Raw genomic sequence first — 72,089 nt, forward strand, 5'->3', positions numbered from 1 at the left:
CAAAATTATTTAGAGTAATGACATCATCCACCATGCTTAAATTTTTTCTTTTTCTTTTTGATTTTTTCTTAACAAAGGAATTAGCCTAATAATGACATCATCATTTTAGCAATATAATAGAAACTATAGATTGTGATTGTATTATGTCTATGTCTATTAAATATTATAAGATAGTATTAATCATAAACAATTCTTTTTTATTTGTTGTAGATGTATTTTTCTCAATGAAAATTATTGCTATTAATAAAGTGTTACAATTTTATGATTACTGTTATTTATGTTACTCTTAAAACTTGTTTTATTCTTATATCGAAAGTGAAACTGATGATATAATTACTACAATTGCTTTTACTTTCAAGAAGCGTAAACGTGTTCAACTATTAACACAAAAGATAACATTTTTCTCAAATTTCTTGTATATTATTGTAAGTTATATGAATAGTTAACTAATCATAAATATTTATGTGATAACCCGGAAATTTTTGACCAAATTTAAACTTAATCTTTGTATGATTAACGTTTCCGAAACGATAAGCAAAGTCTGTAAAACTGAATCTCAAATTTTTTTTGAACTATTCAATTACCCATCAACTGTTCTCAACGATTCGCGAACAATTATATGTAAAAAGATATATATATACACTATAACTTGAAAGTGTAACAATGTATTAATTGTACGATACTGTGCATAAAACTTATTGGTTTAAATATCTATTTGAACATATATGATAAGTTGGAATTGTAATTGTATGAATAACTTGCGATGTGTACTTAAAACGTGTTTATGAATATTAACTTGGTTATTAAACGTTTTGATTTAAAACAATATTATTAAATTTACTTTGATAGATAACGAGACGATGATTTATAGAAGTAAATGACCAAAACACTCGAATATATAAGTTATATTTCGAGTGATATAATTTATGGATAGTTAAGTCTATATTTTGACAAATGTACGAGTCACGAAAGGTAAAGTGCCAGTTTTCTCAGTGTACATAAGGACGTTCGAAAAACCGGAACCGGGACATAAGTCGTGTGACAACGTACGACTTATCGGAACAAAAATTACAAATCAACTATGCACGTGAATTTAATATAATATATAATTAATTATATAAATTATATATATTATATTTATATTTATTTAATATGTCGACAAACTAGAAGTTAAAACAGATGTGAGCTGGATTTACGGGCCATGCGATCGCATGGCATTTACCCACAAAACCCATGCGATCGCATGGGGTCAGATTTCAGGAAAAGTCTATAAATTCGATCGAGTTCTGGCATAATGCACACACACATATCCATATATATTACTCTGTATTATATTTATAATTTATATTATTATTATTATTATTATTATTATTATTATTATTATTATTATTATTATTAATATTAAGATTATTAATATTAATCTTATTATTTTTATTATTATTATTATTATTATTATTATTATTATTATTATTATTAATATTAATACATAAAATACTACGACGAGGTTATGAGCGTGTCACTTTCAAAACGAGTTTACGAGCAAGCTAAAGCTAAGGAAATTGTGGGTTATTGCCAAAGAGGTTATGGGTAATGTTCGGGGGTATATTTATGAATCAAACCTAGTGTTTATCATCTCCGTTACATCTACATACTTTTCTACAATATTGAATCTCAATATTAATACGTAAGCATTTATATTTTATATTTTATAAATTAATAGTGTATACATACTAGTGCTCGAGTGTATATATTTATACATGCTTGTATACTAAATTTCGCCGTTAAACAGTTTATAATGAATCACGAATTAAATACATATATTACTGGTAAAAGGTATATGATATACATGTTTTCGGAAAGCTGGCGAAAAATCAATAACTTTTCATTTAGATATCGGATAGTTTCGAAGAACGAATCAAAAGATATGGTCAACTGAATTATAATTGACGTTAATTGAAATTGCTTTTGAATCTGCAATTAGGATTTAAACAACTTGTTTACGAGATTGATAAAATGGATTTTTGAATATTACCAGCTGAGTAAATGAATCCTTATATAAAACACGTCTCGTTTGGTTAAACAACTGTCAAAATTGACTTTTTGAAACGACTTTGGATAACTTTTGTGTGTCGATCTCAAGCATTAGGACTGTGATACACTATGACCTGACCTAGCTTGATAGACATTTATTGACCAACATATGTTCTCTAGGTTGAGATCTACGATTATTTGATATACCGAGTTTCGGTCAAATTACGATGAACAACTTTATATGCTGCTAAGGTGAGTTTCATTGATCCCTTTTTAATTGCTTTTGCAATCTATATTTTTTCACTGAGAATACATGCACTTTATTTTAAATGCAATGGATACAAGTACATACTAAATTCTACACTGAGATTGAACCGAAAATTCCTTAGCTTTGGTAACTGTTAACTGCCAGTTATAAGAACTGGTGGGCGCGAGTAGTAGTATATGGATCCATAGGGCTTGACATCCCCGTCTGTTCCAGGTATAGAAACCCTAGCCTGAACTATAAAATAGACGTATGCTATTTGAGTTTAGTACACGTTGGTTTGCGTGTATTGTACATGTTGGTTGCATGTATGTTAAAACAGGGGTACTTATTAAAACGTTAAAGCTTAGTTACCAGAGTGCTCAATCTTGTAGAATATTTTGATAAACGTTTCTGGATGAAACAACTGAAATCTTGTAATCCACCTTTATATACAGATTATACGATACATTAAAACTATGAACTCACCAACCTTTGTGTTGACACCTGTTAGCATGTTTATTCTCAGGTTTCCTAGAAGTCTTCCGCTGTTTGCTTAGATGTTAGACAAGCTATGTGCATGGAGTCTTACATGACATATTTTTCAAGGAAACGTTGCATTCACCAAATCATCACCATGTATCTTATTTTGACTGCATTGTCAACGGAAGTACTGCTGTAAACTATTATTTATGGTGATTGTCTATATGTAGAAATCATCAGATGTCGAAAACCTTTGATTTAAATATTCATTTATGGTGTGCCTTTTCAAAAGAATGCAATGTTTACAAAACATATCATATAGAGGTCAAATACCTCGCAATGAAATCAATGAATGACGTGTTCATCCATATGGATTTGGAGCGATCGTCACAGTTGGTATCAGAGCGTTGGTCCTAGCGAACCAGGTCTTGCATGAGTGTGTCTAACTGATAGTTGTTAAGATGCATTAGTAAGTCTGGACTTTGACCGTGTCTGCATGTTAAAAGTTTTGCTTATGATTTCTTGTCAGAAATTACATGCTTATCATTCTTAAGTCTAGACACGTTTTACTGCATTGATTGCATGAATAGTGTATAGACAAAATTCATATCTTAGCGTATCTGTTACTATAAAGTTTGACTGCCATCTTCCGAAAATTTCTCCGTAATTTACGGAATTTTGGTATTATATATACATATGTAAATTATGTATTGAAGAGTATCAATCTAAATTTTATAATCTATTTCATATCAAAAATCATCTATCTAATTAAACAAGATGGATCCCGTATCCAATTCAAATTCCTTAAATTTCGACAGCTATTCCGATATGGATATTTACCTGCACTCTGAAGAAAGTGTAACCGGAATGGATCAACCAATTAGCCATCATCTATTCTGGATGAATTGGGGATGGGTTCGTAGCCTACTTAATTATTGTAGACAAGAAGAAGGCGATCCCTTCCATCCACCACATTGCCCTCTTGGCGAAGAACCTGAAGCACTTACCGGCGAACCTGTTCGTAATACCATTTTCTCTCTCATCTCCAGAATATCTCGTCATGATCATATACTCTCTCAAATTCTGGATCTTATTCATCCGCTCGTCCGAACCGCCAATCATCCCGGTGTAGTAGAAGAAGTCAACGAGCTTCGCGCTCGGGTAGTGGCTTTGGGGAATATGGTGCAAAGGTTACAATCACCAGCAGCATCACCGGCATCAACAGTACCACCGAAAACAACACCAACAGTACCATTACCACCACCAACAACATCCGCATCGCAAACCTTAACTTCACAATCTGTTCCACGAGCATCAACGTCATACGCACCGTAGTTAACAAGAAATACCAGCAACAATAACCGATGAAGTATTAACTCATTTCTCCTGAACAAATTTTATGTATATTTAATATATATGAATTTTGAAATCAAAATAAATCTTTTCGTACCAAGTTATTACGTGTGAATCTTAACTGGTAGGTACTACTCGGTTAATTCATATTACTAATATGCTATGATGTACATCCTTCGTTAATGACTTAACCATCGTTAACTACAATCTCTGTTTCTAACTCAATGAATTCCAGTTCATAATAAACTAAGTATATTATTCAATTATATGGTTGATTTTATACTTTCATCTTCGATGTATTCGAAACTTTCTAGAAAACATCATTCGTACCTTGCGAAGTTAGCAAGAGTTCCATGAGCACCAACATGATTCACTGTATTGATTACATTAGTGAAATACTCCGTAAAGATTATTAAATCTTTACTGTTTTAGAGATTATTCATTTCTAATTCAAGTCAAAAATCAAATGAGCTTAATATGATATTAACTCATCAAATCTGTATTACATCTGAAGAAAATATACATACATATATTTTCATAAAGACGGTAATAAAAATTCTTTTGTACAAAATATTACTTGTGAAATCTTTAACGGGTAGGTAATTCCTGGGAAATATATAAGTTCACAATTAATATGTTATACTGTACATTCTTCAACTTTGATTCAAAAATTATTAACTATGCTCACAGCGATATACAATCGTTTCCATACAAATTCAATTACATATTCTGATATTGACGGATCAGAATCCAAGTCAAGATTTAACGGGTGACATCATTCTTAGATCTCTACATCTTTCAAAACTATACTTTGACTTCAAAAATATGAAAGATCCTTTAGCATTGTTATTACTAAAAATAACCTTGCAATTTCTTTTCAAAGTATCCAGTATTATCAACCGTTCAACCAGTCAACGAAGACCTTTCAGACTTGTAACTTTGGCATATACATTTTTGTTATCGGGGAATCTTTCATGTTCCACCACATTAGCAGTAAATTTACCAACAACTTCATTGATCTTTGACCTTCCGAAAAATCCTTATACTCATTGAAACCGTATCATGTACTCATCCACATTTTGTAACAACAATTGCCATACCAACTATCGGGAATTATCAAGCAGTATTTTGAAATCTTGCAGCACGTCTACGCCAACAGTTATATGTGTTCATATAACGTCTACCTCCTGGACTTACATACTTCGAATGTGAAATTTCCGAAAAACACCCCAAACTACGAAACTAGTTCTCCGAATTTCAAAAAAATGTTGATGAAGCAGCAAAAACTGTAAACGACCTTAATAGTCAAAAGTTTGATGATAAAGAATAGTATGGTGGTAAAGCTGAGAAAAATAGAAGGTTTGGAACTAGAAAACGGATTGAGCAAAGTATGAAGGAGGCTGTGGATAAATCACAAAGAATAAACCTGCCTTCAAAGAATCCAGATGATTCAGTATCTGCTGAAGCCATTAACGAATACTTTGCCTCCGAATCTAAACCCTTGCGGACAATATTCTTCATCATCCTCTGATATTAGAAATTCTAAGATATCATCGTATCTTTCATTATAAATATCCTCGAAAATCAATTTTCTCCTTGCGATATCTGTGTAAAATCATAAAAGAAACTATTTTAGTTTCTAAATTTTGAAACCTTCGAGTTTAAAATATGAATATTTTTGAAGTGGTGTTGGGAGCTGGAGCATGAGTTAGTATAATATAATGACACTTGATCAACGTGATTATATTACAGTAAGTCATGATGAGTTTCTAATGGAACATGATGATTCACAGACTATAACGTCATCATGTGCCATGTTACACGACTCTTACATTTTACCTAATCTCTAAACAAATCAAGAACGTATATTCCTGATAGTTCTATCTTTTCCCGCAACTTCTGGTAATTTAACCAATCAAGATCGTGTTATTGCAATTTCTTAAAACATTAGTTATGATCATTCGAAACTTCATACCTACAAATTCTGGACCATTACAAGCAATGCTTAGTCACAAGAAGAAGAAACGAAGGGACAAAACTCCGAAATAGAAATGGGGGTATAAATCGCAGCAAATAAAAGAAAGCATTAACCGGGGATGACAATAATTATAGAAGATAGAAGTAGGAACTTTGAAATATAAGGGAGAATATAAAGCCCGATAACAACACATAAATTACAAACCGTGTATATCAATGTTTATCGCAACATAAAGACACGAGAGAATTAAAAGCACTATAACCCCAAGGGCAAAGTAGAAGTAAGCAGATTCCTCTGATGGTAGATGAAAAAGAAGAATGACAGATATGAAAGTTATGAGTATATCAAGAATCAGAACTGGATGAAGCATTTTTACAATCTTTTGAAAATAGGAAATGAGGAAGAAGATGTAAGAGTGATGAAAATAATGAAACGGAAGAGGTCAATTTATAGCGAAATATCAGACATAGCAATCGAGGCAGATTACACATTTAATCAAAGGAAATCATAATTTCCTTAATTCCCGAAGAATCAAATCCTATCTAAATTATGAAGATCTTCCATTCCTTAAATTCCGGAAATCAATCGTTACTACGTCAAGAGTTAAGACGAATCTTTATTCTTCATTTCATTCTATTACGATAACTTCTCTCATACGCTTCGAATAATCGGATTGTTTTATCCATATTTTCCAACGGTGATAAAACTCTATTTATCAACTCATATACGTCATGAAAACATTTTTATTGTTAGTCATGACGACCTCACTCAAATTTCGGGACGAAATTTCTTTAACGGGTAGGTACTGTGATGACCCGAAATTTTTTGACCAAATTTAAACTTAATCTTTGTATGATTAACGTTTCCGAAACGATAAGCAAAGTCTGTAAAACTGAATCTCAAAATTTTTTTGAACTATTCAATTACCCATCAACTGTTCTCAACGATTCGCGAACAATTATATGTAAAAAGATATATATATACACTATAACTTGAAAGTGTAACAATGTATTAATTGTATGATACTGTGCATAAAACTTATTGGTTTAAATATCTATTTGAACATATATGATAAGTTGGAATTGTAATTGTATGAATAACTTGCGATGTGTACTTAAAACGTGTTTATGAATATTAACTTGGTTATTAAACGTTTTGATTTAAAACAATATTATTAAATTTACTTTGATAGATAACGAGACAATGATTTATAGAAGTAAATGACCAAAACACTCGAATATATAAGTTATATTTCGAGTGATATAATTTATGGATAGTTAAGTCTATATTTTGACAAATGTACGAGTCACGAAAGGTAAAGTGCCAGTTTTCTCAGTGTACATAAGGACGTTCGAAAAACCAGAACCGGGACATAAGTCGTGTGACAACGTACGACTTATCGAAACAAAAATTACAAATCAACTATGCACGTGAATTTAATATAATATATAATTAATTATATAAATTATATTTATATTTATTTAATATGTCGACAAACTAGAAGTTAAAACAGATGTGAGCTGGATTTACGGGCCATGCGATCGCATGGCATTTACCCACAAAACCCATGCGATCGCATGGGGTCAGATTTAAGGAAAAGTCTATAAATTCGATCGAGTTCTGGCATAATGCACACACACATATCCATCTATATTACTCTGTATTATATTTATAATTTATATTATTATTATTAATATTAAGATTATTAATATTAATCTTATTATTATTATTATTATTATTATTATTATTATTATTATTATTATTATTAATATTATTATTAATAATATTAATACATAAAATACTACGACGAGGTTATGAGCGTGTCACTTTCAAAACGAGTTTACGAGCAAGCTAAAGCTAAAAAAATTGTGGGTTATTGCCAAGAGGTTATGGGTAATGTTCGGGGGTATATTTATGAATCAAACCTAGTGTTTATCATCTCCGTTACATCTACATACTTTTTTACAATATTGAATCTCAATATTAATACGTAAGCATTTATATTTTATATTTTATAAATTAATAGTGTATACATACTAGTGCTCGAGTGTATATATTTATACATGCTTGTATACTAAATTTCGTCGTTAAACAGTTTATAATTAATCACGAATTAAATACATATATTACTGGTAAAAGGTATATGATATACATGTTTTCGGAAAGCTGACGAAAAATCAATAACTTTTCATTTAGATATCGGATAGTTTCGAAGAACGAATCAAAAGATATGGTCAACTGAATTATAATTGACGTTAATTGAAATTGCTTTTGAATATGCAATTAGGATTTAAACAACTTGTTTACGAGATTGATAAAATGGATTTTTGAATATTACCAGCTGAGTAAATGAATCCTTATATAAAACACGTCTCGTTTAGTTAAACAACTGTCAAAATTGACTTTTTGAAACGACTTTGGATAACTTTTGTGTGTCGATCTCGAGCATTAGGATTGTGATACACTATGACCTGACCTAGCTTGATAGACATTTATTGACCAACATATGTTCTCTAGGTTGAGATCTACGATTATTTGATATACCGAGTTTCGGTCAAATTACGATGAACAACTTTATATGCTGCTAAGGTGAGTTTCATTGATCCCTTTTTAATTGCTTTTGCAATCTATATTTTTTGGCTGAGAATACATGCACTTTATTTTAAACGCAATGGATACAAGTACATACTAAATTCTACACTGAGTTTGAACCGAAAATCCCTTAGCTTTGGTAACTGTTAACTGCCAGTTATAAGAACTCGTGGGCGCGAGTAGTAGTATATGGATCCATAGGGCTTGACATCCCCGTCTGTTCCAGGTATAGAAACCCTAGCCTAAACTATAAAACAGACGTATGCTATTTGAGTTTAGTACACGTTGGTTTGCGTGTATTGTACATGTTGGTTGCATGTATGTTAAAACAGGGGTACTTATTAAAACGTTAAAGCTTAGTTACCAGAGTGCTCAATCTTGTAGAATATTTTGATAAACGTTTCTGGATGAAACAACTGAAATCTTGTGATCCACCTTTATATACAGATTATACGATACATTAAAACTATGAACTCACCAACCTTTGTGTTGACACCTGTTAGCATGTTTATTCTCAGGTTTCCTAGAAGTCTTCCGCTGTTTGCTTAGATGTTAGACAAGCTATGTGCACGGAGTCTTACATGACATATTTTTCAAGGAAACGTTGCATTCACCAAATCATCACCATGTATCTTATTTTGACTGCATTGTCAACGGAAGTACTGTTGTAAACTATTATTTATGGTGATTGTCTATATGTAGAAATCATCAGATGTCGAAACCTTTGATTTAAATATTCATTTATGGTGTGCCTTTTCAAAAGAATGCAATGTTTACAAAACGTATCATATAGAGGTCAAATACCTCGCAATGAAATCAATGAATGACGTGTTCGTCCATATGGATTTGGAGCGATCGTCACAATTTAACTATTATCGACAAACTAGTTCGTGATAAATGTCGTTGTGATAAATGTCGTTGTGTGTGTAAAATTAATTACTTTTTGTATATTATATTTGAAAAAATTTATTTATTGATTTTTTGGGTGAAGGGGTCACTCGTCGAAATATATTAAAAAAAAGAGAGCGTTAAATTTTTTTTTTTTTTTTTTTTTTTTTTTTTTTTTTGTAAAGAGGCTCGTATGTTTATTCTATTTAACTGCTCGCTCATGTGACAACTCTCTAAGTTTGTGGCTCAACCTATTAAGCTCCAAACCAATTGTGAGATGTTAACCCAAAATCGAAAAATCCAAGAATTCTATGGAAGTTTTTCTAGGACTCTCTCCTTAGTTTATCTTTGAAATGATTGTGAAAACTCTATGGATATCTCTAGTATTATGTACATATTTGAACTTTGAAGTTTCTAGTTCTCTGATCCTAGTCATTCAATTCATTTAATCTTACATTCATTATGTAGTAAGAGTTGTATAAATATGTGTAACCTCATTTGGCACCACACATCAAATTTATTGTATTCTCTCTTGTAAGTTCTCCCAATCAATAAAAAGTATTTTCCTTTATTCATATTTATTCTCTATTGGTTACTTAAATCTTTGAAAGGTCCGAGTAAGGTTGACTTAGTACTGACTAAATGTCCCACGAGGAGATTATCGAGATAAGTTTGTGACAGTGTGCCCCCTCATCTTTAAAACCTGGCTCCGCCACTGACACCAAGAACATATTAACGAGTGCTAACATAATGCACTCGTCTTTAGAGCAACCATATTAACTTTCAATTCTACAACTATCACAGATATATTATCATTGTTGCCTTTTTGCAGAGCAAACATATTAAGAAAATGTTGATGTACCTTGATCTACATGATCAACTTGGGTGCTGGTACCCCTCTCAGGTACACTTCCGGCATTTTTTATGCCATAACATAATCCTTCTTCGGGCAATAAGACACGCTTCCTAGTTAGACATTAGCTCCCATAGCCCGTCACTACCTAACACAATGCACTCGTCTATTTGTGATAACCTGTATCATAGTCTTGATCTAAACGAGAAATATATCATCCATGGCTTGAAGTCATCGATAATTTACCCGAAAAGGATTATACCTTACTATTCTTGCTCTGAAGACGAGTGGGTTGTGAGTTAATCCAAAGTGAAGGATGGTCCATTAACCACGGGATCAAATTTCTGTTAACGTCATCAACCCCAACTAGTATCCTACATTTTCGAAACAACATTCGTAATTTTGTATGCGTATAATATTTGCATATGTGTATAAAATGAGATACAAACCTTTCTGATGGATACAAAAGTTTCGAAATAGCATCGTGAATTTCTGGTAGGTAATTTCTCAGAGATTCCAAACTTCGAAATAGTTCATATACATCAAGCCCACCGAGACTGTTGCGTTTGTTAGTGAACACGTGACACCCGTTCGTAAAAATACGAAGCTCGATCCTTTCTAAGTCAAAGTAATACCCTTCTGATAAAAAAAAAACAATAACTTAATAATCATAAATTATTCATTTTTTTCATTACACTCTATGTATTAACAGCAAATAACCTATGTTAAAAATGACAATTGAAATGTATAAGTTTTGAAATATGTAGGTTGGTTTGCTCTGTTTGGGCAACCGGGTCAGTTATAGGTTCGTGTCGGGGCGGGCCTGTTTAGACGACAGGGGTCAATTAATGGGTTTGGGTCAGCTTTTAAAAATGGATTCAACGAGTTTACATATATCTTTTTCTAGCAACTTTATAAAACTGCCGCAAAATTTCGAGTTATCACCTAGTAAATAAAAAACTTCATATGACTTGATTGTGTCGAAGAACTCGGGGATGAATCATATAAATGAGAATTACTTTGAAAAATTGTGTCTTTAGACACCTCACCGGATTTAGAGCGTACAATATAGATGGAAGCGAGCAAGAATTGGCTCGAAAAAGATGAAAATGAAGTCTAACATGGCCACTGAAATGGATTGTGGATAGTGATGAAAATCCAAAATGATTTTCATTCGGTGAATCAAAGAAAATACAATAAAAGTAATATCAGGGGTCTGATAAGACTTATTTTGTTTAAGCAACAGGGGTCATTTAATGAGTTTCGGTCAATTTTTAAAAATGGATTCAACGAGGTATAAAATTAAAAGCCAAGTAATATAAAAGAGGCGGCATTTAATCATTATAAAAAACAGTTTGAAGAACAAGTTTCGGGCAGGCCTATTTTTCGCAACCTTCAGAATAAAAAGTTGTTAACAGCAGAAACAAAATCACTTGAGTTTCCATTTATCGAATCCGAAGTTCACGAGGCTATACTGCCGGCCAAAGTAATTACAAGTATTCACTGCAGCAGGGAAGGGGCAACAGGTTGGGCTAATATTGGTTCCATCAAATTAGACCACTATTGGGCTAACATAATAAATGCAGGGCTTTACTTAAATCAATGGGTATTCCTTTTACTATCTCATTCTCAAAAAAAGGTTGGTCAAGGTCAAACCACAAAGTTTTGGAGAGACCATTATCAAACCACAAAGTTTTTATGCCTTGATTGTAATTGTAATTGTACGAGTCTCAAGGTATACTAGGATTAAGTCTTGATTCTTTCTATTACACACTTTGTTTTTTCTTATTTCATTGCATTGTTACTGTTTACTTGATTTGTTTGTGTTTAGGTTGTTGATGACTTGGATATGAAGTGATTGATTCTAAATGATGATGTACCAGTGAAGATCAGTTGTTGTGCTTGATTTGAAGGGTTTAGGTTCTTTATGGATCGAGTGTTGTTCAATTCAAATAACATACCTAGTATGGGGTTTGTCAAGATAACACAATGACGAGACATAGTTGAACATAAACTTAAGTTGTGGGACCATTTATGCAAACTATGAATGTTGGGGGTCATTGTTATAATTTCTATTATGTTTTATCATATAGTATAAATACTTTGTATTATGGTTATATTCATTTAGTTAAGCTCTGTAAATGGATTATTAGTTTCAGTTCAATTCTTTCTCTGGTTTCTCTTTCAATTGATATGTTCTTCATTTAATTTCTTCTCAAAAATTTAATCTTATAATTGTTGATTGATTAGTTGTTAGGATTACATATTTCTTCATAATCAAACCAATAGGATTACATATTTACTAGAATTGTTGGTCTTAAATGTTTTGTAAATGAGAACAAACAATGTTAAGGTTTCTCTTTTGGTCTACTAATTCTTCTAACTTAATTGTCAACCATTTTTGAAGCAACCCGTGAGTAGTTTCTTCCATTTAACACGAATAGTGTATTAGTAGTGTTGATGGTTTCTTGCCTAACAACTTTTATTTCCTTATTCAAAAGAGATATGGATCTTATCACCTTGGTACCCGCATAAAAATTTATGTTTATCAAAGTTAATATTGTCTTGTGTTCATCTCGCTTGCTTTTGAAGAGGAGCTAACGCTTGCCATATAAGAAAAATGTTGACAAACATCAAAAGTTATTTTCAAATGTTCGATGATAAAGTTAGAGTAGCCGGATGCTTTCAGAGAGAACTTTAATATCACATGTGAATTAGTACTTTTTTGATACGATGCATGTAAATGAATAGAATGTGTTTGTCATCTACCAGGAATTTTGTTTATATTCTCCTAGTTATGCTTACTTGTCACTAATTGATTCTATCCACCTAAACCAACCTATTAATTCAATTTTCCAGGACTCTAATTTAACAATCAAAATTATAATACGATCCCACAATTATAAACATGTGGAAGGAAATGTGCTTATGCCAATCACAAAAAACAAGAAAGGTGTTCGTGCGAAGGACAATAATGGAAGTGTTCGAAGTCGTGGGTCATTTTGTTTTGAGTCATAATGTTTTCGTTATTTTAGTTGGTTGCTATCGTAGTTGCTAGTTGTAGTTGATGTTCGAGTTTGTTAGCTTTATTGTGAGACGGGATTATCACTGAGAAAGGTTTGGAAAACTGTATATCATGCATGCGCCTTACATACTTATAGCATTATGGAATTTTGTTTACCCATTAATCGATGAACATACAAAGACAAAGAGAAAGGTAAAGTTGTTTGTGCTGTTAGTAGTGGCTTGGTACACTAATCTTTAAAGGTTAAATTTAAACGATTTGACATAGAAGTAAACAAAAAGTATTCTAATTCTAATTTTTTGAATATTCCACAAATCAAACGCACTTTAATAAAGTATTGAAACACAAATTCTTCAAAGTTTTTAGTTTTTACGAACCCGAACGCAACCTAATTCTAAATCTAAATTATATTTGTAAGAGTACTCTTATCCATGACACCCGTCATACAACTACATTGTGCTACATCAGCGTCACCTCAGCAACATCTTCCTATCACTTAACCCATCACACTCCCTAAATGGACTCACCAAAATTAATTAATTAATACAATGTACCACATTTTATCCGTAATGTACAATAACAAAAAGCTTTGGGCTGCGTCTTCAAATATGCTATCCAATGACTTTCTGTACCACGGTCTTAGAGGGAAGCTCCAAAAAAGCTTTCTAACATCAGTGTCTTCAACGGTTTGGCAATGGCGCTCTCAAGAGCGCTGCCGATGCGAACGGTCTAAGTAGACGATTAAAGTTAGGGTATGGAATATAAGCTACACTCTCATTTTCTTTAATTATAATTATAATTATAATTATAAATACATTCAATAGAAACTATGTTTTTACTATTCATAGCATTATTTTAATACTAAAATTCGATTTTAATAGAAACTATGTTTTTACTATTCATAGCATTATTTTAATACTAAAATTCGATTTTCTAAAATGACCCTTAATTTTGATCAAAATACAAATCGGCCCCCAACTTTAGTCAAAATACAAATCGGCCCCCCAATCTGGGGGCAAAACGTCAAACTAAAATTCTCACAAAAAATCTTAAATAAACTTCACCCAAATTTTCAACGGACCATATCTTCTCGCTCGCTGCGAGTTAAATTTTTTCAATAATACCGTTCAACTCGAAATAATTTTACGAAAACAACGCAACTAACTACTCGCAAAACGGATGCTTTTTAAGAAACGCTAAATAGTTAGGTCCACCTTTCGTACACGTTGGTTTGAGTTTTTCATTAGAACCTGAAGTTCCGCTGAGAAGCCCGTGGTCCTTAACTTGTTATGTTCAAATAATCAAATGCATTGATCAAAAGCGGCTACAAAATTGCCACGGTGCTTTGCAGTAGTAGTTCAATCAACCGCCACTTTCCTGGTCAGCCACGTCACCTTCCGAATCCCTGAAATCAAATAATACGCCCACTCTGAATTCGATCACAATTCACAAAAGAATTACGCAAAATCATCATGGCGCATTTGAGAAGAACCGTGTTATTTGGCATTTCCCGTTTTCTTAATTCAACAGTAGCTCCTGCTAGGGTACACGTCAGCACATCGTCAAACGGCGTCGTTCAATTTCAATCTGTCAACTGGTAAAACGAGTTTATTGAGGTTAATCAATTCTATATGTATGTGTGTGTTTAACCTAGGTTTCTTCTGTTCAGTAGTATTTGTTTATTTTCTTTTGTTTATCGAAGTTTTTATTTAAAATCTGAAGCCTAATTTCAGTAGTTAAACTTACTGTGAATATAAGTTTAATTGAAAGTCGATAATATAGATCGCCAGGGCCTCCGAATTATAAGGGCCTCGAAATGTGTGTGTTCATGTATGTGTGTACCGTGTACATATAGATTGCAACAAAAAGGTGTATGCATTTTTGTTGTTTAAAAGTTAATTGAGCCACAACAAAAGAATAAAAAAGTATTTAAGAGCTAGAGATAGGGCATTTTTTCGGTAACTAAGCCTTTGTTGCTCAGACACTTTGGAAACTCAGAGACGGCCTTTTACTTGATTATGCAGGTCTATGTTTTTGATAATTTTGTTATTAACTTGAATTTTTATTTTTTATGTGATTTTCAGGCCTTGTGTTAGCTCATTCTCTCGTTTATATTCTTCGAATAGTGGTGTTGAATTGCCAGATTTTGATCTGTCTAATGAAGAAAGTAAGCGGCAAATGGTGAACAGGTATGCTTTCAGATACTTATGAATTAATGAGTTATGAATGTGATTGACGGCGAGTTTCGAATTATATTTTGCAAATACTAATTTTTGTGAATTATAAATAGACTGGTCTATAGGAGCAAACAAAGGGGGTTTCTTGAGCTGGACTTAGTTTTGGGAAGTTGGGTGGAGAATCACATTGAATCTTTGGATGTGAAGGGCATCAAAGCACTCGTTGAAGTCCTTAACCTGGTAAGTTTTGCAAATGCAGTTAATTTTGACTTATGAGATTATGATTTTTTAACATCTAGGTATATTATATTATATATTATGTTTTCACAATTAAATGGTTATTAGGCATGCACAGTTTGATTGTCTGCTTGTATAAAATGTTTGTTTATTAAGATACTGGATGAAACTAGTCTGAAAGTTTATTTTTCAGTGCCTAAAACCCCTCTAAATCACTTTTTTGAACAAGTTAGATTATTTTTAAGGGAGTTATTTTATACACTAATTATTGATAAAGATATAAAATTATAGGACAAAAGTGTTTTGGGTCAGCCTAGCATGTACTAAAAAAGCGTTCTTATGCCCTGTAAACGTAAGTCTCTAAAAAGGTATTAAATGGTAGACTTTACGTATCAGCACCGGTTGTTTAAGTCAATACTACTCATTAAACTAGTTTTATATTACTGTCCTGACAACAGGAAAATCCAGATTTATGGAAATGGTTAACCGGTCAGGAGCAACCTCCTGAAGCTATTGACACAAATCCGGTGAGTTAGAGCGAACCTAAAACCTATAAATTATTTTTAATTATTCGCTTTGTTTCTAACTCATTCGGAGGGTATAATTTGTGTAAAATAGGTATTTACCGAGGTGCGGGGTAAGGTAATGAACAACCTCGAGAGCTATGCGTCTCCACAAACGAGGGCTACACCTGGGCAGTCGTGGGTAAGGGGATGGGATGATTTCAAGAAAGGCCGTGATAGTCCTATTGTTGGTAATCAGTAGCCCTTACTTAATGACCCGGTTGCATTTAAGTTTACTTGGATTTGTTATATGTTACTATGTTTACTTCAAAATAAAGCCATGATTAGCTAAAAGAATGTAATGGCGTATGACTCTTAAATCTTTTGTCAGTTTGTATTGTAGACAAAGCTTTATGAATAATGTTGTATGCCTTAATGGCTTAATAAGTATATTTTAATTAATAGATACGGTTACTATATGAGAGTAGTTGTTTATCTTCTACGATATAGATGTTTTCATTGCATCGTCTTCAGCTGCATTTTTCAGTGCTCTTGCTGGTTTTTTGTCGATAAATTTATATGTCTGAAGTTTAGCTGATTGTGTGCGTCAAGCATGTTTGCGAAACTCAACAGTATTATGTTTTTCGAAAATAATTGGTGTAAAGGGTTGTCATTAGAAAAGTTATATATATATATATATATATATATATATATATATATATATACCCGACGCAACTTCAAACGACGTGGACAAAACTTTGTATACATGCATCTTGTATGTTAAAAAAAACGTTTGAAATAAGTAGTTAAATCAGTTGGGAGTTCATAAAACATTATTCAACATACATGATGAACAATGACTAATCCACAAAAATCAAGTCTTATAACGTCACACAAACTTTGCATACATAAATACTAAACAAATGTATAAAGGTTATCATATACTAAATAAACCCAATATATCTCACAACATCGATCAAAACATCGAGGCATATCAAATTCCAAGATACCAATGAAGGGGTAGCATGTTATGTGTGAAAATAACACGGAAGAAGCGGAAGAAGAAGAAGTCACTAGAGGTATTTTGCAGAGTAAGAATGAAAGCAGCCGCAGCCAAAATGAGGACAATATTATAGTTCAAATGTGAGCGTTGGTCGAACAACATGATTCCAGTTCTAAGGTTAGTGAGTTAGTCTGTTATAATTCGGCCTAGTTAAATGTAAATGGATCAAATAGATGGATATTGTATTTCTAACGGGTCAAATGAATAAAATTAGTTATATGTCAGATGAGTAACTCGAATTGTATTGCAGGAGTGTGACAATGCAACAATGAGAAGGTTTCTTAGAGCTCGTGGTATGAACATAGAAGAAGCATGTGATATGTTTCTCAAGTACCAAAAATGGCGTAAAACTTTTCTACCAAACGGTTTTATTTCTGACACCGAAATTCCAAACGAATTAGCACAAAACAAGATGTTCATGCAAGGAACCGATAAAAATGGATGCCCAGTATCCAGTGTCTTTGGTGGTAGACATTATCACAACAAAACAGGAGGCATAGAAGAGTTCAAGCGTATGTTGTTAATTGAACTTAACGGTTCATTACTTCAAGTGTTTTTTCATGTGTTTTTTGACCAAGTTGTAGCTGCATCGCAGGTTTTGTCGTGTTTGGGCTTGAAAAGATATGTTCAAGGTACACCAATCTTGATTCAGTGCTCTCGTATTATTATTTACATAGGTCAAATGTTACAACGTTTGATTTATTACAGTACAATTTCAACCCATTTACCTGGAAATAGGTTGATTTAGGTTATACTGGAACTGGTAAAGTTCAAAAAACTTATAAAAAGGTAAAAAGGTAAAAGGTAGAAGTTTTTCCCTGTTCGGGCTACCGGGAGGGCGAGTAATCTGACCCCTGATGTACGTAGCCCAGCAAGATTACTCCCTGGCTGTTTCCAACCCATCCCTGGCCACCACTAAATATTCGTCATAGACAAAATTCGAACCTGAGACCTCTTGCAAAGAACTCGGGCCCCAACCACTGGCTGTCTTTCAAAAAACTTGTGTTTTGATTAATAACCATTGTATAATTTATATGGCTATATAATAATTATAATTATGATTAGGATGCCTAACGGTCAAGAAAAGTTTGTGTCCATCAACGATCTTCAAGGATGGGGATACTGAAATTTTGATAGACAAGGATATCATGCCGCGCTCTTGACTTTACAGGTTTAAAAGCATTTCAACTTCTATATGTGCACATGCAAATTTGATGAACACATGCAAAAATATGAGTAGGCAAGATAAATGGGTCGGAAAGGTTGGATAACCGGTCATAATGGGTATAAGTCTAAATGGGTCAATTTTGTTACTGGTCAAAATAAGCTGGGTTGGTCACAAAACATTTTTTCTCTAATTTTGGAAATAACTGATTAATGCGTTCATTTTTATTACATAGACAATATTAATACATCATATTTTAAAACTTTATATGAAATGATTCAGCAAGGTGTATGAATTATACTCTGTAATAGACTTTGTACAAACTTTCAACCCGCTCAACCTGTTTGAGATGAAATAAAACTGACCCATTTATTAGTAAATGGGTCAAAATTGTCACTTGTATATTGAAGAGAGAAACTGTATAAATAATACCTGAATGATACAGGATTATTATCCGGAAAGGCTTGGAAAACTGTATATCGTGCATGCACCTTACATATTTATGGCATTATGGAAGATTCTTTACCCCTTTATCGATGAAACAACGAAGAGAAAGGTAAACTTGATTGTGTTAACAGTAGTGGCTAGGTATTGTTCATTAATGGTAGAAAATTCTGACTTTGACATTTAAGTCAACCGATTCGGACTGTACTTTCTTTCCTATATCCAACGGCTCAAACACTAACAATTTTAAAACTTGGCAAAAAACAATCTTAACGGCACCAAAGTCCATCAAACTGTGTCTACTAACTTGAAGCCTCCTAAATCAATCTTTAGAAAAGACCATAACTTTATTAACATAAAAAATCAGTCGATTTTGTCCTACTTTTTGTCTCATCGGGTTTAAATTTACTTTACTTGCAGATTGTGTTTGTGGAAAATAAGAAGCTGAAATCTACATTGCTGCAAGACATAGAAGAAAGCCAGCTACCAGAAATTTATGGAGGCAAACTAAAATTGATTCCTATTCAAGATAGCTAGTTTATAACTCTTTTTTAATATAATAAGATTGTTAGATTGTTATGCACGAGAAATAATGGATGTTACTAATGAATAGTAACAAGAATTGTAACGTACGACCTCTTGATTGACAACAAACTCACAAATAATATAAAGCCTCGAAATTTATGACTTTTTAAAAAAATCCAAAAAATATGAGATGACAAATGACAATGTGAATAGTAATTTAAGATTCTGTATTTGATTATATGAATAATAATAATGCATATTGTGTAATATAAAGTTGTTTATTATTGAGCTTCAATAAAATTATAAATAAATATTCCATCAAGTATGAAATGAAGCATGTTTGCAAACAATTAAGTTCAATATCTTAAGCTAATGCAGTCCATGGTCAAAATGATCAAGAGCTTTGCAGTAAGCATCTTACAGAATAATTTGTATGTATGCTTAGGGTCTTAAGGACCAAAGTTATATTTTAGGATAATAACTGGCACAAACAGCTACGGAGCTACCCAACTTTACCAAATCATTAATTTTCAGTACTTAAATGGCGGGTTAGGAAACTAGTAGTCAAAATAGGGAACTAGAACTGACGCTGTAACATCCTTTTTTGATAAAGGTATTGCTTATGTTACGGGGTACGGTGTGTATGTGTGAGTTGCGTTTTTTGGTGTTCAAACAAGAAAGCTTCAAATTTCTTATTGTAAGTGTAATCAACTGCGTTTTTTGGTGTTCAAACAAGAAAGCTTCAAATTTCTTATTGTAAGTGTAATCAACTGCGTTTTTTGGTGTTCAAACAAGAAAGCTTCAAATTAAGTGTAATCAACCTAGTTATCACTTAACATGCTTCAAATTAAGTGTAATCAACCTAGTTATCACTTAACACAATCTCGTGCAATATAAGACTAAGAGTCCATCATATAAGTCCAAGAGTCGATACTTTTTTAAAACCAATTGGCATTAAAGGGACTTCCCCTTAGACTTATATACATACATTTGTTTTTGTCTCCCTCCTATGTGGGATAGGTTTGCACCCCAACATGCTTTTGGACTTGAATAGCTTGTGTGACTCGTTTAGAGACTTTTGGGCGGGATGGGTATATCTCGAAAATCATGCTCTTGTCAACCAAACTTGATGTTCAGTCAAGTATTAGTATTAGTATTTGCTAAATGTTGTAGTTTGTCATGTGGGTTGAAATTACCTCTTTTTGTTATGGGTCACAAGTTTGGAAATAGTAATATGGTTATGGTATTTGTAAAGTGATGTTGAAAACAGGTACCTTATGTTATTCTTAAGTTGATAAACAAGTGGCGTTGATTGTGGTTATTAATAATGGGTCTAAAATTGTCAAAATGGTCAAAAATCTGGAAAATCTGGAACTGTTGGTGTGAACGCGCACCTGCAAGTGCATGCAGCGCACTGATGTTTTCAATTGAAACAGAAAACCTGGAGGATTGGGGTGTGCGACGCGCACGTGTCTGAGATAAAAAAAAAAATCTTGTCGTTATCCTGGTGTTGGAAGGTGGTCGTTTCAGACCCATTTATCCTTGGAAGGCTGAGTTTGGAGATCATGTAACTTGAGATAAAAAAAAAAATGACCCGTTTCAAGCTGCTGTTCTTCACATATCTCATCTTTATATGGAATGTAGCTACTCTATTTAACAAGTGTTAGGCAATTGACTACACCTTAAAAGAAATTTGATGGAGACTTGTCCATGTTTATTTATATTTTATAATTGAACCATTTTGACCGTCTGAGATATAAAATAACACAATCGACCCATACTGGGATATGAATAGAAATTGTCACCTATGTTATTAGAAATCCTCAAACTTAAATCATATATGTTAATGTAGGTTGCGAATTATTCTCGTGATCGCCATCATGTTCTATTAAAAGAGGAAATTAACATGTTTGCCTAAGAAAATACGATTGTTGTGTTGCAAACACAATTTCAGTGGGATCAAGTTTTCAGAAGTTCTTCCGAAAGGTTGACAACGAAGTTGCTTCTGAACTTGTAGCCCCAGGAAATGTGGGTTCAACGTGGTTGCACTAATAACCTCTTCACATATTATTATTTCAAACTGCGGTGATTCAAGAGTCATCCTTTATCGGGGGAAAGAAGTATTAGCGCTTTCAAATGATCATAAAGTAAGGAAACTTATTCGTATTATTTATATTTATTGTCTTGTGTTATATATTACAACATGCAAATTAACATGTTTTATTTGACTCTCGAAACAAGCCAAACCGGGTGGATGAACTTGCTCGAATCGAGGCGGCTGGTGGCATTGTTACACAGTGGAAAGGGCACCGCGTCTTTGGAATTCTAGCAATGTCAAGAGCAATCGGTGAGCTTTAATTCTGATATCTTGGTATAATTATTTGTGACATTGTGCTCGGGTAACGTTAACGGGCAATTTCTGGCATCATTAGAGCCAAGGTGACTGGAATAAATGTCTTAGATAAATATATTTATTTGATTATAGTGATCATTAAAAAGAAATTCACAACACATTGTAATCTTATTCTTGATCTAAACAGATTGTGATAACTTGTATTTTAGGTGACGGACACTTAAAGCCATGGATTACACCTAACCCGGAAGTCATAGTCACACCAAGCCGATGCGGAGACAAGGGGGGACATGGTGGTGCTAAGCCTCCCCCAACGTCTCTTATATATATATATATATATATATATATATATATATATATATATATATATATATATATATATATATATATATATATATACTACTAAGTCCAAGTACACAAAGAGTCCTATTATACGTTGAATTTTGCACATAATATATCTCAACTAAACAAACACTAGTATATTGAGAAAACAAGCCTATTATTCGTCAATCATATATAATTTACCGAGCTATTATACATTGTATTTTGATTTCCTTTTACTTTTTACCATTACTTTACAGAGCAAATTAAACTTCTCTCTAAATATGCCATTAGTCAATTTCGATTGTAAGTTTTCCTTTAAATTTTTCTTCTTTAAAAAATTCATTCCATGAAACAATTGTGTTTGTATTACGTCTATTAAATATGATTAGATAGTCTTAATTATAAACAATTCTTTTTTATTTTTAAGATGTATTTTTCTTAATTGAAATTGTTGCTATTAATAAAGTGTTACAATTTTATGATTACCGGTATTTATGTTACTCTTAAAACTTGTTTGATTCTTTATATTGAAAAGGAAATTGATAATATAATTACTACAATTGCTTTTACTTTAAAGAAGCTTAAACGCGTTAAACTATTAACAAAAAAGATAACATTTTTCTCAAAGATCTTGTATTTTATTATAAGTTATACGAATTGTTAACTAATCATATCTATTTAACTTTTATCGACAAGCTAGTTCGTGATAAATGCTTGTGTGTGTGCAAAATTAATTAATTTTTGTAGATTATATTTGATAAAATTTATTTATTGTTTTTTTTTCCTCTGTAAATGGGTCACCCAGCGAAAGATATTTAAATAAAGAGATAGCTAACCTTTTTTTTGTTGGTAAAGGGGCTCATATATTTATATTTATTCTATTTAAAACGGTTATTATTGTTAAATTTTTTCCAATATAATATTTGTTACATTTTATAGATAGAATTGTTATTATATTTATTTAACTGCGGGCTTGTAGTGACCCGAACTTTTCCATGTTTATATATATTAATTGAGATTGATATTTACATGATTAAATGTTTCCAACATGTTAAGCAATCAAACTTGTTAAGACTTGATTAATTGAAATATGTTTCATATAGACAATTGACCACCCAAGTTGACCGGTGATTCACGAACGTTAAAACTTGTAAAAACTATATGATGACATATATATGGATATATATATATATAGTTAACATGATACTATGATAAGTAAACATATCATTAAGTATATTAACAATGAACTACATATGTAAAAACAAGACTACTAACTTAATGATTTTTAAATGAGACATATATGTAACGATTATAGTTGTAAAGACATTTAATGTATATATATCATATTAAGAGATATTCATACATGATAATATCATGATAATATAATAATTTAAAATCTCATTTGATATTATAAACATTGGGTTAATAACATTTAACAAGATCGTTAACCTAAAGGTTTCAAAACAACACTTACATGTAACGACTAACGATGACTTAACGACTCAGTTAAAATGTATATACATGTAGTGTTTTAATATGTATTTATACACTTTTGAAAGACTTCAATACACTTATCAAAATACTTCTACTTAACAAAAATGCTTACAATTACATCCTCGTTCAGTTTCATCAACAATTCTACTCGTATGCACCCGTATTCGTACTCGTACAATACACAGCTTTTAGATGTATGCACTATTGGTATATATACACCAATTATCAGCTCTTAGCAGCCCATGTGAGTCACCTAACACATGTGGGAACCATCATTTGGCAACTAGCATGAAATATCTCATAAAATTACAAAAATATGAGTAATCATTCATGACTTATTTACATGAAAACAAAATTACATATCCTTTATATCTAATCCATACACCAACGACCAAAAACACATACAAACACTTTCATTCTTCAATTTTCTTCATCTAATTGTTCTCTCTCAAGTTCTATCTTCAAGTTCTAAGTGTTCTTCATATATTCTACAAGTTCTAGTTACATAAAATCAAGAATACTTTCAAGTTTGCTAGCTCACTTCCAATCTTGGAAGGTGATCATCCAACCTCAAGAAATCTTTGTTTCTTACAGTAGGTTATCATTCTAATACAAGGTAATAATCATATTCAAACTTTGGTTCAATTTCTATAACTATAACAATCTTATTTCAAGTGATGATCTTACTTGAACTTGTTTTCGTGTCATGATTCTGCTTCAAGAACTTCGAGCCATCCAAGGATCCGTTGAAGCTAGATCCATTTTTCTATTTTCTAGTAGGTTTATCCAAGGAACTTAAGGTAGTAATGATGTTCATAACATCATTCGATTCATATATATAAAGCTATCTTATTCGAAGGTTTAAACTTGTAATCACTAGAACATAGTTTAGTTAATTCTAAACTTGTTCGCAAACAAAAGTTAATCCTTCTAACTTGACTTTTAAAATCAACTAAACACATGTTCTATATCTATATGATATGCTAACTTAATGATTTAAAACCTGGAAACACGAAAAACACCGTAAAACCGAATTTACGCCGTCGTAGTAACACCGAGGGCTGTTTTGGGTTAGTTAATTAAAAACTATGATAAACTTTGATTTAAAAGTTGTTATTCTTAGAAAATGATTTTTATTATGAACATGAAACTATATCCAAAAATTATGGTTAAACTCAAAGTGAAAGTATGTTTTCTAAAATGGTCATCTAGACGTCGTTCTTTTGACTAAAATGACTACCTTTACAAAAATGACTTGTAACTTATTTTTCCGACTATAAACCTATACTTTTTCTGTTTAGATTCATAAAATAGAGTTCAATATGAAACCATGACAATTTGATTCACTCAAAACGAATTTAAAATGAAGAAGTTATGGGTAAAACAAGATTGGATAATTTTTCTCATTTTAGCTACGTGAAAATTGGTAACAAATCTATTCCAACCATAACTTAATCAACTTGTATTGTATATTATGTAATCTTGAGATACCATAGACACGTATACAATGTTTCGACCTATCATGTCGACACATTTATATATATTTCGGAACAACCATAGACACTCTATATGTGAATGTTGGAGTTAGCTATACAGGGTTGAGGTTGATTCCAAAATATATATAGTTTGAGTTGTGATCAATACTGAGATACGTATACACTGGGTCGTGGATTGATTCAAGATAATATTTATCGATTTATTTCTGTACATCTAACTGTGGACAACTAGTTGTAGGTTACTAACGAGGACAGCTGACTTAATAAACCTAAAACATCAAAATATATTAAAAGTGTTGTAAATATATTTTGAACATACTTTGATATATATGTATATATTGTTATAGGTTCGTGAATCAACCAGTGGCCAAGTCTTACTTCCCGACGAAGTAAAAATCTGTGAAAGTGAGTTATAGTCTCACTTTTAAAATCTAATATTTTTGGGATGAGAATACATGCAGGTTTTATAAATGATTTACAAAATAGACACAAGTACGTGAAACTACATTCTATGGTTGAATTATCGAAATCGAATATGCCCCTTTTTATTAAGTCTGGTAATCTAAGAATTAGGGAACAGACACCCTAATTGACGCGAATCCTAAAGATAGATCTATTGGGCCTAACAAACCCCATCCAAAGTACCGGATGCTTTAGTACTTCGAAATTTATATCATATCCGAAGGGTGTCCCGGAATGATGGGGATATTCTTATATATGCATCTTGTTAATGTCGGTTACCAGGTGTTCACCATATGAATGATTTTTATCTCTATGTATGGGATGTGTATTGAAATATGAAATCTTGTGGTCTATTATTATGATTTGATATATATAGGTTAAACCTATAACTCACCAACATTTTTGTTGACGTTTTAAGCATGTTTATTCTCAGGTGATTATTAAGAGCTTCCGCTGTCGCATACTTAAATAAGGACGAGATTTGGAGTCCATGCTTGTATGATATTGTGTAAAAACTGCATTCAAGAAACTTATTTTGTTGTAACATATTTGTATTGTAAACCATTATGTAATGGTCGTGTGTAAACAGGATATTTTAGATTATCATTATTTGATAATCTACGTAAAGCTTTTTAAACCTTTATTGATGAAATAAAGGTTATGGTTTGTTTTAAAATGAATGCAGTCTTTGAAAAACGTCTCATATAGAGGTCAAAACCTCGCAACGAAATCAATTAATATGGAACGTTTTTAATCAATAAGAACGTGACATTTCAGTTGGTATCCGAGCGTTGGTCTTAGAGAACTAGAATTTTGCATTAGTGTGTCTTATCGAGTTTGTTAGGATGCATTAGTGAGTCTGGACTTCGACCGTGTTTATTTGAAAAATGATTGCTTAACAAATTTTGTTGGAAACTATATATTTTTAACATGTGAATATTATGTGATATATTAATATCTTAACGCGTTTGATATTATGTGATAGATGTCTACCTCTAGAACAAGTCCCATTGACTCACCTAATAATAATGAAGAGTCAAATGTAAATTGGAATGATTCGTGGACTGATTCACAAGTTCCCGAAGAGGAACCGGAAGAAGAGTCGGAACCGGAAGAAGAATCGGAACCGGAAGATGTAACGACCCGGATTTTTCCGATCGTTTTATACTTATGAGATTAATATTTACATAAAATAAACCTTACCAACATGATAAGCAATCCAAACTGTTGAGACTTAGGTTTTTGAAAAGAGTTTCACACAACGTTTGACCGTCCAATTTGACCGATGATATCACGAACTATATAACACATGATAATTATACGATTATGTATATGTACATATCTATACATATTTAACATGATTTAAGGATGGTTTAACATTTCATTGTGAACTAACAACAATGAGTTATAAGTATACTTTGAGACCACTAACTTAAGTTTTCAAAATGATAACTATATGTAACATTCTTTGACATATATACTTACAATATATAATGTGTTGGTGATCTATGTCACCAATATGATTTAAGTGTAATGGGATTAATTTGTAACCAAAATAATCTTGATAAATATCGAACAAGTTTGGGGAAGTGTGAAGTGCACACTTGTTTGAACTTATCTTGATTATGACGGGGGTTCGGGGGCAGCGTCCCCGATAAGCGGGGTCCAAGGGGCAGAGCCCCTGGCTGGGGTCGAGCTGCCAGGTCAGCTTGGAATTTTTTTTTGGGCTAACATTGCTTTATTAAAAATGTCTTAAAATTTTATTTTGGCCCGGTTTGACCCAAAAATAAAAGCCCAGTTTTGAGCCTCTTTTACAGTTATAAACCCGTCCATATTTGAATTCTCGTTCCGATTCCTCAAAATTTCTACAAGTATATCTAGGGTATATGTAACCGTATCGTACCCAGCTTCTATACGTATTTACTATTGGTATATACCAACAATAAACTTCAATGATCAGCCACTAGACATGATGTTACATGTGGGAACCAGCCATTTAACCTCATGTGTGACTTTTGTGCAAAAAAACAAACTAAATCTCCTATATATCCATCCCATAATCATGCTATTTTGCACACACACATACAATTTCATTTCTAATTTTCTTTCAAGTTAATTCACTCCCTAATCTCTCTTCATTTACCTACTCAAGAACGTATCAATATAGTCATCCGATTTCAAGGAGATTACTTCCAATCTTTGGGATGATGTCAAAACACTATGGATATCTCTACTATGATGTTACATATTTGAAGTTTCTAATACTTTGATCATATTCCTTCAATTCATTTGATCTTACATTCATTATGTAGTAAGATTAGTATAAATATGGGTAGCCTCATTTGGCACAACACACAACAAATTTCTTGTATTCTCTCTTATAAAGTTCTCTCAATCAATAAAAGTATTTTCCTTTTTTCTCATTTGTTCTCTATTGGTTACTTAAAATCTTTGGAAGGTCTGACTTAGTAGTGATAAAGTGTCGCACGAGGAGATTATCGAGATAAGTCTCTGACAGTGTGCCCCCCATCTTAAAAACTTGGCTCCGCCACTGACACCAAGAACATATTATTGAGTGCTAATAGAATGCACTCGTCTTTAGAGCAAGCATATTAGCTTTCAATTCTACAACTATCACATATATATTTCGTGGCCGACTTTTTGCAGAGCATGCATATTAAGATAATTTGTTGCTACTTGAGCTGCAGGATCAACTTGGGTGTTGGTACCCTTCTCGGGTACACTTCCAGCATTTTTTATGCCATAATATAATCCTCTTTCGGGCAATAAGAAACGCTTCATCGTTTGTCATTAGGTCCCACAACCCGCCACTACCTAACACAATGCACTCGTCGACATATGATAATTTGTATCATAGTATTGATCTAAACGAGAAACATATTATCCATGGCTTGAAGCCATCAATTATATACCCGTAGAAGGATTATACCATACTATGCTTGCTCTGAAGACGAGTGAATTGTGTTAGCTAGTGACGGACTGGGGGACCTAATGTCGAATGAGGAAGCGTGTCTTATTGTTTGAAGAAGGATTATGTTATGGCATAAAAAAATGACGGAAGTGTACCTGAGAGGGGTACAAGCACCAAAGTTGATATTGCAGCTCAAGTTGCAGCAAATTATCTTACTATACTTGCTTTGCAAAAGGGCAGCAATGATAATATATTTGTGATAGTTGCGGATTTGAAAACTAATAGAAAGTTCAACATTAAGTCTTGATTCTTTATATTAAACACTTTGTTTTTCTTCTTTTACATTTCATTGTTATTATTTACTTGGTTTGTTTGTGTTTAGGTTGTTGGTGACTTGAATATGAAGTGACTGATTCTAGATGATGATGTACAAGTGAAGATCCGTTGTTGTGCTTGAATTGAAGGGGTTAGGTTCTTTATGGATCGAGTGTTGTTTAGTTCAAATAACATACCTGGTATGGGGTTTGTCTAGATAACACAATGATGAGACATAGTTGAACTTAAACTTAAGTTGAGGGAGGATTTGTGCCAACTATGAATGTTGAGGGTCATTGTTATAATTTCTATTCAGTTTTATCATTTTATCATATAGTATAAATACTTTGTACTATGGTTATGTTCATTTGGTTAAGTTTCGTAAACCGGTTATTAGTTTCAGTTCAATTCTTTCTCTACTTTCTCTTTCGATTGATATGTTCTTCATCGTGATTTCTTCTCAACAATTTAATCTTATAATTGTTGATTGATTAGTTGTTAGGATTACATATTTCTTCATAATCAAACCAACAGGAACGAACTCGACGTTAGAGTATCTATTCTTTTACGAAGTAATCGTGTGTTTTACTAGAAATGTTAAATATTTTGTAAATGAGAACAAATGGTGTTAAAGTTTCTCTTTTGGTCTACTAATTCTTCTAACTTCATTGTCAAAGCAACTCGTGAGAAGTTTTTTCTATTTAACACGCATAGTGTATTAGTGTTGTTGATGGTTTCTTGCCTAACGACTTTTATTTCCTTATTCAAAAGAGAGATGGATCTTATCACCCCTTTACCCGCATAAAAGTCTATGTTTATCAAAGTTATTGCTGTCTTGTGTTCATCTCGCTTGCTTTTGAAGAGGAGCTAATGCTTACTATATAGGAAAAACGTTGACAAACGAGTTCCATTGGAAAACGTTATTTTCAGATGTTCGATGATGAAGTTAGGGTAGCCGGATGCTTTCAGAGAGAAACAGAGAACTTTAGTATCACTTGTGAATCAGTATTCTTATGATACGATGAATGTAAACGAATAGATAATGTTTGTCATCTACCAGGAATTTTGTTTATATTCTCCTAATTATGCTTGCTTGTCACTAATTAATTCCATCCACCCAACCCGTCCTATTAATACAATTTTCGACCCTAATTTAACAATGAAAATTATAATAGGACCCACAATTATAAGCAGGTGGAAGGAAAACTGCTTAGACCAATCTCAAAAGACAAGAAAGGTGTTCGTGCGAAGAACAATAATGGAGGTCTTTGAAGTCGTAGGTCATTTTGTTTTGAGTCTTAATGTTTTCGTTATTTTAGTTGGTTGGTATCGTATTTGCTAGTTGTAGTTGATGTTCGAGTATGTTAGTTTTAGTATGAGACGAGATTATCACCCGGAAAGGCTTGGAAAATTGTATATCTTGCATCCGCCTTACATATTAATGGCATTATGGAAAATTCTTTACCCTCATTGATGAACAAACCAAGAGAAAGGTAAACTTGTTTGTGTTGATAGTAGTGGCTTGGTACGCTAATCTTTAACGCTATATTCTCTAGTTTTTTTTCGAGCTGAAAAGAATGGAAAAGAAAGGGGTTGAGAGTGTTTTACTATCCTTCCCAATCCATCTAAATACCAGCGGAGAGTGTTCTTAACAAAAACATAATGTACTATCATTCTTAATCATCTACTAACTTGAAGCCTCCTAAAACAATCTTTACAAAAGACCACGACTTTATTATTAACATAAAACATCAGTCAATTTTGACTGTACTTTTTGTCTCAAAAGGGTCAAGCAGTCGATTTTGTCTCTACTTTTAACTTTTTATTAACATAAGATCATTACGAACGAGAAACGGCTGTTATTAATGAATAATGCTTATCATGTAATATGGAGCCCTATGAAAACAGTTACTTCTAAGCCAGCGGCGGAACTTGAACTCGGATACAGGTGAGGCGGGTGTAAATTTTTTTTAAATATTTCATAGTCAGCAGGGACGAACACTAAAAAAACCTTATTTTTCAATATATTTTTTTTTAGTGTAAAAATTTTTATTCCGTAAAATTCAGGTGGGATACACAAAGAACCGCCATTGTTCTAAACAGTATGCATTGTTTTTCTGATTAAGGACCAAAGTTATACATTAGGATAACTGGCACAAACAGCTACCCACTTTACCAAATCATTCATTTTCAATACTTAACTTTGTTTGGTCAATTTGAAGTATGCAATTTGTAACAACTTTCTACAACTAAAAATGACTACATTTCTTAAACATCATAAAGCTTCACGACACTAAAACAACTGACCGCTGTAAGGCTACATTTTTCTATACCGTAACTCCCAAAAATCCCATTTTTTAAATTAATAAACTTTATATGTTATAGTACAAACTGACAGAATTAAAAATTTTTTTTTTTTTTTTTTTTTTTTTTGTAAGAAGTTGAGTACCCAAAAAATAACCATTTTGGTAAACTTAGTTATCTTTTTTGTCATTTACCCAATTATTTAGTAAAATTGAAGTGTAAACTAAGTAATAACATAAATAAAGGTCTAAATTAAAATACAGCTAAAACATTCAATTCTGTGACCCACAGACACCTACATGTAAGTACAGTATTTATATTTATATTTATATTTATATTTATATTTATATTTATATTTATATTTATATTTATATTTATATTTATATTTATGTTATAGTACAACAATCACAACCAACATGAACCACAAATATCACTAGGCAGCATCAAATAAAGACTTGCTCAGTAATTTCACACATTCAATTCTTACTCTCCAAACAAGACTACAGTTTTTTAATATATAACATTTTTTATAAGTTTCAGGGTGTCACACAAAGCCAAAAAGATGGAAAAGCAGGAATTGACAGTTAAAAAAAATACAGAAACAGAAGGAAATTGTAGTGATAATATGCAGAATAATAATAATGGAAGCAGTGAAGAAGAAGTCAAGAAGATTTTACAAATGAGAGATTTGGTTGAAAAGCAAGATCCTGCATCTAAGGTGAGTTTGTGTTCATGATCCTATCAAATGGTTTGGTTTAATCAAGTGCAATGTACATGTCTTAATACATAATGTACAAGTTATATTGATAGTGTATGCTACATCTGATTTTCTTGATGTTTTATATAATGAGGTGGAAAAGATTGTTATAAGAAATTATTGTGAAACTTGTATTACACATTTTGTGTCCAAACAAGTATTTTATATCTCAAAAACATTTTATCTAAAGTTCTAAAATTTTATTCTTTTGTGAAGAATCTAATAATGTGTAAATATGGTTACAATAATATTGTAACATTTGGGTCGATCATTTGTATGTCGTGAACTTTAATTAGGTTTCTTGTTGTGTTTAGCTTGGTAGTTTGAATGTGTGCTCGTTTTAGGAAGTTTATCTTTTGGATGATCATAGTTACAAAATGTTTTCCGTTTTCTTTGCCAAAAATAAAAGAAAGAAAAAAGTTAGGAGGGTTATAATTTCTTCATCACTTAGGTGATCATATCATGTCATTATATACTAAGCTGATGTTATCATTTTCTCCATCAATTTATTACAATTATCATTAATTTGATGATAAGAAGCAACACATTAGACTCTCAAAAGCATCGAGTATAATTTATGGGATACAAAGGCATAGTACATACAGATAGATCTGTCAAGAGTAACGATAGAGGTGTCAAAAAGGACCATTTGGGTAACGGGTCAAAACAGACAAGTTCTAGTGATTAGCAAATGGTCGGGCCAACCTAACAAAATTTTTTATTTTTCATATAAATACCTTATGTGTTACTATGTCATTACTAAAGATAAACTACAGCAACATAATTTAGGAGCTTATAAGCATTTTAAAATAGGGTCACACTTAAGTTATGAGGTCAATGACATAATGATGCACTAAACCTGAACAACTTAATATAGGAATACGATGACTTGGCAATCAGAAGGTTTCTTCGTGCTCGTGATCTGGATGTAGACAAAGCATGTGCTATGTTTCTAAAGTACCTTAGATGGAGAAAAAGAATTATTCCAAACGGTTCGATCTCTGAGTCCGAAATCTCAACTGAAATAGCTCAAAACAAGTTGTTTATGCAAGGATCCAATAAAAAAGGATGCCCAATATTCGTTCTCTTTGGCGGTAGACATTATCATAACAAAACAGGAGGCATAGAAGAGCTAAAACGTATGTTTTTAAACTTAACGCTCATTAGCAAGCTGCTCATTAGTTCATGTGTTTACTAATTAAGCAAAATGTGGCTACATCGCAGGTTTTGTGGCGTTTGGACTTGAAAAGATATGTTCAAGGTACAACGATCTTGATTCAAAGCTCTTTTAGTTCCCAAAAAAGTATTGTATATACTAAGAAATATATATATATTTATACTTGCATGATACTGAATGCTAAATATTTTGATTTCATGAGTAAATTTTAAGAAATATATAATTTTGAAAATTAGGATACCGCCTGGTCAAGAAAAGTTTATGTGCATCAGTGATCTTCAAGGATGGGGATATTCAAACTTGGATCGACAAGGATATTATGTCGCCCTCCACACTTTACAGGTTTAACCCATTTCAACCTCTTTTGCTTAACGGGTCACAGTGACTAGTATGTATACAATTTTATAAAAATAATAGTTAAAATTTTTAATCAAAATGACTCGGTAGGTTGTATGAGTCATGTGAGTTTGCCGTTCAAAAAAATAATAAAATAAAATAAAAAATAAATAAAAAAAATAGACATTGGACAAACTTCAACTTGTTCAACCCATTTGAAATCAAACAAAAATGACCCATCCATAAGTGAATGGGTCAATTTTGACACGTCTATAATGCAGAGAGCAATAGTTTAAATAATTCCTGATGTTAAATGTTGATGTATGAAACAGAATTATTATCCAGAAAGGCTCGAAAAACTGTATGTGGTGCATGCGCCTTATATATTTAAGGCAATATGGAAGATTCTTTATCCCTACATTGATGAAAAAACAAAGACGAAGGTAAAGTTATTCATGTCTAATATCAGTGGTTAGCTATGGTACGACATTTCTACATTAACTGGTCAAATAATTAAAACCTGAAAAATCGTATATTAAAAATTTAGAACATTTTTACCAAAATTACCAGCATCTCGACCCAGCCATTTTGACACCTATATGACTCAAAACATAGTGTAATTTACCAGCTATCATTTGGTTTATTACCTTATTTATTTATACTCGCAGATCGAGTTTGTTGAAGATAAGAAGCTGAAATCTACATTGCTGCAAGACATAGAAGAGAGTCAGCTACCAGAAATTTATGGAGGAAAACTAAAATTGGTTCCCATTCAAGATAGCTAGTTTATATCTTGCTTTTAATAATAAAATCATTTCATTATCATTATGCATTATGCATTATAATGACTTTTGTACTAATTTTACTAATGAATAATGTTTACTGTGTAATGTAGATCACTATGAAAATAGTTGGTTTCTATAAAACTATTGCTTAGTATGAGTTTTAATGAGATTAGCATGTAATTAAACACCCAATACATAAAAGTTTAGATAATTTTTGATTTATTACGCACGTCATCGACACATTAGACTAAATAATACAAATGAGTCGAGTTTTAAATTGGGCAAATTCAAATGAGGTTTTTTATGTATTACAAGAGTTATATGCCCATAGGTCTTAGCTACCTAAAACAAAAGTTAACCCATTATTCCATAAACATGTTATAAAATAACATCATTATGTTAATCACTTTTAAGCATATATTACTAAATACTATTACCACACAAAACATTTTTTTTTCATTATGTTAATCACTTTTAAGCATATATTACTAAGCACAAAACATTATAGTAAGAAGTAAAACTAAGAATAAACAAACTTTTCTTCATTTGATAGTTACCGTAAATGTACAAAATTTGATTCCTTAAGGTAAAAAAAAAAAAAAGAGTTAAGTACCTTATAAATTATATTGAGAATAATTCAGAAGAGAAATGTAAACTAGGTGATAATATAAGGGTCTAAATGAAAATTCATTTAAAATATTCAATTATGTAAAGCTACACACAACTACATTTTTAGCATTTATGTTTGGCAACAACCACAACCAACACGAACCATATATATCAAACAAAGCCTTATTTAGTAATTTCACATATTAAATTGTTTCTCTCCAAACAAGATTACAATTTACAAGTTATTATTAGTATTATTATTATTATTATTATTATATTATTATACATATAACAGATAACAGATTGTATAATTTTCAGGCTATTACAGAAACTCAAACAGATGGATGAAACTAAAAACAATACAACTACAGAAGGAAATTGTAGTGATGTGCAGAATAATAATGGAAGCAGTGAAGAAGAACTTAAGAAGATTTTGCATATGAGGAATTTAGTTGAAAAACAAGATCCTGCATCCAAGGTGAGTTTGTCTCCATCATCCTATCAAATTGGTTTGACCAAGTCCAATGTTTATGTCTTAATGCATAATGTACAATTCATTATAGATTGGTTATGCTAGATCTAGTCAGTCATCTTTTGTCTAAAGATTGTTTGTATCTATCTATATATATATGATTAAATACAAGAAAAAGATTTACAAGAACTAATTCGTAGAAATTGAAGGTGTCCAAATGGGTATTATATGTCTAGTCGGGTCGACCCAAAACACTTTTATCTAAAGTTATAAACTTTATACTATTAAGAATTAATTAATGTGTTAATATGGTTGCAATAAGATTAAATATTATACTCTAACTTGTTATAAATTCTTAAATACAGCAACTTATGAGGTTCTACACATCAGTACATTATTGTACTAATTGTCCCTCCACTTGACAGTAAGATTCCAGTTTTTGTTTTCAAAAGAATAACAACATAAAGCATAGTTATAAGTTTATTCAGCACTTTTAGATGATCATATTATATTATATCCTTATCTAAACTTTGACAGTAAGATTCCAATTTTTGTTTTGAAAATTCAAACAATATAAAGCAGAGTTATGAGTTTATTCGGCACTTTTAGATGATCATATTATGTCACTTTCTAATAAGTTAATTATTGTTATCCTGTTTTTTGTATCAATCAAACCAAAACAATATTCATTTACTTTGATGGTAAGAAGCTAGACATTAGACACTCAGGAGTACGAAATCTGATTTATGTGGAACAGCATTTTTTATACACTTTGAGCTATTTTAACTAGTTTCAACACTTATTTTACATTGTAGTTTTATATATATTTAATTTAATTATTAACCCATTAGAGAAACGGGTGATACGTAAGTTATGATGTCCATGACATATTGATGATTTTTATCTGATCTTCATATAGGAGTATGATGATTTGACATTTAGAAGATTTCTTCGTGCTCGTGATCTGGACATAAACAAAGCCTCTGCTATGTTTCTAAAGTACCTTAAATGGAGAAAAACATTTCTTCCAAACGGTTCGATCTCTGAGTCTGAAATATCAACTGACCTAGCTCAAAACAAGTTGTTCATGCAAGGAACGGATAAAAGTGGTCGTCTTATTACTGTTGTATTTGGAGGCAAACATTACCCCAATAAAGCAGGAGGTGTTGAAGAGTTCAAGCGTATGTACTTAACACTTTCTACATACTTTCATTAACCAAAATATATTTCATTTTTTTTTTTTTTTTTTAAATAATTTTGTGAATTTGTGACTACATCACAGGTTATGTGGTCTTCACACTAGAAAGAATACTGTTAAGGTATGACTAGCCTTATTCACAACAAGTGTAAACTAATACTATAAGTGGCAAAACAGAATCGGGTCACCATTGCTAAATTTCTAGCAGGTCAAAATGGGTTTGGGTCGGGTTGGGTCAGCCTGAAACAAAGTTGTCTAATAATTCCAGCATTCTTATAAATAGTAAGTGTCATATACGAATACACAAACAATATTATGGGTACTTATTACTTTACTTATTAAAAAATCTCCATAACAAATTTTTAAGAGTTGAAAATCAGGATGCCTGCAGGCCAAGAAAAGTTTGTATCGATTGCAGATGTTCAAGGATGGGGATATACAAACAGTGATGTACGTGGATATCTTGCCGCGCTCTCGATTTTACAGGTAGACAAGCATATTATTTGATATGTGTGTGTTATGTACGAAAAAAATAGTCTTTAATTCCAGATTTTTTATAGTTACATCATAAAGCCTGAATTGAAATGAGGTCAACCGAATCGATTAGTTTGTGATGTAAAAATTGATTTTTGTGACAGGATTATTATCCAGAACGACTTGGGAAAATGTTTGTCGTGAATGTTCCTTACCTATTTATGGCAGCATGGAAGATGGTTTATCCATTCATTGATGAAAAAACTAAGAAAAAGGTAAGCTTGTATGTACATGTTGAAATATCAAAATAATGACATATAAATTCGTCGATTTGAGGTTGGTGTCATCTATATCTGGTCAAATGAGCAGGGGTTAGTGTCATCTATATCTGATCAAATGAGCAGGGGCGGACATAGAAGGGGGCCGGGTGGGGCGCCCACCCTGGTGGATTTGAAATTTTTAGCCCAAATTTTTTTTATTTTTCTATTTTACCCCCAAAGCCTCCATATTTTGCCCCCAAACATATTTTACCCCAAAGCCTCCATATATTGGTCAAGAAAGTTGCTACGCTTTTAGAAAAAACTAGTTGTGGAGCCCTCGCTTCGCGCCGGGGGCTCCGTTTTGAATGCGAGTTTAAAAAAAAAAGTCTTGATCTATTTTGTAAAAAAGAATTTTTTTCGACATCTAACATTGAAGGGTTGTTCCTTTTGTGAAAGTTGCTTCTTTTTTGATCTATTTTGTAAAAAAAAAATGTTTTTCGACATCTTTTGATAGCATTGAAGGGTTGTTCCTTTCATGAGAGTTGCCACTTTTATCGTTGAGGAAGAAAAGAAAGAAAGAAAAAAAATTAGTTGATTTTTTTGTAAAAAAGAATTTTTTTCGTTGGAAAAAAAAAATAAAAAAAAAGTTTAGTTGTTTTTTTTTTTTTTGTAAAAAAGAATTTTTTTCGTTGGAAAAAAATAATAAAAAAACAGTTAGTTGTTTTTTTTGTAAAAAAGAAATTTTTTCGACATCTTTTGATAACATTGAATGGTTGGTTATTTTACGAAAGTTGCTTCTTTTATCGTTGGAGACAAAAAAAAAAGGGTGAAATGACGAAAATACCCCTAGTTACTATTGATGAATAGTGCTACAGTGTTTTGTCTATTAGATATGTAGATAATTTCGCCCCCGGTGAAAAAATTTATGGTTGCGCCACTGCAAATGAGTAAAGGTTCAAAAAGGAAATAAATTGGGTCAACCCAGCCTCTATCAATAAGTTACCCATTTTACCACCTTAACTTGTCCGTATCTTTTGGAAGCAGCTTGTTACACAATCAAATTGGTACTAAAGTAAGGTGGAATTAATGGTTACCTTGTTGCAGATTGTATTCGTCGAAAAGAATCAGCTGAAATCCACCCTTCTGAAAGACATAGACGAAAGCCAGCTACCGGAAATTTATGGAGGCAAACTGAAATTGGTTCCCATCCGAGATAGCTAGTTTAGTCAAAAGTTGACTTATTTCAACTCATTTCTTTCTTCTTGTATACTCCTAAGATCATTATTTGAACTCAACAGTTGACCTGTATCATCAAAACTCTTGCTTATGAAAGTGATATCATGTAGCCACACATCGAATGCATGTTATCAGACTACAATGTAACCTGAATTAGAAGATATATATGTAAATTGGTGGAATTACAAACAAAAGTTTTACATAACTACTTGGATGATACGCATAAGTGATCTAAGATACAACATGTTATGCACAATTGAACGAGTACACAAACCATCTTCAATCAGATGAAAACAGGTGGGTCCCTCACAATGATTCTCCTCGTATATAAATACGTACAACTCTGTAATACGACGAGTTAATGCTTCGAGAATCTTGTAAGTTTCAGAATGTGATATGTCCCCTGATTTCAATTGGTGATTAGATTAGATTCCCCAAATTCGGTCCAACTTTTTCCCTGAACCAAAAGTAAAAATGGAAGGAAAATAATCAAAATAAATATTTTTTATTTAAGTTATTTTAATTTTATTTATTATCTAGATCATCTAGTTGCTTTGGTTGTATTATAAACTCTCATGTAAATTGAGTATTAACAACCAAATGGTTTCAGACCTAGCCCTATTGAAGGATTTTCTTGTGCCCGAGAGACATAATAAATTAATGTGGCTTACATGTTGTGATCCAAGTCGGGTCATACCCAATAACAAGCTATCAACACTTTATGTATTTGTTTTGACAATCGGATCATTAAAGCAAATACACGACACTTGAATTTTAGAAATTGGTTTTCTAAAATAAATGCTAGATATAATTATTTGGATAATTATAAGTTACTACATGTTGTATATTATTTATATAGGTTATAAATAATATAAAGTGTATGTAACATATGTGTGTTGCATTTTATTTTATAAAAGGCTTATAAAATAAAATACTTACAACTAAATGCATGTATGTTTTATAAATATGTAATAAAATATAAAATAAATGGAAGGGGTGGGGGGCCATTTTTTTGAAGGCTCCTAGGTGCCAACCACCCTTCCTTGATTACTCCATATAATTATGACTAATACACATGCATTGGTGCAACTTTTAACACACTTTTTGACTCTAGCATTTTGAAAATAATACTTGCAATTTCCTCTCCTTTTCTTGGTTGATTTTTGCAAGTAATTAAGTGTCTAAAATCCTAACCAAGTCTTGGGTGTTGATTATTGCTTGTGGGTATCAAAGATTTGAGGCTTCAAGTTAGAAGTTTTCTTCATCTACATCATCTTCTTCATCCTAGTTCTTCACCTCCATTTTGGAGTAGGTATAAACATCTAACTAGCTCTATTTACATTTAAGTGTATTTTCAAGACTAGATCTTTAATGGATTTCAAATTTAAAAGGGTTAAACTTTACATGCATAAACTTGAAATTGCTTCCGCTTTATATATACATATACACACGAATTTATATGTAACAAAATGGGTTTGTGACTTTGTTTATGTATTGAAATCCATCAATGGTATCTAGAGCCAAAGTCTTGTTAATATGCTTCTTGTTTTTGGCTAGTAAACTCACTTTCTTTACAATCTACCAACATGCATGAAAGTAGAATGTAAAAATATTGAGTTTTGGTGGGTGTATGGTGATGGCCGAAATATTTGGTCCCAAAAATGGGTTTGGGATTTCAAGTTTTGGCCATGTTTGATGTTATGTTGTTGTTCACAATCGAGCCTAGGCCATGTGTTTGTTTGGTTGATTGATTTGGTGATTATTCATGGGTGTAATATTCATTCATATGGCTTGTAATTATTTTGTAATTTTGGTTTGTAAAAGTTGTAATTAATCTTGTATTTTGTATGTAATTTGTTCTATTTTGGTTTGTAAAATAGAATAGGTTGTTATTTCATTTTCTAGAAAAATTGTATTAGGATATGATTTTGTAAAATGAAAGTGAAGATTCATGAAGAAGATTACAAGATGAAGTTTTGAAGATTACAAGATTAAGTGGGAGATTTTGGTAAAATCTCTTACTTTGGTTTAACCCCTTAGGTGACATTTGTTTATTGGCTAAACAAATGTCTACCAAAATGGCTCTTGATTGTGAACACTTTGCTATGCATGTTTGTGTATGTTTGTATGTTTGGTTGCTACAAGATCATCACATGATTACACTTGCATAATACATTATAAAATGGTTATAATAAAACATAACAAAATGACACTAATAATTGGTTATTAGACTTGAATAAAATGGTTTATTTAAAAAGGTAATGAAATGGTTAAAACTAGTAATTGGTTACTAAAAGGCACATGAAAATGGGTTTTTCATAAACATACTACACACCAAATGCATGTTGGTGTATAGCACTTTGTTTTCTAAACTAGAATGTAGAAAACCTAAAATCCCTTTACTAATACAAGATAAACAAGTTAAACGCCATCCTTTTGTGGAAACACTTAGACATATTAGGAATCTCATGATGGGATAAAGGTCACCTAACCGTCATGAGTGAACTAATATGAATAAAGTACACTTTGCATGCTTGTGGGATAAAGGTCACCTAACCACTTGTATGTTAAGTCTACATGTCTACACAAGTAGGACGACTTGATTTGGGAATCATGAACTTAGGGTCACCGAAGCATGAGGAACAAATAGGCGTTGATGGGATTAATATGCCATGCAAAAGGATTGCATGATCCCATAACTTAGAAGTTGCAAAAGGATTGCAATTGTCATTATGACTACCTAGCTAAATCAAATGACGGGATAAAGGTCACCTAACCGAAATTTGATTTACCGTTGGATTCTAATATTTAATAAAACAAATTAAAAGGGTATTGTTTATTAAATCCAAATCGATACTTAAAAGAACTTTGTTGAATTTTGTAGATGGCCGCTAATAACAACAACAACATGAACAACGCACCACTTAACTTTAACAACCTATCGTTACGGTCTCTCCTCGAGAAAGACAAACTCAACCATACAAATTTTATGGATTGGTTCCGCAATCTTCGGATTGTCCTCAAACAAGAGGATAAAATGTATGTGCTTGAGGACCCCATTCCCGACCAACCGGATGAGAGTGATGTGGAGGCAATGGCCTCTTACGATAAGTATTGCCACGACTCCCTTCAAGTCTCATGCTTAATGCTTGGGACTATGATACCCGAACTCCAAAAGGATTTCGAGCATCATAGCGCTTACGACATGATAACACAATTGAAGGAGATGTTTCTCCAACAAGCACGTGTTGAGCGTTTCGAAACGGTTCGGGCGCTTCATGCTTGTCGTATGGACGAATCCCAATCGGTTTCATCTTATGTACTTAAGATGAAAAGCCTTATCGATCGTGCTAACCGTCTCAACCTTAACATATCTAATGAGTTAGCCACCGATCTTATCCTTAACTCCCTATCAAAGAGGTTTGATCAATTTGTAATTAATTACAACATGAATGGGATGGATAAGAGCATAGGTGAGCTTCATGGTATGCTTAGGACGGCGGAAACAAGCATGGGTAAAAGAGCTTTACCCGTGTTAGCAATCGATCAAGGTGGGTCTAAAGGTAACACCTCTAAGCCAAAGGTGGCTAAGAGAAAAGGACCCGTCCATCAAGGCAAAGGGAAGGGGAAGATGGTTACCCCAACCATCAACAAGGCCAAGAAGCAAAAGGTAGCCGAGAAGGCAAACCCCAAGGAAGACCCATGTTTCGGTTGCGGTGAGATGGGTCATTGGAAACGAAACTGTCCGGTCTATCTTAAAGAGTTGAAGGACAAGAGGGATGCAGGGCAAACCTCAGGTAATATATATATGGTATATATAGAGCTTAGTATTACTTCTTCTAATACATGGGTATTAGACACGGGATGTGGAACTCATATTTGCAATTCTTTGCAGGGGTTCAAAAGAAGTGATCATAAAGCGGGAACATCAAGTCTCTATATGGGCAATGGTGCAAAGGTGCATGTTAAAGCTCAAGGAGAATTTGTTTTGAAGCTTCCAAGTGGATTGGAGCTTATTTTAGAAAATGTTTTGTATGCACCGGATTTATGTCGAAACATTATTTCTATTTCTCGCTTAAGACAATGTGGTTTCAATGTTAATTTTATTGATAATGATATCCATTTTTCTAAAGATGATATATTCTATTTCAAGGCTACGCCTTCAAATGGAATTTATGAATTGGTTCATGATGATGCATCATCTAATAGCTCAATATACCATACTAGCACCAAGAAACTCAAAAGGGATTTGAGTGATTCCTATTTATGGCATTGTCGCCTTGGACATATAAACAAGAACCGAATGCATACACTTCAAAGGAATGGACTTTTGAAATCAAATGAAATGGATTCGTTTGATGTATGTGAATCTTGTTTACAAGGCAAGATGACTAAAGCACCTTTCAAAGGCACTCATGAAAGGGCTAAAGATTTATTGGGTTTAATACATTCGGATGTATGTGGACCCTTTAAACCCATAACTAGGAATGGTGAAAGATACTTTGTTACTTTCATTGATGACTTTAGTCGTTTCGGATATGTCTATTTACTAAGACACAAGGACGAAACGTTTAAAGCATTCAAAGAATATCAAAACGAAGTACAAAATCAACTCAATAGGACAATCAAGGTACTTCGTACCGATAGAGGAGGTGAATACCTAAGCGATGCCTTCCAAGATCATCTTAGGAGTTGTGGGATCATCTCACAACTTACTCCACCCGGAACACCCCAACTTAATGGAGTATCCGAAAGGAGGAACCGAACCCTAATGGATATGGTTCGATCTATGATGGCTAGAAGCTCGTTACCTCTATCATTTTGGGGTTATTGTCTAAGCTCCGCGGCTCGTATTTTAAATATGGCCCCAACCAAGAAAGTGGAACGAACTCCTCATGAGATGTGGTTTGGAAAACCTCCTTCTCTTTCATACTTGAAAGTATGGGGATGTGAAGCTTATCCTAAGCGTTATGTAGCAAATAAGCTACATGCTCGATCCACAAAGTGTATCTTCATAGGATATCCCAAAGATGACATGGGATATTACTTCTATGATCCATCCGAGCAAACGGTATTTGTAGCTCGGAAAGCGGAATTCCTTGAAACCAAGTTCCTTATGGAAGGTGATGGTGAAAGAAAAATAGATCTTGTAGAGGTACAAGATCAAGCCGATGATACACAATTGGTTGACACTAGTACTCAACATGAGGATGCTGAAAATGATCAAGTGGATGATCAAGGTACACAAGACGTTCGAAGATCTAGTAGGATTAGTAATCCTCCCGAGAGATATGGGTTTCTCGTGGATGGTTGCTATACGGTTGATTTGGATGAACCGACAAACTACAAAGATGCTTTATCAAGGATAGATAAAGATAAATGGCAGGAAGCCATGAACGCCGAGATGCAATCCATGTATGAAAACCAAGTTTGGGAACTTGTTGAGCAACCTCCTAGCTCTAAGCTAGTTGATTGCAAGTGGATTTTCAAGATGAAAACCGACATACATGGAAACTTGGATACATACAAAGCTAGACTTGTAGCAAAGGGTTTCACTCAAACTCAAGGGGTTGACTATGATGAGACCTTCTCGCCTGTGGCAATGCTAAAGTCTATTAGGATATTATTTGCCATCGCTGCTCATTATGATTACGAAATTTGGCAAATGGATGTCAAAACCGCTTTCCTAAATGGATATCTTGAGGAAGATGTCTATATGGCACAGCCCGAAGGTTTTGTCGATCCGAAAAATCCTAAAAAAGTATGCAAGTTAAAGAAATCAATCTATGGGTTGAAACAAGCATCGAGAATGTGGAATCATCGTTTTAATGAAGAGGCAAAGAAATTTGGCTTTATTAAAAATGGTGATGAAGCTTGTGTATACAAGAAGGCTAGTGGGAGCTCCATAATGTTCCTTGTGCTATATGTGGATGACGTATTATTATTTGGGAATGATATAACCACAATGCAAGAGGTCAAAACTTGGTTAAAAAGTTGCTTCTCCATTAAGGATCTTGGAGAAGCACAATATATATTGGGGATTGGAATCTATAGGAATAGATCCAAGAGATTGATAGGCTTAAGTCAAAGTACATACATTGATAAGGTCTTGAAAAGGTTCAAGATGGAAAACTCTAAGAAAGGTTTGGTACCTATTCAAAGAGGAACCGTTCTCAGTTCATCTCAGTGTCCTACCACGAAAGATGAACAAGAGAGAATGAAGAAAGTCCCATACGCATCTGCTATTGGGTCTATCATGTATGCAATGATATGTACTAGACCGGATGTGTCATGCGCTCTAAGCTTGACAAGTAGATACCAGAATAACCCAGGAAATAGTCATTGGACTGCGGTTAAATGTATATTGAAATACCTTAGAAGGACTAAGGATATGTTTCTAATATATGGGTCTGGTGAGGAGGAACTCGTTGTAAAAGGTTACGTGGACGCGAGTTTCCAAACTGATCGAGATGACTCTCGGTCACAATCCGGTTATGTATTCATGTTAAATGGTGGTGCGGTCTCTTGGAAGAGTGCGAAACAGGAAGTTGTTGCGTTATCCACTACAGAGTCGGAGTACATTGCCGCCTCATTGGCAGCTCAGGAAGCTGCATGGATGAAGAAATTCATCGACGACTTAGGAGTGGTCCCTTCCATTCAGGACCCTCTTGAGATCTTTTGTGACAACGAGGGTGCGATTGCTCAAATCAAGGAACCTCGTGCTCATCAAAAGACTCGTCACATTGAGCGGAGATTCAACTACATTAGGGATGAGGTTGAAAAGGGAAAGATATGTATTCACAAAGTTCACACAGATCAAAATGTTGCGGATCCACTCACGAAGCTTTTACATGGGCCAAAACATGAGGGACATGTTTGTGCATTAGGGCTTCGACATTCTAGTGATTGGAATTGATCTACTTTATGTATTGTAACGGAACGAATTAGTTCAAACTCATTAATATAATTATGGTATTAATTTAAATTATGAGTCATGTTCCAATTTAGCATATTTTATCCATGAATAAATTATTATTCTAAATTCCGTAGTTGATCACATTTGTGGGAACAAGTGTGAGGTCTAGACTATTATGAACTTGGATTGGTTAACATTCAAATGGTGAATGTAGGGCAAGGTTGCAACCAAGGTTCATAGATATTTGTGGGACACAAATATTGGAAGACCCGCTCTCAAGATTACTATATGGAACCTTTGTGGTTGATCACATGTAATCTTGAGTAAAGGAGAATATCATTATATCCTCTGACCTGAGACACATATTGGGTTCAGATATTCACCGAATATTGTGCCTTGATTCTTTCCTTCGCTATTCTGAAACATGGTAGTACATAAGGGAGGTTTCAGGTATGGTACGAAGTGTAATGTCTAGGACGTATGTAGTCAAGATGGAATTTGTCCCTCTTATTCGTTGAGAGTCAGATGTCTAAGGCCTGACAAAGTTAAATCTATAAGAGAGTGATCATTCTATGTCTCTTGGATTTAACATGACATCTAGGGCAAAAGGATATATTGAAAGATTCACCTAAATCATATTCGAAATGGAAACTCGAAAGGGATGATGTTATTGAATGGCACTAAGTCATAACATGTTGGGGGTGATGGACGGTCGTTAGGTGGTATCTGTCACTTGCATTAATTCCTTATGTTTCTCGTGCAAGTGGGAGATTGAAGGATTTTCTTGTGCCCGAGAGACATAATAAATTAATGTGGCTTACATGTTGTGATCCAAGTCGGGTCATACCCAATAACAAGCTATCAACACTTTATGTATTTGTTTTGACAATCGGATCATTAAAGCAAATACACGACACTTGAATTTTAGAAATTGGTTTTCTAAAATAAATGCTAGATATAATTATTTGGATAATTATAAGTTACTACATGTTGTATATTATTTATATAGGTTATAAATAATATAAAGTGTATGTAACATATGTGTGTTGCATTTTATTTTATAAAAGGCTTATAAAATAAAATACTTACAACTAAATGCATGTATGTTTTATAAATATGTAATAAAATATAAAATAAATGGAAGGGGTGGGGGGCCATTTTTTTGAAGGCTCCTAGGTGCCAACCACCCTTCCTTGATTACTCCATATAATTATGACTAATACACATGCATTGGTGCAACTTTTAACACACTTTTTGACTCTAGCATTTTGAAAATAATACTTGCAATTTCCTCTCCTTTTCTTGGTTGATTTTTGCAAGTAATTAAGTGTCTAAAATCCTAACCAAGTCTTGGGTGTTGATTATTGCTTGTGGGTATCAAAGATTTGAGGCTTCAAGTTAGAAGTTTTCTTCATCTACATCATCTTCTTCATCCTAGTTCTTCACCTCCATTTTGGAGTAGGTATAAACATCTAACTAGCTCTATTTACATTTAAGTGTATTTTCAAGACTAGATCTTTAATGGATTTCAAATTTAAAAGGGTTAAACTTTACATGCATAAACTTGAAATTGCTTCCGCTTTATATATACATATACACACGAATTTATATGTAACAAAATGGGTTTGTGACTTTGTTTATGTATTGAAATCCATCACCTATAATAGAATTCCTCTTAATATTGAGGTTGTGAGTTTAAGTCCGGTCATAGAAAAAAAAAATTATGTGTTTTTTCTATTATAAAAAAAAGACTATTTATCACCCGTAAGTATAATTCGTACATGACTGTAGATGATCAATTATAAAAATATGGGCTTTGAACATCTAAAATTTGAATAATAAATTAAAATCGTTTTGGCTAGAGGGACACCAATGTGCGCAGTTCACCCGATTATCGATCTCGTCGTTCGGGAAACTCGTCACCTAGAGTTTTACTCGCTAGTAGAGTGGTTATCGCGGGAAGGTTTCCACTAAATCAAAAAAAGAACTCGTTTATTATTTTATAATTTATAATATATTATATTATAAAATAAATAGTTAATAATAATATCATTATTAATTCATGAATAATATAAAAGAATCATTGAAAAGAAAAATAGGAACAAAAAAACAATCGAAAGAGTGAATGCACTAGAATTAATATTAAACTCATGACCTTGGTTCTTATTTGATATATAAGAAGCTCAAACTTAAAATTAAAATCAAAATTGTCTACTTAATTCTTTATTTTATGATATGTTCAAATTTGATCACAAGAACATTCAAACTAACTCGAACCGAACTCTTAACTACTTAGGGTGAGTTTGTTTGCTTCTTAATGGAATGGTTTAGTGCTGAATGTTGAACCATTCAGCATTCAGTGCGTTTGTTTCTGACATCTGAATGACATATGGTGCCCAATGGTTCATAATTCAGTGGTGAACCATTTAGAGATGAAACACTATCTTAACCATTAAGAGCCTAAATTTTTTGTAATTTTCTCCTCAAATCCTATTTTAAACACTTAACTAACAAGTATATTGATTATTTTATTCATGCTACACTTTGATAAGGTAATTTTAATAGTGTAAAACGTTCATTCTAAATGATTATCAAACAGCTTATTTTTATTCAGAACAAACTTTATTCAGAGTCTTTGAATCATTTCAGATTCTGAATCATTCAGCACTAAATCATTCGTTTTTATCAAACGCACCCTTAATTTCGCTTCAATTTGATAGTTTCCATTTTAATTTCGTTTTATATTTTTAAGTGAAAAAATAAATAATACTCCGTAATAATAAATCCACGAGTAGCGTTTTGGTCTCGGAACCCACATGACGTGTACCCGGGGGATATTTTTATGCGTGAAAAATATTGTAAAAACGCCTAAATAAATTTCTACATATATCCAATTGATACTATGACGTATTATTGGACCCAAATTGTCAATTCTGTATTTTTGTTTCACCAATCGTAACCCTAATTGCATCACTGTTGTTCATTCTCAACAATTTCACTAAATCCTTTAAAGCTTTAACTTTTCAGGTAAATTCATCTTCTTATGTTCCTTTAATTGCTGTTTCTATTGCTGTTTAGGTATTCACTTTTGTATGTGTACCATTTATTATCGATTTGGAGTATGATTTAGTTTTGTTTATGCTAGTGGTTTTAATTTTAGTTCTTGTCCGTGGTCCGATAATAATAGAAAATGTGCCTTATTTATTGAGAACGAACCAGCAATTGGTAGTCTGAAATTGTTGCCCCAAAAGAGGAAAATTGCTTTAAACCAACAAAAAGACGATACCAACAGTCACTCTACTTGCAGTGAAGCACATAAATAAATTAAATAAATATTATGTATAAAATAGGTAGAATTATATATAAATTAGTTTAAATTTTGATTTGATCACGAAACCTGAAGGTTTGTTAGATGGAAGCTGCAAAAGTGAAAGTTGTGTGGTTAAAACAATTACAAATACGATTGATCTGGAAATGGATTATGTTAATAAAAATTTGTATCTTCATTTCTACGTTTGTTAGCACAAGTGTACTATTATACCCAATTTCTCAAATCTATTTCACAAATTATAACCCTAATTACATCACTACTGTTCGTCCTCTGCAACCTTACTAAATCCTTTAAAGCTTTAATCATTCATGCAAATGCATCATCTTTTGGTCTTTCAGTGCTTTTTAGGTTTAATTGATTTTAGATTTAAATCAACTACTGCTGAATAAAAGATATATTTTGTAAGTATATGTGTTTATTTTTGATCACTTACTTTTTTAAGCCTTACATGCATCCCTTTAACAAATGTGGTAATGTAGATTATCTTTAGTTTACTGCAACTATGGAAAATGCTTAAGGTGCACAAAGATTTAAAGATGCTCTTGATAAAATGATTTGTTAACTGTTAGACATGTGTCATCTATTGAATGGATTAGACATGTTTTTAGACGTATATAATTAGGCATTTATATCATAACTCTAGTTACTATATTATTCAAAAACGTTTAAATAGTTTTTATTATTACTTAATAAGTGACAAATTATTTCAGATAACAAGACAGGAAACGAGCAGACCTACTGCCAGTAACTGTTTTTGGAAGTTGATAAACAATATAGTTAAAGAAACCATTTATCGTCCTTCTGTTCCGGTCATTAATTCTGCATAAGAAATATGAATGCTGCGGTTAATTTGGGCGGATCTACTACCCAGAATAAGGAGGAATTATCCGGGTTTATATTTATGTGTAGCGGAAAAACTAAACCCGAGTGTTACGTAAACCGTGTTTTTGGACTTCCTGCTAGAAGAAAGAACGTTGTAGAGAAGATCAAACCGGGTACAAAGCTTTTTCTGTTTGATACCGATGTGAAGCTTCTTTACGGTGTGTATGAAGCAGCATCCAATGGTGGGATGAACTTGCAACCAGCTGCATTTGGGGGAAGATATCCAGCGCAGGTAATCCTTATTATCATCATAGGTTGAAACGGGTCATTTTATAGTACGTGGTTGTTCCGGGTCAGTCAGAATTGCAAACTCTTTTTGTCTGATTTTTTAGATAATTAGTTACATTATATGATTACAAAAGCAATGCAATTTAGGACGTTGTATGCAAACAAAAACCCTTGCAGGTTTATCCCATTGACCTGTTCCCTTTTAAGCTAAAGGTATTAGACCCGTTTTTGATAAACATAACCAAAATGACCCATTTTTAAGTTAAACCCTGTCTAGATTTCTACCTCTGCTATGAACCTGTTGTATCGTTTATGTTGTGCCTTATTAGATTAAAGTGCATCCCATCATCTTCTTGTAGTCGTTTGTTCTCAGGTTAGTCACATTTTTGGTTCCTAAATGAAAAGTACAGTTTTGAGATTCCTTGGGCTAAATTTATAGAGATTAAGCGACGGGGAGACTTTTGTTTAACCAATATAGCAAAGTTGACAATTAGTTTTAATATAACTAACAAACATGTGAGTTATGCATGTGTTCTTTGTTCTCAAGAAGAAAATTGGTGACTTTGGTGGTTACAAATGAATTCGTTTATTGTATACAAAGTGTACTTTGTAATTGTTAGGCTTACTCCTCTATTAGATCCTTCTCTATCAAATCTTCCTAATATGGTTATCGTTATGCTGTTATGACATAAGTTTATTAATTTTTAGATAAAATGTAGTTATATATATATATTTGCAGATGATTTATACCATCTTAAATCCCCGCAGGTCGCATTCAAGATTTACAAGGATTGTCTTCCACTCCCAATAACTACTTTCAGAACTGCTATCAAAGACAATTTTCAAGGTGCAAAATTCACTCCCGAACTTAATGTTTACCAGGTATAGCCAATTTTTTAGCATTTGTAATAAAGTTCAGTATTAATATATAATAATCATTACTTTGAACTCGTAACTTTGAACACATCAACATATTTTTACATTTTTCATCTTAGATGGCATTTCAAATATTTGATCTATAATGGAACATTTGAAATTCTAAAATGCAGGTCAGGGATCTTCTATTGTTGTTCAGTCCAATATTTGCACCATCATCTGCCTTACTACACCCTCCAATAGCTACACCTAGTGGTCCCACCGAGCCACATATCCTACATCCAACACTTGCTGCTGAACCCAGACCGTGGGCCCGACCCTCGGCACCTAATGCTGTAACTGGACTACAGGTGCGACCAATAGCAAGTGAACGGCACCTTAATCCCTCATTAACCCGACATAATCGGTATCAACCTTATCGGGTTGGACTATTGCCTAATCATTCACAACAGAACACCAGGCCACAATTTTTTCAGCAAAACGGGCTAAATCCACGTTCACTTCAAGGCCCACCAGTTCCTGTTAATCCATATCAGGTTGTAAATAATCGGCCACCATATATCTCTAATAACGTGCCATATCCAAGGTACATGTCAATTCGATTTATCTTATTATTTCAATTAAATTATTAAATTTAAATATCTTATTATTAGAAATATGTTAACCCGGGTTGGTTCAGTCACAGGTATATGACAATGGCTGAGGTCAACCATGTTGGACATAATGGTTTAGTTCTGCAACCCGTTGTCAACCATGTTGATACACATCATCAAGGTTACAACTATGATTCTCCTCATTTGCAGACTCTACCTCCTTACAGTGTCCCAGCATACGGGCAACCGCAGCCCTCGTATGTTCAAGGACCCACGGTGGTGGACCAAAGTATGCCCGTCTTAACGCACTATTCGTTTGCTGGTGGATTGCTGAGATGAAGGTTGTGTGTTTAATAAAGATTTTCAACGTTACGCGGATAGTTGTAAAATCAGATGACAGTTGGGTAGAATCCTTTTGTATGTTAATGTCTGCACTAGAAATTGAAATAAGTTGCAGGTCAATTTGGGTAGTAGTTTGTAAGGTATCCAGATCAGTAGTTTGCCTGCTGTTTTATACTAGTTGATTCAAGAGGTGAAGTATTGTATGTACTCTTTTGCAGGTCTTGTTTTTTCTTTTTTCTTTTTTTTGGAAAAAAAAAAAACTTGAGATGAAATGATGAAATGGTTATTTGGGCCTTCTTTGACCATCTTAAATTGGTCACTACATTGTGAATTGTGATGTTAAAAGTTGGGCCACTACTAGATTCAAAGTATTAAACAACTGAACTAATGATATTTAAATAACAAGAACATTATTATTATTTTTAAGTTATTATATTGTTGAAAAATTGGGATATTTAAAAGTCTAGATATAATCTTTAAGAAAAGTACTCCGTATATGAGTGTGATAGACATGGTCCATGTTCAAAGGCAAGAGGTGCACCACTAGGCCATAGACAATAACCGTGGACCAATAAATAGAAGTCCGAATGCCCACTCTGCTTTTTAGAGCCATAAATGGGCCTACATATTGATTTTTCTGCAATCCATTTATACATTTTGACTCTTCCTTTTACATGTCATAATCAATAATCAATAATCACGGTTTCAGCCCATTGTACCTTTTAAACTCTTTCTATTAACACACACTACTCTTTATATTCAGTTTTTTATGCTATATACATCTTACGTACGGCTGAACATTGAATCACATCAAGTATTGAAGCCCATTTCTATGTTTTAGTTATAGCTCATTTGGTCTATTTAAGATTTTAGTTTAATTCAAAAATGAATGAACTACACAAGTACTATGTAACCGATTGTCGTAGTTTAGGTTTTGGGTTCCCTGTTTTAGTCATAGGTTTGGGAGAAATTCTTTTTAGGTGTTGCTTCTAGTTTGTGGTTGTTTAAATGTATTTGATGTTTGGTGTTTCGCCACTATTATGTGTTTGTTTCGGTGGGTTGGGACTTCTTCAAGTTAGGGATCCTTACGTATTTCATCAGATTGTTACAAGTTTTACGCCGTCAATGCTAGTCGACGATTTACTTTATGATGGATATCTCAGTGTGTATTGTGCGAAGACGCGAGTTTGATTTTGCTTCAATCATTTATGCCAATCGTATGTTTGGTGCTTGTTTAGAGTCTCTTCAATATTGTTTAAGGACATGTTCAATAGATAGTTCAAATAGAGGATCAAATACACCTTTTTAGATCAAATTAACAAATTTAAAAAAAATTGCAAAAATACACCATACGTTCAAACAAGGTTGAAACACGACCTAGGTCGAACTAAACCGTGAATGAATTTCAGCTACAATGGCCTATAAAATTGTATTTCGAACGTGTGCACTAGTTTCGAAAAAGTTCGAACACGTTCGAACAAGATCTTGTTCGAACACGTCCTTGTTAGAACTTAACTATCGCCACATTTTAACTATGATGACCGATAGAATTGTATTTTGAATTCGTTCACTAGGTTGGAACAGGTTCGAACACGACCTTGACACCTTGTTTAGGTTCGAAGATTTCCTTAAAAGAACTCAATCATGGCCACGTTTCATCTACGATAACCGATAAAACTATATATATATATATATATATATATATATATATATATATATATATATATATATATATATATATATATATATATATATATATATATATATATATATATCGAAACTGTGCACTAGGTTTGAGCAGGTTAAAACACGACCTTGTTCGAACCATAGTATTTTTGCCAAATAAATAAATAATATCTTGTTTTGATGATTTTTTTTCCCTGGATGAACCTACTCAATATGTAGCTCAAATAGATCTTACAAATCAATTAAAATTACAATTTATGCTTTTTGTTATAAAAAATATTTATTTATCCATATACCAATGTTCATTTGTTAAATATACTACGTATTACCAATTCAAGTTTCCATTCATACATAACAGTAAACCATTAACAACTCACTGTTCAAAAGATGTTACTTTGTAAACATTGAATATGCTTATTCACGTTTAGGTTTTACATGATATAGTTGCCAATTGATTCAATCTTAAGCGTTACTACAAATTGAACCTGAGTCTCTTGTTTCATTGGAAACTTGGTAGTCACTTGGGCTATAACCCAAGTGGTTACTTGTATTTTTTTAACAGCATGTTAGGAGTCACTAACGGGGGACAGAAGTCACCCACCCGATCATATTCGAACCACGTGTCAGGAGAAAACTCAAATTAAAAGCACAAAAGGTACAAACCAGAGAAAACCGTGTAGGTTAAACCCCAAATTAACTGTTTGTAATGCACAATCAGAAGATAACCCCCTAGATTCGACCCATGACGTTCCCCTCATATGAACCGGGATACCGGAGTACTCTCCTCTATTAACAAAAGTGGTTTTCTACTCATGTTGTTACTATTTCAAATTTTCATAGTTTTGTGTTTACAGATAATTAACCCCCGATTTTTTGATTATACAAATGATGTTAATGTATCAAATCAAGTACTTCATCTGTCTCAAATCTATTATTCATTATTCGTGTTTGGGATATCTCAATTTATTGTTCATTTTCATAAATAGATAAGTAAAATGTGATAAAATTCTTTTATGCTTCTACCTTACACATTAATACAAAAAAGATATGTAAAAAGTAAGGGATAAAATTAGAATATAAATAAAAAATATATGTGACAGTCACTTTTACTTAAATTGTTTTTTTTTATCTTGAGACAATAGAACTGTGACGGAGTAATAAAATTGTTTTTTTCCCCCCCTAATTTCTTCTTTTTTAACTGGCTAAATATTATTGCTGCATTACTTTAAGGTTTGATTTAATTGTCATTTGACAGAAACAGTTTGATCCGGCCAGTGGTATATATGAATTAATAAAATTGTTGTGTTTTTTTTTTCCTTCATATTTTCTTCTTTTCTTAGCTGGCCAAATAATATTGCTACATTACTTTAAGGTTTGATTAAATTATCATTTAACATAATCAGTTTGATATAAAAAACGTTGAACATACACTGTTACGTCCAACTATGATAGATGATTATGCATTTGTTGAGATATTGTTCTTGTGATTATTGAACGTTTGTTCGACGTAGCTTGAGATATTATTTTGTAAATATATTTCAGCTTTTTAATTATTCATACCATGTATTTTCTATTGCGAAAGAATTATAAATAATAAATAAATCATTATAATTAATAATTTTTTAATTAATAAATAAACAAATAAAGGAGGTGAAATTAGGTGAAACATGATCACATGAAAAAGTAATGATACGTCCATGTTGTTTCTAAAATCTAAAATAACCCATAAAACCACATAAATATGGACAGACGTAAATAACATAAACGGAATGACATAATCATTCATTTTTATTTGACTCTTTAAGTTTTGCAATTTTTATGAAGTTAATGTCACGACTCACAGGGTTGTTTATAAACTAGTGATGAGGTGAGCCGTACATTGCCCTAGTAAGTAGTAAGTAGTAACTTTATTTCGGTATTAATTTGTGACGATTTATATAGACCCATTGTTTTTTATATAAGTTATATTATCTATTTTTATAATTTGGTGTGACGTAGTTTTTTTTTTTCTTTCTTATGTGATCGATCTTTGCTATAGTTAACATGATCAATCGTTTTGTACAAACGTTTTGCTAGTGTTTATATGTCATATCTAACATAGTTATTTTTAAAATGTTTATTTTTATAACGTATATAACAATTAATCATAAATTGATAAAAATTTGATTATTCATTTGTTTTCAACATATAAAACATATTTTTAAAACGTATACCTAATTTACCTATACAATTGTACACATTCCGTCTCAATTTATTGTCCGATATTTATTTTTGAGATGTCTCACATGAAAGTTAATAGATAAATATAGACATATAGATAAAAAGATTAGATCTTACTCCACATAAAAGCTAATGCTTTTTTTTCAAATTTTTTTTTTTTTAAGGCAAAGGTATATTTGTATTAATAGAATCAAAATAAGTTACATGGGATAAGCATGCAAGATCATGCTTCAACCCAAACAGGAAAAGAACTATACATTACATGGACGGATGATGATATGAATGTGTATTTTTTTTGAAAAGATGAGAAGGTTGAAGAAAAAAATTAAAACGTGGGTAGTGAACAACAGAAACGAGGAAAGGAAGCGTGTGGTTATGTTAAGGGATAGAATAAAGGAGGTTGAAATTAAAATGGAAAACTCTTGTGCCTCTCTTGAGGAGTTAGACGAGATGACAAAGAGTTTGGTGGAAATTGAAGATATAACTCGCTTGGAATATTTAACGCCCCGTTCATATCGATTATAAACGATTCATATCAATTGGTTACATCGCGAGGTACTTGGCCTCTATATGATACATTTTACAAACATTGCATTCGTTTTTAAAAAGACAAACTTTCATTTCATCGAAAGTTGACGGCATGCATACCATTTCATAATATATCCAACTATAATTGACTTAATAATAATCTTGATGAACTCAACGACTCGAATGCAACGTCTTTTGAAATATGTCATGAACGACTCCAAGTAATATCTCTAAAATGAGCAAATGCACGGCGAAAGATTTATTTCATACCTGAGAATAAACATGCTTTAAAGTGTCAACAAAAAGGTTGGTGAGTTCATTAGTTTATCATAAACATTCATTTTCATCATTTTAATAGACTACAAGATTTCATTTTTATAATTATACATCTCATATCAGACATTTCGCAAACTGCATAGAGATAAAAAATCATTCATATGGATTGAACACCTGGTAATCGACATTCACAAGATGCATATAGAATATCCCCATCATTCCGGGACATCCTTCGGACATGATAAATTCGAAGTACTAAAGCATCCGCGACATGGATGGGGCTTGTTGGGCCCGATAGATCTATCTTTAGGATTCGCGTCAATTAGGGTGTCTGTTCCCTAATTCTTAGATTACCAGACTAAAATGGGCATATTCGATTTCGATCATTCAACCATAGAATGTAGTTTCGATTACTTGTGTCTATTTCGTAAAACATTCATAAAAGCTGCGCATGTATTCTCAGTCCCAAATATATATATTGCAAAAGCATTTAAAAAGGGAGCAAATGAAACTCACAATACGATATTTTGTAGTAAAAATATGCATACGACAGAACTGAACAAGTGAAGGGTTGGCCTCGTGTAACATCCCGTTTTTCCCGTACGTGTCTTAAGGTACTTATTTTATTGATTTAGAACATTATATATTGCTCGTATATGTGTTTAAACGCTTCAAAGTGTTAATTGTTATATTACGCATGAGAATGTATAGGTGTACGAGTATACACATGGTTTAGGTGAGGTATTAAGTCTTGTGGGGCTTAAAGTTGGAGTTTAGTGTATAAGAGAAACGTGAACGAAGCTTAAAAGTCGTATAAATTGATATTTGGTTTTTCATAGTCGAAGCGGTCAGGTGACGGCTAATGCCGCGCCGCGGAGGCCTTTGTCGCGCCGCGACAAACAACGCTAACCAATTTCAGAAAAAGTATTAAGACAGCTCGAAAACTTAGTTAAATGCCGCGCCGCGGCATAGAAGGCCGCGCCGCGACACATAAAGCAAATCAAGATCAGAAGTTGGGTTAAGAAGGGTTCATTTTCCTTCGATATGTCGCGCCGCGACATTTGGGGCCGCGCCGCGGCAATTCTGCTGGACAGATTCGGATTTTAGCTCAATTTAAGGGATTTTAAGGGGTAAAATGGTAAATTCATATGTGGATCTGATGGGAGCTTTAACTCTCAACCACATACTCATTTATTTCATTTTCTTTTCTATTTTCTTTCCTATTTCTCTCCCAAAACACAAAACCCACCTAGCTTGATCTTGAGATTTGAAGTTGGAGATTTGTGAATCGAACCTAGGAGCGAGATTTAAAGTTGTTCTCCTTGTTACTAGCTACAAGAAGATAGTCTTGGTAAGTTCTAACTCTAAGTTTTGAGTTTTAATTGGTTAATGACTAGGGTTTGGGTACTAGAGATTTGTAAGACCCATTTGGTGGTAAAATGGGCGAGTTTGGGTTATGTTGTTGCAATGAAACCCTAATAGCCATAATCTAGGGTTTTGGCCTTGTGATTTGAGGTTGTAAGTGCCAATTGGTGTGTTAGTCACTAATGCACTTTAAGATTTATGAAAGAAGTGTAAATGGGTAAGTTTGACTTGATTATGAGTCTAAGTAATGTAAAATGGGTCAAAATGTACTAGTTGACCTAATTAGATGAAATGGGTATGGATTACCCTAAGTTTTGTGTTAATTGAAGTTAATAGACCTTGATTCACTAGTCTTAGTGATTTAAGTCGAGACTTGGCCATTTATGGGCGGTTGTGAGTAGTTGAGCCATTTAATGCAATTTGGGTCATTAAATGCTCAAGTGGGAGTATTGTGGTTAATCCCACTAGTTGTGAAATTGAATGTGCACTTAATGATTTAGGTACATTGCGTTGAAGCTCGGAAGTACTAGATCATCATCCTTGTGACAAGGTGAGTGGAATAATTATATATGTATATATATGATTTATTTATTTGTGGGGTAAGGGTTTAAAGTTCGTTGTTGACGATACCGTACCCTAGAGTATATATGTGGGTTTAAAGTTCGTTGTTGACGATACCACATTAATATAAACGTATGGAATTTAAGTTCGATGTTGACAATGCCATACGACTATAGTAGTGACGTTGGATGAGGGTTTAAAGTTCGATGTTGACGATACCTCATATGTGGGTTTAAAGTTCGGTGTTGACGATACCACATTATTATAGGCGAATGGGTTTTAATTTCGATGTTGACGATACCATTCGTTAGGCTAGCCTTGAGATTTTGAGTACTATAGATGTTGTGAACATCATCGTTATACTTGTATTATAGCATATTGTATTGTTGTGTTATATGCTATTGTTATACTAGCCTTGTTGTCGTGGTACTTAGCGTTATACATGTGAAAGGTATGCTAATTATGTAACTAGTACGTATGCGGATTTGGTAAGTGTTTGCAAGTAAGTAGGTTATATATATGTAGGTATAATTGTTGCACTCACTAAGCCTTGCTTACCCTCTCGTTGTTTACCATTTTTTTTAGGTTCCGGCTTGGACAAGGGTAAGGGCATACGTTTGGACTAGTGATCTCCCGCTTATGTTGTCAGGGAGTGCTTGTGGTGTTGTCTTTTTGATGTTGGCCTAACGTTTTGGGTAGTTTAGTCCCAAACCATGCTCATGTGTCGTTTAGATTATAAACTATCATTTGTAGTAGGTCAAACTTGTATCACATTTATTAATGGCCTTCGTGCCTTTTGTAAACACTAAACTTGATGTATGTTTTAGCGAAACGTGTGAAATGGTTTACACATTTAATTGGCGCGTAAATGTGTATTATTATCGTAAAAAAAAAAAATTAAAATTATCTTATGGAATACGGGTTGGGTTGTTTCAAGTGGTATCAGAGCATGGTCTAAGGGATTTAGGCGACTTGAGATAGGTGCCTAGACTTAGACTTTATTGTGTATGCGCTTTATGCGGGACTTGTAGGAGGCGGGTCGGACCGGGGATCGGTTAGTGCTTAGGTTTATGTGAACTAACCTTGCACTAATTGTTTTGTGTTGTGTTTAGCAAATCATCAAGCGAGATAGACGTTGTACTAGCAAGTTAATGCGACGTGCTCGCGTAACAATGATTAGCTACCATTGTTACGGGTTCAAATCGTGTCAAACAAGCGATGTACGATGATTGTTGAGCAAGATGGGGTAGTGTGGTGTATATGTATATACTTATGTGTTAAGTCCTATCGATTCGTTGTTTAATCTTTTCCATCTTATAGAATGAAGATGAGAAACGGACATGATATTAACGGCGGAGGTACTAGTGAAGACGCCGGGTTCACGGCCAAGGTTGAGGCCATTATTAAAAGGCAAAGAGCGGAATTCCTTGAGGATGTCTGAAAGGTTTTTCAAGAATCGGTTGATGGGCAAGTAACCGAAATGATAAATGAGCGAATGAATGCCGCAATCAAGGAGGCATTAGAAGCTAGAAACATTCATCCTCGTGGTGAAGGGGGTGATGGTAATGGTGGTCATGGAAGGCGAGATTTCCACTACAAAAACTTCAAGGATGCTCAACCTCCGATGTTTAATGGAGTACGAGATCCGTTGAAAAGCACATGTTGGATTTCCGATATCGAGGGAGCTTTTCGTACCGCGGAATGTCCTCCCGAGAAGAAGGCAAGGTATGGTTCTAGCATGTTACGAGAAGAGGCGAAGTTGTGGTGGGATGATAAAATCCAATTATATGGTGAGGAACAATGCATGAGCTTGACGTGGGAGGAGTTTAAGAAGGAATTCTTCAAAGAATACCGAACTTCTTCCGACCTCGATAGAATCCGGGACGAGTTGCACAATTTGCAACAAGGTTCAATGGACTTGGTTACTCTAAAGTCTACCTTCTTGGCAAAGACTCGTTTTTGCCCGGAATATGTTGGTGATGATCACAAGCTAATGAAGGATTTTTATCGTACTTTGAATGACGAGTTCAAGGGTAAGATTAGTCGGGGGATGGCTAAGACTTTTGAAGAGCTATACGAGTTGGCTCGGGGTTTTGAGCCGGAGGTTCCAAGAAAAAGCGATTTCACTTTTTCAAAAAGAAAGTTTGAAGGTTCGAGTCATTCGAATTTTTCAAATAAGAAGAACAAGAACAAAAAGGGTTCCGAAAGTGTCAATAGTGTGAAGAAGGGCGCTACCGGTGGTTTTGGGAACTTTGTCCCTACTTGCTACAATTGTGGGGTACGTGGACATATGGCTCGAGATTGTCTGAAGCCAAATTCAACAAACAAGCTCACTTGTTTTAATTGCAACAAAGAAGGACACCGAAAGTCAGAGTGTCCCGATTTGAACAATGATAATGTTAAAAGGCTAGAGAAGTCGGCGGGTACGGCTCGAGGGCGAAACTATTTGATGACGAATGACGAAGCCAAGCAATCCCACGATGTTGTCTCAGGTACTTTTATGGTTAACTCTAATCCAGCAAGGATTTTATTTGATAGCGGTGCAAATTTGTCGTTTGTATCTCCAAAATTTGTGCCTAAACTTGATAGACCGTTAGCTAAGTTAAGTCGTCCGGTAGAAGTTGAAATAGCGGACGGCAAGACGGTGCTAGTGGTTGATGTGTGCAAGAACTGTGACGTTGTTTTTGGTGCCGAAAACTTTAAAATTGATCTTATCCCTATGACGTTGGGCGATTTTGATATCGTTGTTGGCATGGATTGGCTCGATCGGAATAGAGCCGATATTGCATGCCATGATAAATTTATCCGCGTGAAGACCCCAAGTGGGGGAGAGTTAGTTATTCACGGCGATAAACGAAGAAGACTTGTGCCGATATGTTCTTTTGCACGGGCACGTCGTTTTCTTGTTAGTGGTGGCATGGCTTTTCTTGCCCATGTTGTTGATACTCGTGATGAGCCACCACCTATTCGTGAAATTCCGGTTGTTAGTGAATTCGAAGACGTTTTTCCGGACGAATTACCGGGTGTTCCGGCGGAAAGACAGGTTGAGTTTCGTATTGAGTTGGTTCTGGGAGCTACTCCCATTGCTAAAACTCCTTGTCGTTTAGCACCAACGGAAATGCAAGAGTTGTTAAATCAAACCCAAGAGTTGCTCGAGAAGGGTTTTATTCGACCGAGTGCTTCGCCATGGGGCGCTCCGGTGTTATTTGTGAAGAAGAAAGATGGTAGTATGCGTATGTGCATTGATTACCGTGAGTTGAATAAAGTGACGATCAAGAATCGTTATCCATTACCTAGGATTGACGATTTATTTGATCAACTTCAAGGTGCAACGTATTTCTCTAAGATCAACCTACGGTCCGGCTATCACCAAATGCGGGTCCGTGAGGAAGACATAGAGAAGACGGCTTTTCGAACGCGTTACGGGCATTACGAGTTTGTAGTTATGCCCTTTGGTCTTACGAATGCACCGGCGGCATTCATGGATCTTATGAACCGAGTGTGCCAACCTATGTTGGACAAGTCGGTAATAGTGTTCATTGACGACATACTTGTCTACTCGAAAAGTATGAACGAGCATGAACATCATTTGCGTGAAGTATTGAAGACGCTACGAAAGGAGAAGTTGTATGCAAGGTTCTCCAAATGTGAATTTTGGCTAAGGGAAGTTCAATTCCTTGGTCATATTGTGAATGAGAATGGTATTCAAGTAGATCCGGGGAAGATCGAGACGGTGAAGAGTTGGGGACGACCGACTACGCCTACGGAAATCCGAAGTTTTCTCGAATTGGCCGGTTATTATCGTCGGTTTATCCAAGACTTTTCTAAGATTGCTTCTCCATTGACGAAGTTGACGAGAAAGAACACGAGATTTAATTGGGAGAACGAGCAAGAAATTGCTTTTCAATTGTTAAAAGAGAAGTTGTGTCAAGCTCCGGTGTTAGTGTTGCCGGAAGGTGTAGAAGACATGACGGTCTATTGTGATGCATCTTTAAAATGGACTCGGGTGTGTTCTAATGCAAAGAGGTAAAGTCATCGCTTATGCCTCTCGACAATTAAAAGAACACGAAATGTGATATCCGGCTCATGATCTTGAGTTGGCGGCGGTAGTGCATGCGTTGAAAATTTGGCGCCATTACTTGTATGGTGTCAAGTGTGCGATTTATTCGGATCATAAGAGTTTGAAACATCTCTTTAATCAACGAGATTTGAATTATCGCCAACGTAGGTGGATGGATGTGGTGAAAGACTACGATTGTGAGATACTTTATCACCCGGGTAAGGCGAATGTGGTCGCGGATGCGTTGAGTCGAAAGAGTCAACATCCGGCGATAAAAGTGGGGTCGTTACGTTTCATTATTACCAACGATTTTCTTGAAAAGCTTGGTGAGATTCAAATAGAGGCTTATGTTCACAACAAGCATACGGAGCGAATCGTGGGCCAAACGGAGTTTATTACTATGGGTCCGCGTGGTTTGTTGTCCTTCCAAGGAAGGGTGTGGGTGCCTAAGATGGGTGATTACCGACGAGTGCTACTTGATGAAGCACATAAGTCAAAATACTCCATTCATCCGGGCGCGACGAAAATGTATCTTGACTTGAAGAAAGATTATTGGTGGCCGGGCATGAAGCGTGATGTTGTGAAGTATGTTGAGCAATGCGTCACGTGTTTGCAAGTAAAAGCCGAACACCAAAAGCCGTATGGTAAATTACAACCGTTAGAAATCCCGAAATGGAAATGGGAGCACATTACCATGGATTTCATTACAAAGTTACCTAAAACGGCGAGAACCCAATTCGATTCGATTTGGGTTATAGTTGACCGATTGACAAAAAGCGCTTTGTTTCTTCCCATTAAAGAAGCGATATCGTCGGAGACCTTGGCTAAGTTGTTTATCAAGGAAGTGGTCTCTCGACATGGGGTTCCTATATCTATTATTTCGGATCGAGATACCCGTTTTACATCTCGGTTTTGGGAAAAGTTTCATGAAGATATGGGTACGCAATTGAAGTTGAGCACGGCATATCATCCTCAAACGGACGGTCAAACCGAACGTACAAATCAAACATTGGAAGATATGTTACGGGCGTGTATTATTGATTTCGGTGGTAGTTGGGATGAGCATTTACCTTTGGGGGAATTCTCGTACAATAATAGTTATCATACTAGTATCGGGATGCCACCGTATGAGATGCTTTATGGGCGAAGGTGTCGAACTCCGATTTGTTGGGGTGAAGTGGGACAAAAGGAAATCGGGAGTACCGATTTGGTCTTAGAGACGAATAGTAAGATTGCCGTGATTCGAGAGCATTTGAAAAAGGCTCAAGATAGGCAAAAGTCGTATGCCGACAAACGTAGACGAACGATCGAATTTCAAGAAGGTGACATGGTGATGCTTAAGGTTTCGCCATGGAAAGGTATTATTCGATTCCAGAAACGAGGAAAGTTAGCTCCTCGGTTTATTGGACCGTTTAAGGTTTTAGCTCGTGTTGGTGAAGTCGCGTATCGTTTGGAATTACCCGAAGAGCTTGCGGGGATCCATAATACATTTCATGTTTCCCACCTCCGTAAGTGTCTTGTGGATGATTCATCTTGGGTGCCTTTAGACGAGATCGAGCTAAACAATAAGTTAGAATATATTGAGGAACCGATTGCCATACTTGATGAGAAGGTCAAAAGGTTGAGACATAAAGAGGTAAGGACTTTTAAAGTTCAATGGCGTCGTAGTAAGGGTTCCGAGTTCACTTGGGAGCCCGAAGAGTTTGTGTTGGTTTATCTTCCTTCTTGTCACGCGGCTTGGATCGCGAGGACGCGCTCCGATTCAAGTGAGGGAGAGTTGTAACATCCCGTTTTTCCCGTACGTGTCTTAAGGTACTTATTTTATTGATTTAGAACATTATATATTGCTCGTATATGTGTTTAAACGCTTCAAAGTGTTAATTGTTATATTACGCATGAGAATGTATAGGTGTACGAGTATACACATGGTTTAGGTGAGGTATTAAGTCTTGTGGGGCTTAAAGTTGGAGTTTAGTGTATAAGAGAAACGTGAACGAAGCTTAAAAGTCATATAAATTGATATTTGGTTTTTCATAGTCGAAGCGGTCAGGTGACGGCTAATGCCGCGCCGCGGAGGCCTTTGTCGCGCCGCGACAAACAACGCTAACCAATTTCAGAAAAAGTATTAACACAGCTCGAAAACTTAGTTAAATGCCGCGCCGCGGCATAGAAGGCCGCGCCGCGACACATAAAGCAAATCAAGATCAGAAGTTGGGTTAAGAAGGGTTCATTTTCCTTCGATATGTCGCGCCGCGACATTTGGGGCCGCGCCGCGGCAATTCTGCTGGACAGATTCGGATTTTAGCTCAATTTAAGGGATTTTAAGGGGTAAAATGGTAAATTCATATGTGGATCTGATGGGAGCTTTAACTCTCAACCACATACTCATTTATTTCATTTTCTTTTCTATTTTCTTTCCTATTTCTCTCCCAAAACACAAAACCCACCTAGCTTGATGTAACGACCCGTCAAAATCGCTATTGACGCGGCACGTTAATCATTGATTCCACAGTGAGGTTTTGACCTCTATATGATACGTTTTGATAAAATATTGCATTCATTAAAATAAGTGACTTTCTAAACATAGAAAGTTATAAACATGTGGGCAAGTGCTTAGGTATAATCAAAACCCCGAAATACATAAGTCTTTAATTTACAGGTTGACATCACAGTCCAATTATTTATTACACAACGCAGTTTTATTTTGAATGCAATAAACTTTGTACAAAGCATGAGAGACTCCATGCAGGCAACAAGCACATCACAGCGGAAGCATTCTAAGGACCTGAGAATAAAACATGCTAAAAAGTCAACACGAATGTTGGTGAGTTATAGGTTTAATTGCTCGAGTCATAAACATGTATAAAGATAGACCACAAGATTTCATCAAAAGTTTATCAATAGATTCTACGTAACAGAGCACCCTGGTAACTAAACTTAACGCTATAGTGATAATTACCCCATTCGTTTTAATACACGCAAACCAACGTGTCTTAAACTCAAATAACTTACGTCCGTTAAAAGGCTAGCGCTCTAGCTCGGACGGGGATGTCAAGCCCTATGGATCCATATACAATTATTCGCGCCCACCAGTCCATATCCTATGTACTGGCAGCTACTAGTTACCAAAGCTAAGGGATTTCCGGTTTAACTCAGTGTAGAATTTAGTATGTACTTGTGTCTTATCGCGTTTAAAATAAATTGCATGTATTCTCAGCCCAAAAATATTTAAAGTATTTAAAAAGGGATCTATAACTCACAGTTCAATATTGAGACTCAATATTGTTGGCAAATTGCGTAGACGTAATGATGGTAGACGACTGTATGGTTGGCCTTGGATTCAAGAACAATACCCCGAACAATACCCAATATTTCCTTAGCTTAAAGCGGTTTGAAACCCGAATTAAAACACCCTCGAATATACTTTATTATTATTAAACTTAAATTATAATTATAATTATAAATTAAAACTTAAGTTACAGATATATTTATGAAAAATATCGTCGAGCAAAACTGACATTTTATAGTACTTTTCGATTTACTGTAGCTCATGCGATCGCATGAGTTTTCAGTGTTTTTGCCATGCGATCGCATGGCCGCCTTTTCTGTTTTTGTTTGCTAGTTCGTCGACATCAAATAGTGTGCTGTAGCAAATAGTGACTGTAGCAAATAGTGTTTACTGTAGCAAATAGTGTTTCACTGTAGCAAAATACTGTAGCAAATAGTGTTTTACTGTAGCAAATTGTGTTTTACTGTAGCAAAGTAATTTTTACTGTAGCAAATAGTGTTTACTGTAGCAAATAGTGTTTCACTGTAGCAAACTCGTTTTCACTGTAGCATTGTAGCAAAATACGGTTTTACTGTAGGAAAGTCGTTTTTACTTGTACATATATATATACATACATATAATTGTTCATGAATCGTCGAGAGTAATCAAAGGTAATTGTATATATGAAACAGTTCTAAAATTTTGAGACTCAATCTAACAGACTTTGTTTAGCGTGTTAAAATAATAAATCGTATAGAGAATTGGTTTAAATAAGTCAAAAATTTTCGGGTCATCACAGTACCTCCCCCTTAAAGAAAATTTCGTCCCGAAATTTTGAGTAGTACCTGTTTCATGAGCGATATCAGTGAACAAATGTGGATACTTTTGCTTCATCTGATCTTCACGTTCCCAAGTAAACTCGGGTCCTCGTCTTGCGTTCCAACGAACCCTAACTATCGGTATTTTGCTTTGTTTTAATTGTTTGACCTCACGGTCCATGATTTCAACAGGTTCTTCGATAAAATGGAGTTTATCATTGATTCGTATTTCGTCAAGAGGAATTACGACATCCTCTTCAGCTAAACATTTCTTCAAATTTGACACGTGAAATGTGTTGTTAACACTACTAAGTTCTTGCGGTAGTTTTAATCGATAAGCAACTGTTCCAATTCTTTCTGTGATTTCAAAGGGTCCTACGTACCTAGGACTTAGCTTTCCCCGTTTACCGAATCGTACAACGCCTTTCCAGGGTGACACTTTCAACATGACTTTGTCGCCCACTTGAAATTCTAGCGATTTTCTTCTTACATCAGCATAACTCTTTTGGCGACTCATGGCCGTTTTCAATCGCTGTTGTATTTGAATGATCTTTTCGGTGGTTTCGTGAATAATTTCTGGTCCAGTAAGTTGTCTTTCTCCTACTTCACTCCAACATATAGGAGATCTGCACTTTCTACCGTAAAGTGCTTCAAATGGCGCTGCGTTGATGCTCGTATGATAGCTGTTATTGTATGAAAATTCTGCCAACGGTAAGTGTCGATCCCAACTGGTTCCAAAGTCAATTACGCATGCCCGTAACATGTCTTCCAATGTTTGTATTGTTCTTTCACTTTGACCATCTGTCTGTGGGTGATAAGCGGTGCTCATATCTAATCGAGTTCCCAATGCTTTTTGTAATGACTGCCAGAAACGTGATGTGAATCGGGTGTCGCGATCAGATATGATAGAGATGGGTACACCATGCCTGGAAACTACTTCCTTCAAATATAGGCGTGCTAATTTCTCCATACTGTCTGTCTCCTTTATTGGTAGAAAGTGAGCTGATTTAGTTAGACGATCAACTATCACCCAAATAGTATCATGACTACTTGCAGTCCTTGGCAATTTCGTAATGAAATCCATAGTTATTCTTTCCCATTTCCACTGCGGAATTTCTGGTTGTTGCAGTAATCCTGACGGCTTTTGGTGCTCAGCTTTGACCTTTGCACACGTCAAACATTTGCTTACATAAGTAGCAATTTCTGTCTTCATATTAGGCCACCAATAAAACTTCTTGAGATCGTGGTACATTTTCCCGTTTCCTGGGTGAATTGAGTACCTCATTTTGTGTGCTTCATCTAGTACTAGTTGCCTTAGATTACCATGTTTTGGTACCCATATCCTATCAGCAAAATACAGGGTTCCATCGGCTTTTACTTCAAGCTGTTTTTCTAACCCTCTGCTCATTTCGCCTTTTTCATTTTCTTCTTTTAAAGTCTCTAACTGTGCTACTTGAATTTGCTTTGTGAGATCAGTACGAATTGTAATATTCAAAGCTCGGACCCTAAGAGGTTTTACTCTTTCTTTTCGACTTAGGGCATCAGCTACAACATTAGCCTTTCCGGGGTGGTAACGGATTTCACAATCGTAATCGTTTAACAACTCTACCCAGCGACGTTGCCTCATATTGAGTTGTTTTTGATCAAAAATATGCTGAAGACTCTTATGGTCAGTGTACACTGTACACTTGGTGCCATATAGGTAGTGTCTCCATATTTTGAGTGCAAAAACTACTGCTCCAAGTTCCAAATCGTGCGTCGTATAGTTCTTTTCATGAATTTTTAGTTGTCGTGAGGCATATGCGATAACTTTTGTGCGTTGCATTAATACACATCCTAAACCTTGGCGCGAAGCGTCACAATAGATCACGAAATCATCATTTCCTTCCGGTAATGACAAAATGGGTGCAGACGTTAACTTCTTCTTTAATAACTGGAATGAGGATTCCTGTTCCGTGGACCAATCATACTTCTTTCCCTTTTGAGTCAATGCAGTTAAGGGTTTGGCGATTCTAGAGAAATCTTGAATGAATCTTCGGTAGTAACCAGCAAGACCTAAGAATTGGCGAATTTGTGTTGGAGTCTTCGGGGTTTCCCATTTACTAATGGCTTCGATCTTGGCGGGGTCAACTTTAATTCCATGTTTACTGACAACATGGCCCAAAAATTGTACTTCTTGTAACCAGAAATCACACTTCGAAAATTTTGCGTACAATTCTTCTTTCTTGAGTATCTCCAGTACCAGTCTTAAGTGTTGCTCATGTTCTTCCTTGTTCTTCGAGTAAATCAATATGTCGTCGATAAAAACAATGACAAATTTGTCTAAATACGGTCTACAGATGCGATTCATTAGATCCATGAATACTGCTGGAGCATTAGTTAATCCAAAAGGCATGACTAGAAACTCATAGTGACCGTAACGGGTTCTGAACGCGGTTTTAGGAACATCTTCTTCCTTCACTCTCAGCTGATGATATCCGGAGCGTAGATCAATCTTAGAATAAACACTTGATCCTTGCAATTGATCAAACAAATCATCAATCCTCGGTAATGGGTACCGATTCTTGATCGTTAATTTGTTTAATTCTCGGTAATCTATGCACATTCTCATAGATCCATCCTTCTTATTGACGAACAGAATAGGAGCACCCCAAGGTGAAAAACTGGGACGAATAAATCCACGGTCCGATAATTCTTGCAACTGGTCTTATAATTCTTGCATTTCTGAAGGTGCAAGTCTATATGGGGATCGGGCTACAGGCGCGGCTCCTGGTATGAGATCAATCTGGAATTCTACACATCTGTGAGGAGGTAGCCCCGGTAATTCTTCTGGAAATACTCCGGGATATTCTCTTACAACCGGCATATCATTAATGCTTCTTTCTTCAGTATTGATCTTCTTTATGTGTGTCAGAATAGCATAACAACCTTTTCTTATAAGTTTCTGGGCCTTCATACAGCTGATAAAGTTCAGCTTTGAGTTGCTCTTCTCCCCATAAATCATTAATGACGTTTCATCCTTACGAGGGATGCGAATTGCTTTCTCAGCGCAAACAACTTCCGCTTTTGTTTTGGACATCCAGTCCATGCCAACAATTACGTCAAAACTTCCTAATTCTATGGGTATCAAATCGATTTTGAAGGTTTCACCAGCGAGATTCATTTCGCAACCATGGCAAATTTTATCGGCTTTTATCAGTTTACCATTAGCTAATTCTATAGTATATTTATCGTCTAGAGGTAATGATGCACATTTTAGTTTAGAACTAAAGTCTTTACACATATAACTTCTATCAGCACCCGTATCAAACATAATAGAAGCTAGTTGATTATTAACGGTAAACGTACCCGTGACAAGATTAGGATCCTCACGTGCTTCACTAGTACTAACATTAAATGCCCTCCCACGTGCGGGTTCTTTGTTCTTCTCCTTATCAGGGCATTGATTTATAAAGTGACCAGACTTCCCGCATCCAAAACATTTCTTGACATCGGTCAGTTTTGTCTTTACTTCAGAAACGGTGGCATAACAATCTTTCGCCACATGTCCTTTCTTGTTGCACTTATCACAGACCACTTGGCAATAACCTGCATGATGCGTGTAACATCTTTTGCAGAACGGATGGGGTCCCTTATAGTTTGGACTTGCAGTTGCCCCATCTTGTTTACCTTTAAAAGTTTCTTGTTTCTTCAGTTGAGTACTTTTGCCCTTATAGTCTTCCCATTTCCTCTTTCCTTCAGTTGTCTTGACTTTGGTAATTGGTGCCTTAATCGAACTCTCTGTGATCTGGTCCATGAGTTGGTGTGCCATTGTCATGGCTTCCTGCATCGTATTTGGTTTGGATGATGTAACATTTCCTTTGATATTGATCGATAAACCGTCAATATACATTTCTATCTTTCGTTTCTCGTTTGGCACTAATTCGGGACACAACAAGGCTAGTTCCATGAAACGCTTTTCATAGTTATTGAGATTCGAGCCGATAACCTTCAGATTACGTAACTCAGATTCCATTTTTCTGATCTCGTTTCGAGGACAGTACTCCTCGATTAGCATCTTTTTCAGTTCTTTCCAAGAGATATCATATGCCGTATCTATTCCTTCCGCTTTAGCATAATTGTTCCACCAAGTAAGTGCACCGTCTTGCAACGTGCACGAAGCATACTTTGACTTGTCTCCGTTCGCACAATTACTGATTTTGAAAACGGACTCCATCTTTTCAAACCATCGGGTTAGACCGACTGGTCCCTCGGTTCCACTAAACGTCTGTGGTTTGCATCCTTGAAAAGTTTTGTATGAGCATCCGTTTCGTGAGTTTGTGTTTACGGCTGCTGCTTTGGCTGCTGCTTCGGCTGTTGCTTTTGCTGCTTCGGTTGCAGCAATTCTTTCATTCACACGTTTCTCGACTAGTTGCTCAAACTCAGCATCCGACATTTGAGACATGTTTCTTCAATAAACACAACAGATATAATTTAATCATATAGAATATTATAGGTAAAATGAGTTGTCAATAGTTAATCGTAGCATATTAATAATATGAACCGATTATTATAAAAGCCTTTTCTTCTTATTAGCATTTTATAATTATTTATAGGGTATTACCTACCCGTTAAGTTCATACATAATAGCTAGTACCAGGAATTAACTACTAAAATCCTAATAATATTCCACTATGAAAAATTATAGTGAGTTACTACATTATTATGTAATAATAATAATAATAAGTAGTAATAATACAAATAATCATTCCATGCATTTATTATTAATAAATCAAAATAATACAATACCATACAATACTGATATTTTACATATGCTTATTTTACATAACAAGATAGAGTAGCACACATAAGCAATAAAATAGCGCATGGAAGATTTATGGTTGCGAGGTCGTTCATTCAGAACTATCAGAAACTTCTTCCCATTTGGTTCTCTCTGCCAATTGTTTGTGTGCACATGGTCCGACAGACATTCTGGCAGTGTATTTTATTTTTAGTTGGGGTTTTAAGGTACTCGTTGCCTCAGTGGGTTTAATACAATAAGGGTGGTTACGGATCGAATGGTCCTGTTCTTTTTTAATAACTAAGGACATTTTATTATTGTGGTTGTTTTTATTATCTATAGCAAGTTGGAATTTCTCCTTAGTGATCTCTTTTATTTCATTAGCGAAATCCTCCTCCTTACTGATCTCGTCTGATGACGAACTGTCTGAGTCATGTGTAGGAGAATATGATGACGAACTGCAAGAATATGTACCGGTGGTCATGAACCGAAATCTGCCCGGCGTAATCGGCACAACCCGCCCGTCGGCGGTATATCTGGACCAATGTCCATATTTGTTTAGAAATGGACGATCCTCGTTTACTCCAGGGATCATAGGTCCATGCCAACGATACTGTGGCTCCGGAAAACTAAAGCTGGGTGGAGCTGGAACCTCCTCTGGGTTTACCGGGAGTTGAGATTCCCCGGCTAACACAATTTCTTCTTTAACAGGTATTGGAACGCCCTTTTCAGTTGTGGATAGAATAGATTCAGTGTCCGATTCTGAGTCGTACAAAATGATAGGATTAGAGGAAGTCATCTATCACATAATTGA

The 72,089-nt window shown here is 34.2% G+C and overlaps 4 protein-coding genes and 1 pseudogene across 6 annotated transcripts; all 5 read left to right on the forward strand.

The window, feature by feature from the left end:
* The first annotated feature begins 14,730 nt into the window (after positions 1-14,730).
* LOC139843281 (succinate dehydrogenase assembly factor 2, mitochondrial-like) lies at positions 14,731-16,893 on the forward strand. Its single transcript, XM_071833354.1, has 5 exons — positions 14,731-15,044; positions 15,532-15,636; positions 15,738-15,864; positions 16,320-16,388; positions 16,480-16,893. The coding sequence occupies exons 1-5, from the start codon at positions 14,920-14,922 to the stop codon at positions 16,624-16,626; spliced, it is 573 nt and encodes a 190-aa protein (XP_071689455.1). The 5' UTR covers positions 14,731-14,919; the 3' UTR covers positions 16,627-16,893.
* Positions 16,894-17,394: 501 nt separating this feature from the next.
* On the forward strand, positions 17,395-19,689 carry LOC139840413 (sec14 cytosolic factor-like; annotated as a pseudogene).
* Positions 19,690-31,665: 11,976 nt separating this feature from the next.
* On the forward strand, positions 31,666-34,405 carry LOC139843661 (SEC14 cytosolic factor-like). Of its 2 annotated transcripts, XM_071833782.1 has the most exons (7): positions 31,666-31,703; positions 31,782-31,959; positions 32,876-33,137; positions 33,223-33,259; positions 33,412-33,517; positions 33,844-33,954; positions 34,180-34,405. In XM_071833782.1, exons 2-7 carry the CDS (start codon positions 31,804-31,806, stop codon positions 34,294-34,296), a joined length of 789 nt encoding a protein of 262 aa, XP_071689883.1. In that variant the 5' UTR covers positions 31,666-31,703; positions 31,782-31,803; the 3' UTR covers positions 34,297-34,405. The 2 variants fall into 2 exon arrangements, with proteins under 2 accessions (XP_071689883.1, XP_071689882.1); XM_071833781.1 differs by having other exon boundaries at positions 31,689-31,959.
* A 781-nt stretch (positions 34,406-35,186) lies between these two features.
* LOC139843228 (sec14 cytosolic factor-like) lies at positions 35,187-38,699 on the forward strand. Its single transcript, XM_071833290.1, has 6 exons — positions 35,187-35,383; positions 36,297-36,558; positions 36,660-36,696; positions 36,956-37,061; positions 37,214-37,324; positions 38,414-38,699. Exons 1-6 carry the CDS (start codon positions 35,246-35,248, stop codon positions 38,528-38,530), a joined length of 771 nt encoding a protein of 256 aa, XP_071689391.1. The 5' UTR covers positions 35,187-35,245; the 3' UTR covers positions 38,531-38,699.
* A 9,662-nt stretch (positions 38,700-48,361) lies between these two features.
* Positions 48,362-51,812, forward strand: LOC139843759 (uncharacterized). 2 transcript variants are annotated; one of them, XM_071833906.1, is made up of 5 exons: positions 48,362-48,488; positions 49,503-49,906; positions 50,671-50,784; positions 50,952-51,364; positions 51,458-51,812. In XM_071833906.1, the coding sequence occupies exons 2-5, from the start codon at positions 49,625-49,627 to the stop codon at positions 51,708-51,710; spliced, it is 1,062 nt and encodes a 353-aa protein (XP_071690007.1). In that variant the 5' UTR covers positions 48,362-48,488; positions 49,503-49,624; the 3' UTR covers positions 51,711-51,812. The 2 variants fall into 2 exon arrangements, with proteins under 2 accessions (XP_071690007.1, XP_071690008.1); XM_071833907.1 differs by having other exon boundaries at positions 51,464-51,812.
* Positions 51,813-72,089: the final 20,277 nt, after the last annotated feature.

The sequence above is a fragment of the Rutidosis leptorrhynchoides genome, chromosome 4 (genome assembly GCF_046630445.1).
Source record: "Rutidosis leptorrhynchoides isolate AG116_Rl617_1_P2 chromosome 4, CSIRO_AGI_Rlap_v1, whole genome shotgun sequence".
NCBI classification, from domain to species: domain Eukaryota; kingdom Viridiplantae; phylum Streptophyta; class Magnoliopsida; order Asterales; family Asteraceae; genus Rutidosis; species Rutidosis leptorrhynchoides.

What these genes read in the sequence shown, in the direction of transcription:
- LOC139843281 (XM_071833354.1), top strand. Translation starts at nt 14,920, where the DNA reads ATGGCGCATTTGAGAAGAACCGTGTTATTTGGCATTTCCCGTTTTCTT. An exon ending in CAATTTCAATCTGTCAACTG is followed by an intron (nt 15,045 to 15,531) that starts GTAAAACGAGTT and finishes TGTGATTTTCAG; the next exon opens with GCCTTGTGTTAGCTCATTCT. An exon ending in TCGTTGAAGTCCTTAACCTG is followed by an intron (nt 15,865 to 16,319) that starts GTAAGTTTTGCA and finishes TCCTGACAACAG; the next exon opens with GAAAATCCAGATTTATGGAA.
- LOC139843661 (XM_071833782.1), top strand. Translation starts at nt 31,804, where the DNA reads ATGGAAAAGCAGGAATTGACAGTTAAAAAAAATACAGAAACAGAAGGA. An exon ending in CTTGAAAAGATATGTTCAAG is followed by an intron (nt 33,260 to 33,411) that starts GTACAACGATCT and finishes TTTGAAAATTAG; the next exon opens with GATACCGCCTGGTCAAGAAA. An exon ending in ATGAAAAAACAAAGACGAAG is followed by an intron (nt 33,955 to 34,179) that starts GTAAAGTTATTC and finishes TTATACTCGCAG; the next exon opens with ATCGAGTTTGTTGAAGATAA.
- LOC139843228 (XM_071833290.1), top strand. Translation starts at nt 35,246, where the DNA reads ATGGATGAAACTAAAAACAATACAACTACAGAAGGAAATTGTAGTGAT. An exon ending in AGGTGTTGAAGAGTTCAAGC is followed by an intron (nt 36,559 to 36,659) that starts GTATGTACTTAA and finishes ACTACATCACAG; the next exon opens with GTTATGTGGTCTTCACACTA. An exon ending in CCGCGCTCTCGATTTTACAG is followed by an intron (nt 37,062 to 37,213) that starts GTAGACAAGCAT and finishes TTTTTGTGACAG; the next exon opens with GATTATTATCCAGAACGACT.
- LOC139843759 (XM_071833906.1), top strand. Translation starts at nt 49,625, where the DNA reads ATGAATGCTGCGGTTAATTTGGGCGGATCTACTACCCAGAATAAGGAG. An exon ending in GGGGAAGATATCCAGCGCAG is followed by an intron (nt 49,907 to 50,670) that starts GTAATCCTTATT and finishes AAATCCCCGCAG; the next exon opens with GTCGCATTCAAGATTTACAA. An exon ending in AATAACGTGCCATATCCAAG is followed by an intron (nt 51,365 to 51,457) that starts GTACATGTCAAT and finishes GGGTTGGTTCAG; the next exon opens with TCACAGGTATATGACAATGG.